Source organism: Elaeis guineensis, chromosome 2, assembly GCF_000442705.2.
Source record: "Elaeis guineensis isolate ETL-2024a chromosome 2, EG11, whole genome shotgun sequence".
Taxonomy (NCBI): Eukaryota; Viridiplantae; Streptophyta; class Magnoliopsida; order Arecales; family Arecaceae; genus Elaeis; species Elaeis guineensis.
In genome coordinates this window covers 35537992-35610080 of record NC_025994.2, presented here as the reverse complement: position 1 = coordinate 35610080, position 72089 = coordinate 35537992, and the positions used below count along the sequence as shown (strand labels likewise).

The 72089-nt window shown below is 39.9% G+C and overlaps 1 protein-coding gene across 1 annotated transcript; it reads right to left on the bottom strand.

Moving 5' to 3' along the window:
- Positions 1-41759: 41759 nt before the first annotated feature.
- LOC105035857 (uncharacterized) lies at positions 41760-69955 on the bottom strand. Its single transcript, XM_073251731.1, has 2 exons — positions 69043-69955; positions 41760-42058 (listed from the first exon to the last, which is right to left on the bottom strand). Exon 1 carries the CDS (start codon positions 69871-69873, stop codon positions 69055-69057), a length of 819 nt encoding a protein of 272 aa, XP_073107832.1. The 5' UTR covers positions 69874-69955; the 3' UTR covers positions 41760-42058; positions 69043-69054.
- Positions 69956-72089: the final 2134 nt, after the last annotated feature.

Sequence of the window (72089 nt, the reverse complement as noted above, 5' to 3'; positions counted from 1 at the left end):
TTTTTCAAGAATATCCATCCTTGACGGCCATTTGAGGCCGATTAGCTCACCTCTGGTAGGGTTTACTGGTGATGCTGTTCCGACGGAGGGAATAATAACTTTGGCTGTGGCCGCAGGTCGATATCCAAGGCAATCCAGGGCTCTGGTGAATTTCCTGGTGGTGAAGGCACCGTCAGCCTACAATGCAATCCTCGGCCGACCCGACCTCAATGCTCTTCGAGCCATCGTATCAACCTACCATTTGAAGTTGAAATTCCCCACCAGCCAGGGGATCGGAGAGGTCCGAGGAGACCAAGCCCTGGCCAGACACTGCTACAACATAGCCTTGCAAAGAAGCGACCAGTCCGACCCCTGTCCGATTGACGGGTTGGATGCCCGCGATGACCTCACTGAAGAGAGGGGTGGCCCAATTGAAGATCTGGTGCCGATCCCTTTGAACGACGGGAACGCGGAGCATGTGGCGATGATCGGCTCCAACCTGGGGGAGGAGGTGCGGATGCATCTCATCGATTTTCTATGAAAGAATGCGGACGTTTTCGCTTGGGTTCCAGCAGACATGCCGGGGATTGACACGGAAGTCATGGAGCACCGTCTGGCCGTCGATCCAAAGCATCGATCGATGAAAGAGAAAATCTGAGGTCATGCACCAGAGAGGCAGAAGGCGATAGCCGAAGAAGTAGACAAACTCCTTAAGGCCGGATTCATTAGGGAAGTCAATTATCCTGATTGGATTTCCAACGTTGTCCTAGTCAAAAAGGCAAACGGCAAGTGGAGGATGTGCATAGACTTCAAAAGGCTAAATAAGGCCTGTCCGAAGGATAGCTACCCCCTTCCCAGAATCGATCAACTAGTGGACATGATCTCGGGCCATGAGCTCCTTACCTTTATGGATGCATTCTCTGACTATAATCAAATCAGGATGGCGCCGGAAGATGAAGAAAAGACCGCTTTCATTACTAACCGTGGCCTTTACTGTTACAGGGTCATGCCTTTTGGCCTCAAAAATGCAGGCGCAGCCTACCAACGGTTAGTGAACAAAATCTTCAAGGAGCAGATCGGCCGCAACATGGAGGCCTACTTGGACGATATGCTCGTAAAAAATAAATCTTCCATGGATCACGTCGCCGACCTCGAGGAGACCTTCGACGCTCTCCGAAAATATAGAATGAAGTTGAACCCGACTAAATACGCTTTCGGAGTAGCCTCAAGAAAGTTCCTGGGCTTCATGGTGTCGGGGTGCAGGATTGAAACCAATCCAGAAAAAATTCGCGCCATCCAGGAGATGGCCGCTCCGAAGTTCCCCGCAATGAACAACAGAGCGGAATATGAAGCTCTGATCGCAGGACTGAGGATCATCAAAGAGCTGGGAATAGATCGGCTCCGGGTCCACAGCGACTTTCAACTAATAGCGAGACAAGCCAACGAAAACTACGAGGTGCAGGAGGACAGCATGGCTAAATATCTTGAAAAGGTAAAAGAGCTCGTCCCCGCCTTCGGCAGCTTTGACATCAGGCAGATTTCGAGGTTGGAAAATACCAGGGCCGACCTTCTCTCCAAGCTGGAAAGCTGGCTCCGACCGAATTACCCAAAGGTGTTCTCTTTGAAGTACTCAAGCACCCGAGTACGAAAGAATCATGGCCCGTTATGGAAATTGACCACGAGTCCAGCTGGATCGACCCACTAATAACATATCTCAGAGACGGGGTTCTCCCCCAGGATGCGAAAGAAGCTCGGAAGCTCCAAAATCAAGCCTCCCGATACATCCTTTATGAGGGCAAATTATACAAGAGATCATACTCTTTGCCCCTCTTAAAATATCTCCGGCCTTCGGAAGCCGACTACGCCTTGTGGGAAGTGTATGAAGGAATCTGCGAAAATCATTTGGGGGCTAGATCTTTATCCCACAAGTTGCTCCACCAAGGATATTACTGGCCGACAATGCATCACGATTCGATTGAATATGTCAGAAAGTATGATCGATGCCAGAGATATGCCAACATCCAGAGACAGCCCACCATCGAGCTCACACCCTTGAGTGCCCCATGGCCTTTTGCGCAGTGGAGGATGGACATCCTTGGCCCCTTTCCCATGGCGTCTGGGCAGAGGAAGTTCCTCCTTGTAGCGATCGACTACTTCACCAAATGGGTTGAAGCCGAACCACTAGCAAAAATCACAGAAGCAAAAGTGCAAGATTTCATCTGGAAGTCGATCGTGTGCAGGTTCGATCTGCCTAGGACCCTAATCACTGATAATGGACGGCAATTCGTGGGAGCAAAATTCATCGGATTCTGTGAAGATCTGAATATCTCCCACAACTTCACATCAGTAGCCCATCCTCAGGCGAACGGCAAAGCTGAGGTAACTAACAGAACCCTTCTGCAGGGGATTAAGATAAAGCTCGAAAAGATGAAGGAAACTTGGCAGACGAACTTTATCATGTGTTATGGGCATATCGAACTACCCAGAGGCTGCCCACAGGGGAGACCCCCTTTGCTTTAGCCTTCGGTATGGAGGCCGTCATCCCAATTGAGCTTAAACTTCCGTCGGCATGAGTCGTGGCATTCGACGAACATCAAAATTTGCAAGGTCTTAAAGCCAACCTCGACCTGCTGGAAGAAAGGCGAGAGATAGCTCAGGTTCGAATGGCAGCCTACAGACAGAAAGTCGCTCGCTATTACAACTCCCGGGTCAGAAACAAAGTCTTTAGAGCAGGAGATCTAGTTCTTCGACGAGCCGCTGTCTCGCAACCTCAGGATCGAGGAAAACTCGCCCCAAACTGGGAAGGCCCGTATGAGGTCAAAGAAGTAGTCCGGCCCGTAACTTATTATCTTAAGGAGCTCGGAGGAGCCGACCTTCCACGACCATGGAGCTCGGAGAACTTACAGATGTACTACCAATAACTTTATTTTAATTAAAAGTTGTAGATCTACATGTCTTTGGCACTATCCTACATCTACAGGACAATCCAAACAAATTGTATCAGAAGCAAGAGGTGAACCTCATCTCGACAAAGTCGAAGGCCCGGTTCCCTTTAGACCGGATGGGGGGAGAGGCCCTGCAACGCCCATATGCGCCCCCACAGCCCTATTAGGGATAGGAGGAGAACCTCGCCCTAACTTGAGCAAAGTCGAAGGCCCGGTTTCCTTTAGACCGGATGGGAGGAGAGGCCCTGCAACGCCCATATGCGCCCCCACAACCCTGTTAGGGACAGGAGGAGAACCTCACCCTAACTTGAGCAAAGTCGAAGGCCCGATTTCCTTTAGATCGGATGGGGGGAGAGGCCCTGCAACGCCCATATGCGCCCCCACAGCCCTGTTAGGGACAGGAGAAGAACCTCGCCCTAACTTGAGCAAAGTCGAAGGCCCGATTCCCTTTAGACCGGATGGGGGGAGAGGCCCTGCAACGCCCATATGCACCCCCACAGCCCTGTTAGGGACAGGAGGAGAACCTCGCCCTAACTTGAGCAAAGTCGAAGGTCCAGTTCTCTTTAGATCGGATGGGGGGGAGGGGCCCAGCGACGCCCATGTGTGCCCCTACAGTCGTGTTAGAGACAAGAGGTGAACCTCGCCCTAACTAGAGCTGAACCTTGTTACGACAGAAACAGGGAAAGAACCTCGCCTCGACATCAATTAAGGTCTGGTCATTCAAGACCAGATGAGAAAAAGGGGGACCTTCCCCAGTGGCCCCTTCGTGATAAAACTCCGTCCGGACTCCTGCGGGAGCCGGACTTCGCCCTCGACTCTGATCATAAGAAGACTCCATCCGACTCCTACGAGAATCGAACTCCATCTCCGACCTCAACCGCAGGCAAGCTCCGTCTGGACTCCTATGAGAATCGGACTCCATCTCTGACCTCAATCGCAGGCAAGCTCCGTCCGGACTCTTACGGGAGTTGGACTCCTCCTCCAACTTCGGCTGTAGGTAAACTTCGTCCGGACTCCTACGGGAGCCGAGCTTCGTCCTCGACTTCGAACGCTGGTAAGCTCCGCTCGGACTCCTACGGGAGCCAAATTTTGCCTGACTTCAATTACAGGTAGACCCCGTTCGAACTCCCACGGGAGCCAGACCTCGCCCCGACTTCACCTACGGGAGCCGAACTCCCACAGCCCCACCAAAAGCAGAGGAAAAAATCCCACTCAAAAAAGAAAAAGGAGAGAGAAGCTAAAAGGAAAAGCGATGAACTACGCCGATGACGAATGAAAAACAAATAGCGTCTAGGATGCAGAAAACTCCGGCTTTCACGGAAGCTTTCAACACAAACCCAAGATGAGATGACTTCCTCAAGGTGACGAAAGCTCAGACCTCCATGCTCGAGCCCTAATGGGGACACCAAACCCGAGCGGCCCCAGACGAAACTGCGGCCACGGGTGAAAAAGATGGGTCGATACGTTGACAATCGGATACCTCCGAACAACACAAAGATCGAAAAGAAGCTCGGCAAACAACAATTCAACGCATGAGTAAAAGAGGCGAGCCGGTGTTACAACCACCGGTAACCTACGGACGACATCAAAAAAAAAAAAAAGGAGAAGGGAATACAACAATAACAACGGTAAAGGAAAAAGTTCGGCAGACAACGATTCGACGTAAAGTACAAACGAGGTAACAAAATTACCTCCTCATTTTTCGACTAACAAGATGTACGTTACAAGACCCGGAGGGCCAAAAAAGAATACATTGTTACAAGGCTCGAAAACACGGCTCGGAAGGGATACACCGGAGGCCACTTCAAGCTGCAAACTTCTCTTCCCTTTTCTATCCTTCCCAGCCACATTTTCCAGTGCGTGTGACAAGCCTCTCAGCTCTCGCCCCCCACCTCGTTCCGCTCCACCTCCGAAATCCCAACCCTAGGGGAAAAAGGATGGGATAGATTCCAAGGGGCAGCAAGGGCAATGGCAGCGGCGACGATGACCTGTTTCAAGAAGAACCGGAGTTACCCCGGAGGCAGCAATGGCGTCGGAGATATGCGCCATCATCGAATGCTCCATGACAACCACCGTCCTAAGTGTTCTGACAAGGTCAGCATGCGCTACTTCCACCATCCCCGCAACAAGTTTTACTGCCCCACCGTCGGCGCCGACCGCTTCTGGTCCCTCGACCCCGACGACATCAAGGATCCCACCACAGCTTGTGACGATAGCTTTGCCCTCTTGACCGGTGTCGCCCCGTCCAGCTACTCCAAAATTCTCAGGCATAATGCCTTCACCGGTTATCCCCGTTATTAAACCCCTGTTGTTGAAGAAATTCTTTCTCGAGCCCCCTTTAAAGCGACAGGAACCCTCAGCGGCAGCTCGACAATCGGAGAACTCGCAGACTGCTGTTCTCCCCTTGCACTCTTCCAAGTCCGTGGCATCCTCTTGAGGTTGGCCTCCGGGGTGGAGGCCCTGGTGGGGGAACCCCTTAGAGAGGAATCGGGGGACTGAAGATGGCAAAGATCGGTGTGGAGGACGCTCAGAGTCGGAAGGGGCACCGATGGGGTGGCTAGTGGCTAAGCTCTCAGGCGAAAGAAAGATGTCATCCCTTAGGCGAAGTAAAGCCCCTGGAGGAAGGGTGGGGGGTTTAAATAGGCAACGAAGCCTGGCGCAATTATGGTGGCAGGTGCCCCTAGGCCAACCAATGCCCACCACGTGTCCCACTTGCCGCGACCTGGGGTTGACCGTTCGCAAATTTTCATGGCACGACGCTTGGGATCACATCCCGGTGGGAGTTCCGAAAAGGCTCTTCGGGTCGTCCCAATCGGAAAAAGGCTCCAGCATGCGCGCATTAAATGCCAGCATATCTGAGGACGGTCGCACGCGGATGTCAAGGGGAGAACTTCGGCTGCGATGATCTTTCTGTACTTCCTTCATTTGAAATTCGAATTCGGAAGTAGGGGGACTGGTGTTGGGTATAAAATACCCTTAGCCGAAGTTCTCAAGGGATTAACCCTCGCGAGTCTCCTCCGACTCCGGCTGCAGACAGACCTTGTCTGGACTCCTACGGGAGCCGGACTCCGCCCACAACTCCGACCGCAAGCAGACTCCGCCCGGACTCCTATGGGAGCTGGCTCCATCCACAACTCTAACTGCTGGTAAGCACCGCCCGGACTCCTACGGGAGCCGGGCTCTGTCCCCAACTTCAACTGCAAGGAAGACTCCGCCCGGACTCCTACGGGAGCCGGGCTCTGTCCCCAACTCCAACTGCTAGTAAGCACCGCCCGGACTCCTACGGGAGCCGGGCTCCGTCCCCAACTTCAACTGCAAGGAAGACTCCGCTCGGACTCCTACGGGAGCCGGACTCCATCCCCAACTTCAACTGCAAGGAAGACTCCGCCCGGACTCCTACGGGAGCCGGACTCTGTCACCAACTTCAACTACTGGTAAGCTCCGTCCGGACTCCTACGGGAGCCGAACTTCATTCCCAACCTCAGCTACTGAAAGGCTCCACCTGGACTCCTACGGGAGTCGAGCTCTGCCCACGGCTTCAGGTAAATTCCATCTGGACTCCTACGGGAGCCGGACTCCACCCCCGACTTCGCTTGCAGGTGAACTTCGTCCGGGCTCCTACGAGAGCCGAATCTCGCCTCTGACTTTAATTGCAAGTAGACCTCGTCCGGACTCCCACGAGAGCCGGACTCCGCCTTCTACCCCAACTGCGGGAAGGCCTCGTCCGAGCTCCTACAGGTGCTGGACCTCACTTTCGACTCCAACCGAACTTCGGCCGACAAGTCTGGACCCCCTGGCAGGCCACAGTAACAGACAACACTGCTCCACTCCCTGCGGTGGACCCTACGCAGCTCCATTACTCCCTGGCAGGCCATACTAACGGCCATGATTCTGCTCCACCCCCTGCAGCGGATCTGGTGCGATTCCACCACTCCCTGACGAGTCACGACAACGGACGCCGCTCCACTCCCTGCAACTGATTCCACATGGCGAGCTATGATGATAGCCACGATTTCACTCTACTACCCTTCGCAATAAATTCCTCCTGACTATGGGCGGCCCACTACCAGACGGTTACGAACGTCGCTATCAGTCTGTTGCACCCTCCGCCTATAAAAAGGGGGACCCCATATACGTTATTCTCTAAGCTCTCGTTTTTACCTAAAAATTTTGCTAAAATTTTCGTTCGAGCACTCCATTCTTGTTGAGGCAGAGAACTGACTTGAGCATCGGAGGGTCTTGCCGGAGCAACCCCACCTCTGGTTTAGACTTCTTTTGCAGGTCCCGGCGGTGATCGCGACTCCAGCTTCTCCGGCGTAAGCGGATTCTTGCATCAACAGGAGTATTTAATAAAAGAATACTAGTAGTAGAAGAGTCAATTCATATTGTCTTTGATGAAACTAATGATCTTCCATCAAGATAAAGAGAAGGTGCTGATGATGCAAGTATCATAAAAGATGGAATGAAAGAGCTCACCCTCAATGATTCAAATGAACAAAAAAAAGATCAGATAGATGAAAAACAAGAGGATGAAAGAGTCAATGATCAGAACATTCAAGAACAACCTCCAGACATAGATAATCTTCCAAGAGAATGGAGGTATGTCCATAATCATCCTAGAGAATTAATAATTGATGATCCGACATAAGGAGAAAGAACTAGATCCTTACTTAGAGATGTTTGCAACTATGTAGCTTTTGTTTCACATCTAGAATCTAAAATAATAGATGAAGTTGAAAAAGATCATAACTGGATAATGATCATGCAAGAAGAGTTAAATCAATTTGAAAGAAATAATATATGGACACTAATTGCTAGACCTAAAAATCATCCTATAATAGAAACTAAATGGGTATATAAAAATAAATTAGATGAAGATGAAAATATAATAAGAAATAAAGTAAGATTAGTTACTAAAAGATATAATCAATAAGAAGGAATTGATTTTGATGAAATATTTGCTTCCGTTGCTAGATTAGAAGCCATAAGAATACTACTTGCTTTTACTTGCTTTATGAATTTTAAATTATTTTAAATAGATATCAAGAGTACTTTTCTAAATGGATATATTGCTGAAGAAGTATATGTAGAACAACCTCTTGGTTTTGAAAATTATAAACTTTCAGATCATGTATTTAGGTTAAACAAAGCTTTATATGGGTTAAAACAAGCTCCTAGAGCTTGGTATGAAAGATTAAGTAAGTTTTTATTAAAAAATAGATTTTAGGAGGAAAGGTTAATACTACTCTTTTTATAAAAAAAAGAACAAAAAAAATTTTGTTATACAAATATATGTTGATAATATTATATGTGGGTCTATTAATGAAGATCTGTGCCAAGAGTTTATCAAGCTCATGCAAGAGGAGTTCAAGGTGAGCATGATGGGAGAACTCAATTTCTTCCTCAGACTCTAGATTAAACAAATGAAGGAAGGGATCTCCATCATTCAAAGTAAGTGCATAAGAAAATTATTAAAAAAATTTGGAATGGAGAGCTCAAAAATTGTAAGTACACCTATGACCCCTTCCTGTAAATTAGAAAAAGATGAGCATGATAAAAATATTGATTCAAAGCTCTATAGAGGTATGATAGGTTCTTTATTATATTTAACTGCTAGTAGACCTAATATAATATTCAGTGTATGCATGTGTGCAAGATATCAATCAAATCCTAAGAAATCTCACTTAAATACTGTTAAAAGGATCTTTAGATACTTAAAAGGAACACAAAACCTAGGTCTTTGTTCTCAAAACAATCTTTTATGAACTTAATAGGTTACTCAGATGCAGACTTTACTGGATGCAAACTTGATAGAAAAAATACTACTAAAACTTGCCAATTTTTAGGAGTAAACTTAATCTCCTGATTTAGCAAGAAGCAAAATTCAGTGACTTTATCTACGGTCGAGGTCGAATACATTGCAGTTGGAAGTTGCTGTGCTCAAATCCTGTGGATTAAGCAACAGCTCATAGATTTTGGTATTGAACTTAAAAATATTCCTATAAAATATGATAATACTAGTGCCATCAATTTGACCAAAAATCCAATTCAACACACTAGGTCAAAACATATTAAAATTAGACATCATTTCATAAGAGAACATATTCAAAATAATGACATAACACTTGAATACATAAACACTGAAAAACAATTAGCTGACATTTTCACCAAAGCACTTAATGAAAGTAAATTTTATGAAATTAGAAGAGAATTAGATATCTTAGATCTTTCTGCTTGAATTTCAATAATAATTTTACTTCTAAAATTTATTTAATTTTTTTTGACTTTATTATCTTAATTTTGAGAGTCATCTATCATTTTTTAAAAATTTTTCAAGATAATTAAAAATTATCAATGCTATTCAGATACCTTCTCTGATTTTTCTCATAGAAATATTCAATCAAAAATCATATCAAAATTTATCTAGACTCCCAATGACTCTCAACTCGATATGATCGATTTTAAATTTTTTAGTTTGAATTTTTTCTCTTTTTTAAATAATTTCTCCATCGCCTAATGCAACCCTGGATTGGGCGTCCCATGGGACGTCCCATTTATGTGGGTAAGCCCTCTTTAAGTGAGCCGACCCGAACCCTATTTCATTAAAAAGGGATTCTGAGACATCTCAAATTCAAAGACCCTTTTTCTTCCTCTCATCCTAACCTAGAAACCTCAACCTAGATCTCTCAAAAACTCTAAAATCTCTCAAAATCGAGATCTACTCTCTCCAAATTTACTGTTCTCACAGCTCATTTTTCAGTTTTTCTCAAATTCCAAATCCTAACCCTCAAATTTGTGAGAAACTCTTCAAAAAATATCCTCTCTTAGTTTCACTTCAATCCGCATCCTTCTCCACCCTCTTCTTAGGACATGGCCCCTAAAATGAGAATGCCACAAAGAAGAAAATCGGTGAGATCCATGGAAGTAGAAGAAAGGAGGAAGAAGGCAGTACATGAGCCGACCCAAGCATCCCCTCCAGTAAGTCCAAGTAAAATTTCATTATCTACGAGAAAGGTTGCCTTGTGTAGAAATGTAGACTTCAAATTTTTGAGACATGATGATTTTTCAAATGGAGATAAACTAGTAAAGCAAGGGTGAAAATCTTTTTTAAGCTTGTCCGAACCAGTGTATATTGATTTGGTGAAAGAGTTTTACTCTAATTTGATTTTCACTGAGGGTGTTTTAAAGTCTACTATCAAGGGAGTTCAGATTATCCTAAATGCTTCAAGGCTAGGAAGGTTACTTCAAATGACTTGTGAAGGTAGCTGTTTAGATGAATTGCCCAAGAAGGAGATTGGACTCAGGACTATTCTTGGGAGAGTTGATGTGGAAGGTTTTCTGAAGATTGAGCTAAAGATCTTAGTGTGGAGATGAGACTATTCCACCATATGGTATCCAGAATTTTCTTCCCCGGAGGGAAAAGATATGATCGGATGACGGGGAGAAATATTTGTCTCATGCACCATGTTGTTTCAGAGACTCCCCTGAACCTTCCCTTCCTGATGATAGATGCCATGAGGGAATCCTTGAATAGGTCCAAGGCTCCCTTGCCCTATAGTATGGCCCTTATTGTTATTTTCAGAGAGTCAGGAATCAGTTTTGAGGGAGAGGTTGTTTGTAAACTATCATATACTGACACCTATAACAACCACTCTCTTAGGCGTATGGGTTTTGTGAGAGTTAATGGCCGGTGGGCCAAGGGTCAAGCTGCAGCTGTTGAGGAGGAGAGTGATGAGGAGGAGCATGCTGAGGGGGAGGGTCCATCTTCTCCCTTGCCTAGACTAAGTTCAGCTGATCACCATGTTTCAGAGCCTGAGGCAGGACCCTCAGTCAGAGCCCCCCATCTAGTCGTACCATGCCTACTTTCAGCTTGGGGGATGTTGATATGTGACAGCTTGCTGAGAGGGTAGCAGGGATCTTATCAGTCCAGCAGCAGCAATTTCAAGATCAGATTCTACAGCAGCTCTATCAGTTTCAACTGTACCAAAAATGGATTCTACAGCAGGTACAGCAGTAAATACAGCAGCAGCCACAGCAGTTTCATCCTGCCTCTTTGAGTGCCTTCTCTGCTCCATCATTGGATTCATCCATTGTGCCACATATTTCCTCATTGATGGAGCTTCTATCAGACTTGAGTATCAGATTGGAGGGTGTGGAGAGCTCCTTTCCGAGATTCAGTGGCAGGATCTTTGATTTGGAGAGAGAGATTGACAGATAGTAGATTCTCTCTCTACTGGTATGGGCACATTGACTTCTTCTGCACCATAGATGGATGACCTGGCTCAAGAGATAGACAGACTTCACTCACAGCTTTGCTCTTCTCTCGAGGTGATTAGGACAGATATCAGAGATTCCAGAGATTTTGTGATAGCTGATCTGGATGGACTCAAACTTACTGTGAGGGGTATCCTATCCCAGTTAGATGGTATTATGACTCAGCTTCAGTCTAGGTCTTCTACATCTACTGAGCCTACGTTCGTACAGCCCATTGCTTTTCGTCCTCCTGCTTCTTCATCTCGGATCAGATCCTTTGATCGAGGACGAGGCTGAACCGGTGTTATCTATCTTGATTCCATGCTCGATGTCCAATCTCTCTGACTTTATCATTTTGTATTAGATTACTTAGTTATATTTTGTAGATTGGATGTATGAGAGCTTTATGCTTATTATGACTCTTGTAACTTCTCTTTTGGTGTAAATGAATGAGGTTGTTTCCATTTGACTCATTTCTCTTTGGATAAATGAATGTTTATTATTATGTCTCCTTACATGAATGAATGTTTATTATCATGTCTCTTTGCATGAATGAATGTTTATTATCATGTCTCTTTGCATGAATGAATGTTTATTATCATATCTTTTTAGATGAATGAATGTCTATTATCATTTCTTTTTTTTTGGAAGGATGAATGGATGCTCTATTTTTTTGATACTTGACCTAACACCATGAAAATCTTACTCTCCTAGTTATTCTTTTTGATGATGTCAAAAAGGGAGAGAAATAATGGTAAATGATGAAAGTGATGTATTTGTTATAAAAAGGGAGAGAAATAATGGTAAATAAAAAATAATAATGATAAAAGAAGAGAAATAATGGTAAATGATGAAAGTAGTGTATTTGTTAAAATCTTTTAATCTTTTTAAATTTTTTTTTAAAAAAAATTTGCTCTAATGCAGTACTCTATACTGATTCGCATATTTTTTTAACTCTGATACATCATTTTTTACCTTCATTTTGATAATATTTAAAAAATTGCTCTGATCAACCTAGTTTTTTTTAAATGCTCAACTAATCTTACTTTTACACTGATACCAAATTAATTTGATACATCTATTTTTGATTCTTGCTCAATTTATCTCATTCTTGCCTTAATATCAAAATAAGAAAAAAAAATATTTTCTTTCATATCTATTGCTCCGATACTAGAATCAAAGAAGACAAAAATAAAATTCTTTTATGAACTATCTTTGCTTCAATAAGAAAATTTTTTAAATGGAACACTCTTTATATAAGAAAGAGGAAGATTTATTTTCAAATGATCAAAATAATCTAATTCATACAAGAAAGGAGAGAATTTTAATCGAATAAGAATAATTCTTAGAAATTCTCTAATTCTTTCACAAATAGTTTCAGCTAAATGAATTAAATCATTAAAGTTTGCTGAAAATATATATATCATGATTCTTTATGTTGAATCTTTGGCATAACTCTTCTAGTGCTTCACAAATCCAAATTTTTTGAGCTTTAAAGATATTTTTTATGTATACTCAAATATTTTATCATCATCAAAAAGGGAGAGATTGCTGCTCCAAAAATTGATTTTGATGATCACAAACCATTTGAGGAGACTACTAATGTGTTTCCTATCTTTGAAGATTATTTTTATGATGTTTCAGATAGTCTAAGAAATTGAGTTTGAAAAATTTTATCAAGTATGTCAAAAGTTGAAGTTTCAGCAAGTTGGAGAAGTTTTTGAAGGCTTTTGAGAGTGTCCAAATTGATTTGAATCCACTTAAGAGTATTTGAAAGTGTTCTGATAAGTTTCAGACCTTAAATGTATAAAAAATTAGATTAAAACAAAATAGAACGATCCATCTGGATCATCCCCTTTCGTTGGGCAGCCGGCATGTTTCATTTTGGCTCATGACACGCAGTAGGATGACCCACCTGTTGGGAATAGTGTCCCAAAGCCAATCGTCAGCCTGTTGACGGTTGTGCTCATTTTTTGTATTTGTACATAAATTATGAATTAATAAAAAATTATTTTGATATTTTTTCATCATAAAATGTTTCATCTTCTAATGAACTCCTATGTTGTGGTAAAGTCCTTAGGACTATTTAAACTCGACAAAGGAGGATTTGTCGTTTAGTCCTTAAACTTGTTTGCGACCAAATGATACGTTGTTACCAAGGATAACAACATTTATCGAGCATAGGTCATTGTGTGCCATATAAGTTGGTTGTCCTCTTAACCAAGGAGTGTAGAGACATTGGTATGGCATACAGATGAGATGTAAGGGTACATCTACACTGAACGTGACTAACTCCGAAGCTATTTCTGCTATCAAGATTTGCTCCGATGGAATATGGGTATAAATATCCCTCCGACCTGAGACCGCCATGGTGACTTGCAAGTAACTCACTGCACTTAGGCACTAGACTACCTGAATTTTTAATTCAGTGACAGAAGGCTGCTGGGTGTAGTCAAGTACTTGACTTGTCGGTGCGTGTGTCAAGATGGGATTGACCACTCCAGTTTAGGAGCTGTGTACAGTCATGTTTCAATTTAGCAAAACCTTGACCAGGGTAGTCCTTGTGAGGAGTCACAGGACTATTTGAGTTGAGCATGATTCGGATGATCTGATCAGGGTTGACAGTTTAACCCTGAGTCATCCTAAACACAGGGGTCAAAAGGATGAATTATACAGTAACCATATTCATGTAGGTTCTGAGTGTTGCGATTGTGACTCTTCGACCTACCCGAACATCGGGTACCATTGCTAGATGGTCACTTCGATTAGTACAGGAATTGGTTCCTATGCTACCGACTTAGGTTCAACCTGCGGGGTCACACACATTAGAGGTTCCTGTCTGATCTGATGGCTGGTGTAGAATCCTACATGTTTGGAACTCAGTGATCGAGAATCAAGATTCTCTGATCATGAGTTCCACACATTATGAAATCACTCCATGCATAATTTAAGCCACACCTCATGCCTTTAGTGGATAAGGGATGAGTTGGTATCCATTTGAATTCAAAATTTGATTTGAATCAAATGTGCAATTACTCATCTTTATCCTTTCTTTTGGATAAGACGTTTGACGTTGTTATAAAAAGAGGAGAAGAGTGGGGCGTGAAAAGAAGAAGATTTTTTGGAGAAAAGTTTTGGGGCATGAGAAGTCTTGTGCGTGAGAAGAAAGTCCATATCCTTCCAAGAGAAAAAGAAAGAAAAGTGGGTGCAAGATTTTTGGTGAGTTTCCTAGAGTTTTAGCCTGGGGTTCGGGAAGTGAGAAAGTGAGCTACGAGTATCGTGAGCCCACAAAATCTCAGGAAGATCTTCAACATCCTCTCAAGCATGTCTGTTGATGATCTGAAGTATCCAAAGAATTGACAGACATCGATCGAAGGAGTTCGATCAGCATCGGCCATCAAAAGGGCTCTACAACGAGCTAGCACTCGTGAGGAGTCGATCAGACCGGGAGCTTCATGTGGATGATCCACAGAGGCCAGACATACTGTGTGACTGTGTCATGATAATCAAACTCTTCCGACGGTGATCAGATTACGGTGATCTACTATCCGCACAAAGGTATTGTGTTCTGAACACATTACAGTAAAGTGTTTACTGTTCGAATTTGAATTTCAAATTTAAATGCATGCATGCTATATATCATATTTAGATCCTAGTGTAAAATAAATTTATATTAATTAATTAGATTAATTAATATTTTTCTACTATAAAATCATAATTTTGAAAAAGTTTTAAAATTACCATTTTACCCCTGCACTGAATTTTACCCACAAATGGTATCAGAGCGGGTTCTTAGATATGATATATATATTTGCATGGATAGATTAAGTTGTAATCTAAAAGTTTAAATTTGAAATTTAAAATTAGAAATTTAAAATTTGAAATTTGAATTTTGAAAGTTGTTCGAAATTCAAAATTCAAAAATTTGAAATTCAAAATTTGAAATTTGAACTTTGAAATTTGAAATTCGAAATTCAAAATTCAAAAATTTGAAATTCAAAATTTGAAATTTGAAATTTGGTTGAAATTTCAAATTTGAAATTCAAAATTTAAAATTTAAAATTTGAAATTCAAATTTTGAAATTCAAAATTTGAAATTTGAAATTTGTTTGAAATTTGAAATTCAAAATTTAAAATTTGAAATTTAAAATTTAAATTTTAAAATTGGTATATTTAGATATACTTGATTCAAGTAGCAAGTAATCGAATTGGGTTGGTTGCCATGGCCGTCCGGTCATAGGAGAAAAGTAGGGTTTAAAGGCCCTCTCCTCCCATTCGATGGGGTCTCCTATGGTGGTAGGGGTACCGCTGTAATTATATTCCATGCAGATGAAGCAGTAAAAAAAATTAATTGTAAAGGTTCAATTATGAAATTTATCATGAATGTGTTAGATTAGATCTAAAGGAATATTCATGATTTATTTTGATTGAGTTATTTTTTGTTATGTAATTAGCAATAGGATTGCTATTTATGAAATGTCTGATCTATTTATGAAATGAGTCAACATATTTGGTAAACAGAAAATAAAATCTTTCAAATTTAAAAATTATTTTCGAAATATCAAATCCTGACCCATCAGCCCAAATACTTAATTAAAAGAATTAAGTGTTGTCTAGTAGGTCTAGAATTGTGAATTAAGACCTAAGACAATTGCATAAACTTGTGGGTCAATGGGTTAGATGATTAGGTCCATAATTGGGTTAGACCTAAGGTTAGCTTAAAGAAATAGACTAAATTAGAGTAATTGATCAAATCTAATCAAAAGTTGAATTAGATTAGGTCAAGGATACTCATGACTCAACTCCAATAGTTGTAGTTGAATGGGTCCATATCTTTAACTAGACCAAGATGGACTTAATTCATGGCTACGCGGTGGAACCCTATTTACTAAGTTGATCAAATTAAAACTAATGAACCGGTTGGTGTCTAAGATAAGTTTGGCAGTTTGACCAGTGATTTTTAAGCGGGAGCTACTCGCAGTGATTTGATCTCTGACAAGTTAATGGCTTATCCCCACCACTGATCTCACTGACCTGGCCAACCTGGTGAATTAGGTTTTGATTAGATCACTTGGTGATTAGGGCTCACCCATGTCATTAGGTAAATCAGTTTGACTGATTTAGGTGCTCCTAATACCAGCTTTAATTAAATCTTTTTTAATCTGACTTGGTGAAGTCAGTGGGAGGATTGAAATTGATTGGATATTTTCTTCTCATCTATCCTTTAATAAAATCCTCAAAAATTATTAGATCCCTAAAAATGATTAAGTTGTCTTGATAACTAAGTCATAGCCTCCCATTAAGTGAGTGATAATGAGTCCATTAGTTTAATAATCATTGGAGCCCAAAGGCCTGGTGCTTATTGACTAATGGAATTATCATTCATAATATGATAATTTGGTTTGAGTCTTTCTGATGGTGGTCAGGTTGGCCGGTCAAAGTCGGACCTGATTATTTATTGGTCTGATTCACCAAATCAAATCATGTTAATGGTTGGACCTAACCAGATCTTTTCAGTGGAGGCCAAAGCCTACTGATTAGATTCTGGGGCAAAATCAATTACTAGAAGTTGTTTAGAGAAACAACTGGTTATGAACCTATCCATAGATGCACATAGGTTTGACCAACCAAAGTTGGGCTCGTGTGTAGTCTGTGTGGATTCTAGTACCCACTAAGGATTAAAGTAATTCCTTGAATTGGAGGTTGAGGCTACCAGTTCGTAAAAATACTGAGAGAAACTTTAGACTAAAGTCCAAGTCTTTAGTATTTATAATTTATGTACTAATAGAGGTTTGATTTTCCTTTAGGCAGCCATGGCCACTACCCTGTCGCTCCGATCATTATTAGATAATGACAAGCTCATGGGACCTAATTTTGATAGCTGGTATCAAAAATTAAAAATCATCCTTGAGCATGAGCGGATCCTTTATGTAGTAACGGATCTGGCACCTGAGGACCAGCCCCAAACGTAAGAGGGACGGTCCGAGACACTAATCAGAAGTGGCTCAATGACCGCACCACCGTTCGGTGCATAATGCTGGCGGCAATGAATGATGAGTTCAGCCGCAGGTTCGAGAATGTCCAGCCCCAAGAGATGCTTCAAATGTTGAACGACTCCTTTGGCACGCCTGACGATGTTGAAAGGCACAAAACTAGTTGTGCCATTTTCAATGCTCAGATGAGGGATGGAGCCTCAGTCACTGATCATGTACTGTACATGATCGAAATGATTGAGTGCCTAAGTAAACTGGGCTTTTTCCTGCATGAGCAGCTCGGTAAGGATGCGATCCTTAATTCATTGCCCAAGTCCTTCCTCCCCTTCCTTACTCATTTTTGGATGACAAAGCCTGCAGTGAACTACCACAGCTTGTTGGGGTTGCTGCAGAACTTTGAGAAGGATCACCAGCTCCATAAGGAGTCGGTGAATGTTATGGGAGGGTCTTCTTCTGGTTGTCAACCCTTTAAGAAAGGGAAGAAGAAGAACAAAAAGAAGAAGAATAACAAGGTGCAGCTGCATGCTGGGACGTCTGCACAGGGTCAGACCAAGAAGCGCAAGCCCGATCAGAGCCAGGCGGAGTGCTTCTTTTACAAGAAGCAGGGGCACTAGAAGAGGAACTGTCCTCTATACATTGCCTCACTGGATCCGAACAGGTCGAACAAGAAGCAAGGTACTTATATGATAATACCTTGCAACTTTTTCATTTGTGATACTACTGCCTGGGTATTAGATACCGGAAGCCCTTATCATATTTGCAATTCGATGCAGGGTCTGCAGGTTAGTAGGAGATTTGATGAAGGCGAGAGATTCCTGAACGTTGGAGATGGAAGCAAAGTTCCAGTTCTAGCATTAGGAATCATGAACCTTACAATCAATTCTCGAATTATAATTCTGAGTGAATGTCACTATTGTCCAAGCTTTTTATTAAATATTATTTCTGTAGGCCTTTTGGCCATGAACGGTTATCAATTTTTAATAAAAAAAATATTTGAAATATCATTTTGAATGGTGTTACAATGTTTATTGGACAACTTAATAATAGAATTTACTTTCTATCACAACCTGTTAATGTGGTTCAAACCTCCGGTAAATGCCCTAGAATAGATAATGTGTCAGAAGTTTACCTTTGGCACTGTAGGCTAGGTCATATCAATAAGAACAGGATAAACAGGTTAGCTCAAGAAGGAATTCTTGAAGTAGGTGATTGTGAATCACTTTCAACCTGTGAGTCCTGTCTTCTTGGTAAAATGACCAAGTCACCTTTTACTGGAAAAGGTGAGCGAGCCAGTGAACTCTTGGGTCTGGTACATTCTGATGTATGTGGACCCATGAGCTCAAGTGCAAGAGGTGGATATTTCTACTTCATAACCTTCATAGACGACCTATCGAGGTATGGGTATGTCTATTTAATGAAGCATAAATCGGAGTCGTTTGAAATATTCAAATTATTCCGAAATGAGGTAGAAAAACAAACTGGGAAGTGTATTAAAACTCTTCGATCTGATCAAGGAGGTGAATACCTTTCTAATGATTTTCTGACATATCTTGGAGAGAATGGGATTCTCTCTCAGTGGACTCCTCCTGGAACACCACAACATAGTGGTGTCTCTGAAAGGAGGAATCAGACCTTATTGGACATGGTTCGATCCATGATGGGGTTTGCTGGTCTGCCGATCTCCCTCTGGGGATATGCGCTCGAATCGGCTTGTTACCTTCTAAATAGAGTTCTAAGTAAATCTGTAACCAAAACGCCATATGAGATATGGATAGGACGTAAGCCAGTACTCTCGCACCTTAGGGTTTGGGGGTGTTCAGCTTATGTTAAACGTTTAATTACGGACAAGCTTGGACCTAGGTCTGACAAGTGTAATTTTATAGGGTACCCAAAAGAGACCAAAGGGTATTACTTCTACCTAGCTGATGAGCAAAAAATGTTTGTCAGCCTTAAGGAAATCTTTTTGGAAAAGGAGTTCCTTGGTGAAGGGACTGTTGCCTCTAAGGTCGAACTTGACGAAGTTCGACAGGTGGAAAAACCAACACAAGTTGCTGAACCTGAACCAGATTTGGTTAGATCAGATCCAGAGCCCATTGTTCAAGCACCCTTAAGGCGATCTGGTAGAGTACCACGTCAACCGGACAGATACTATGGTTTCTTGGTCCAGGACGGCGATCCTATCAAACTTGATGAAAACGATGAGGATCCGATCACCTACATGGATGCAATACAGAGATCTGACTCTGAGAAATGGCTAGAGGCCATGAATTCCGAAATAGAGTCCATGAAGGTCAACGATGTGTGGACATTGGTTGACTCACCCGAAGGAGTAAAACCCATAGGGTGTAAATGGGTCTTCAAGAGGAAGAGAGGCGTAGATGGAAAGGTGGAAACCTATAAAACCCATCTGATTGCTAAGGGATATTGTCAACATTATGGTATAGACTATGACGAGATATTTTCTCCTGTGGCAATGCCCAAATCTATTCGGATTATGCTTGCGATAGCTGCCCATTTGGACTATGAAATCTGGCAAATGGATGTAAAGACAGCTTTCCTAAATAGAGAGCTGGATGAAGAGGTGTATATGATACAACCTGAAGGATTCACATCCACAGATGAGTCTAAGGTGTGCAGGCTACAGAGGTCCATTTATGGACTTAAGCAGGCATCGAGAGTTGGAACATATGTTTTGATAAGACGATCAAGACGTATGGCTTCGTTAAGAACAGAGAAGAGCCATGTATTTATAAGTGGGCTAATGGTCCAGTAGTAGTATTTCTTGTATTGTATGTGGATGACATTCTCTTAATCGGGAATGATGTCCCTGCATTACAGGGAATAAAGATTTGGCTGTCATCACAGTTCTCCATGAAGGATCTGGGAGAAGCTTCCTACATCCTAGGGATGAGGATCTATAGGGATAGATCTAAAAGGTTGCTTGGTTTATCTCAGTCCACGTACATTGATACTATGCTGAAGAGGTTCAACATGGAGAATTCCAAGAAAGGCAATCTTCCCATAAGCCATGGAATTTCTCTCTCGAAGAGGGATTGTCCGAAACACCTCAAGAGAGAGAGCGTATGGGTAGGATTTCATATGCTTCGACAGTGGGATCTATCATGTACGCCATGACATGTACATGACCAGATGTGGCATACTCACTAGGGGTAGTGAGTATATACCAATCTGATCCAGGGGAGAATCACTGGAAGGTTGTTAAAACCATCCTGAAGTATTTAAGAAATACTAAGGACCAGTGGCTTGTTTATGGTGAATCAGACTTGAGACTTATGGGTTTACAGACTCTAGTTTCCAGTCTGATCATGATGACAGCAAAAGTGTGTCGGGATTTATTTTTACCCTTAATGGTGGGGCTATCTGCTGGAAAAGTTCCAAGCAGCACACAGTGGCTGATTCAGTTTGCGAGGCAGAGTATGTCGCTGCATCAGATGCTGCCAAAGAAGCGGTGTGGCTGAGAAAATTCATCACCGAGCTCGGAGTAGCACCCTCTCTTATTGGTCCAGTTCTGGTCTATTGTGACAGCTCTGGAGCCATTGCTCAGGCGAAGGAACCAAAGGCACACCAGTGGATGAAGCATATTCTGCACCGCTACCATCTCATCCGGGAAATTATGGATCGAGGTGACGTCGATCTTCAGAAGATCGACGGGAAGGAGAACCTGGCTGACCCATTCACTAAAGCCATTGCGTGAAGGAGTTCGACAACTACAAGTCGAAGATGGGTATTAGATACTGCACCGATTGGCTTTAGGCCAAGTGGAAGATTGTTGGGAATACTGTTCCAAAGCCTATCGTCAACCTGTTGACGGTTGTGCTCATTTTTTATATTTATACATGAATTATGAATTAATAAAAAATTATTTTGATATTTTTTCACCATAAAATATTTCATCTTCTAATGAACTCTTATGTTGTGGTGAAGTCCTTAGGACTATTTAAACTCGACAAAGGAGGATTTATCGTTTAGTCCTTAAACTTGTTTGCGACCAAATGATACGTTGTTACTAAGGACAACAATATTTACCGAGCATAGGTCATTGTGTGCCATATAAGTTGGTTGTCCTCTTAACCAAAGAGTGTGGAGACACTGGTATGGCATACAGATGAGATGTAAGGGTACATCTGCACTGAACGTGACCAACTCCGGAGCTATTTCTGCTATCAAGATTTGCTCCGATGGAATATGGGTATAAATATCCCTCCGACCTGAGACTGCTACGGTGACTTGCAAGTAACTCACTGCACTTAGGCACTGGACTACCTGAATTTTTAATTCAGTGACGGAAGGTTGCTGGGTGTAGTCAAGTACTTGACATGTCGGTGCGTGTGTCAAGATGGGATTGACCACTCCAGTTTAGGAGCTGTGTACAGTCGTGTTTCAATTTAGCAAAACATTGACCAGGGTAGTCCTTGTGAGGAGTCACAGGACTGTTTGAGTTGAGCACGATTCGGATGATCTGATCAGGGTTGACAGTTTAACCCTGAGTAATCCTAAACACAGGGGTCAAAAGGATGAATTACACAGTAACCATATTCATGTAGGTTCTGAGTGTTGCGATTGCGACTCTTCGACCTATCCGAACATCGGATACCTTGCTAGATGGTCACTTCGATTAGTACAGAAATTGGTTCCTGTGCTACCGGCTTAGGTTCGAACCTGCGGGGTCACACACATTAGAGGTTTCTATCTGATCTGATGGCTGGTGTAGAATCCTACATATTTGGGACTCAGTGATCGAGAATTAAAATTCTCTGATCATGAGTTCCACACATTATGGGTACCGGGGTCAAGAGTCCCACTGGTTGGGACTTTTCGATCAGGGTTACATATTGATGAATTCTGATGCCCGATTGCCCATCAGATTTGGACTCAATATTTATGAGAGGTTTAATTAGTAATTTGATCGCTAATTAACTCAATTTGATTGAGTAATTATTTTTAGATCAAGTCCAATTGAATTGGATTCAGTTGGGTTTGACCCGATAAGGTTAAGAGTTGACCTAATCGTCGAGATGGTTTGGTCCCTGATTTGATTAGGGGTTGGACTTAGTCAATTTTTGATTTGATTAAGATTTTATTGAGCCTAATTAAGCCTAATTAAGTTAGATTTAAATTAGTCTAATTGGACCTAACTTATTTGGTTCAATTAGGTTGGTTTAAATAATGAAACCACCTTGACCCAATCTCCATGCGCCACCTCACTTCCATTGCACCCATTTGAATTCATGAGAAGGAACTTCTCATGAATTTTTTTCTCACGTCAAGCCCTCTCCATGCCCCACTTTAATGTGCCAATTGAATGGATAAGGATGATTGGTTGGCCATTCAAATTCAAAATAAAGTTTGAATTTGAATGGGCAATCAATCTTTGCACCTATCCCTTTTTTGTACGCTCCATTTATTACATGAGAAAAGATTTCTCGTGAAATCACTCCATGCACAATTTAAGCCATGCCTCACGCCTTTAGTGGATAAGGGATGAGTTGGTATCCATTTGAATTCAAAATTTAATTTGAATTCAAATGTGCAATTACTTATCTTTATCCTTTCTTTTGGATAAGACGTTTAACGTTGTTATAAAAGAAAGAGAAGAGTGGGGCGTGAAAAGAAGAAGATTTTTTGGAGAAAAGTTTTGGGGCGTGAGAAGTCTTGTGCGTGAGAAGGAAGTCCATATCCTTCCAAGAGAAAAAGAAAGAAAAGAAAGAAAAGTGGGTGCAAGGTTTCCGGTGAGTTCCCTAGAGTTTTAGCCTGGAGTTCGGGAAGTGAGAAAGTGAGCTACGAGTGTCGTGAGCCCACAAAATCTTAGGGAGATCTTCAACATTCTCTCAAGTATGTCTGTTGATGATCCGGATGTAGCGAAAATTTAGTGCAGGGAAAAATTATAATTTTAAAACTTTTTTAAAATTACTATTTTACAGCAAAATTATTAATTAATATCATTAATTAATACTAATTAACCCTACACTAGGATCTAAATATGATACAACAGCATGCATTTAAATTTGAAATTCAAATTTGAATCAGTAAACCTTTTACAGTACTGTGTTCAGAACACATCACCTTTTGCGGATAGTCGATCACCGTAATCTGATCACCGTCGGGGGGCTCTGATCGTCACATCACAGCCACACAAATGTCAGACCTCTACGGATCATCCACACGAAGCTCCCGTCTGATCAGCTCCTCACGAATGCTAGTTTATGATTTTACCCTTTTGATGGCAGATGTTGATCGAACTCCTTCGATCAATGTGTGCCGACTCCTCGGATGCTCCAGATCGTTTGCATGGTTGCTTGAGAGGCTGATGGATCTCTCCCTAAAATTTGGTGGACTCATGACACTCGTGGCAAACCAATCTCACTTCCCAAACCCTAGGTAGAAACCCTAGGGTACACACTAGAAACCCTGCGCTCAATTTTCTTTCTTTTCTTTCTTTTTCTCTCGGAAGGTTTTGGACCTTCACCTTGTGCACAAACTTTCCTCACGCCCCAAAGTTTTTCTCCTAAAATTTCTTACGCATGTCCCACCTTTCTCCTCTTTTTAAAACAACATCGAACGTGTCTTATCCACGTGAGAGGATAAAGATAAGTGGTTGCACATTTGAATTCAAATCAAATTTGAATTCAAATGCAAAACCAACTCATCCCTATCCACTTGTCGTGAGAAGAGAAGGGGTGTGAGTTGATTTGTGCATGGAGAGTTTACACGAGAAACATTTTCTCATGTAAAATATGGAGCGCACAAGATAAGATCATGGCGCATGGATTAGTTGGTTGCTCATTCAAATTCAAACTTTCTTTTGAATTTGAATAGCCAACCAACTTATTTTTATCCAGATATTTGGTGCACAAGGGTGGGCATGGGATGGCTTCTACGTGGACAAAATTCATGAGAAGTTTCTTCTCGTGAATTTAAATATGCATAGAAGAAGTGAGGTGGCGCAGGGAGAAAAGTCAAGGTGGTTTGAACCTAATTGAGCCAACCTAATCTAAATAGGTAAGCACAATTAAAATAAATTAAATCCAATTTAATTAGGCTTAATTAGGCTCAATAAAATCCTAATCAAATCAGAAATTAACTAAACCTAACCCCTGATCAAATCAGGGACTAAACCACCTTAGCGATTAGGTCAACATTTAACCTAATCGGGTCAATCCAAACTGAATCCAATTCAATTGGACTTGATCCAAAAATAATTACTCAATCAAATTGAGTTAATTAATGATCAAATCACTAATTAAACCTCTCATAAATATTGAGTCCAAATCCGACGGGCAATCAGGCATCAGAGACCATCGATATGAAACCCTGATCAAAGAGTTCAAATTTCAAATTCAAAATTTAAAATTCAAAATTTTGACCCCGGTACCCAAAATGTGTGGAACTCATGATCAGAGAATCCTAATTCTCAATCATAGAGTCCCAGACACATAAGACTCATAATCAGCCATCTGATCAGAAAGGAACCACTAATGTGTGTGACCCCGCAGGTTCGAACCTAAGCCGGTAGCACAGGAACCAATTCCTGTACTAATCAAAGTGACCATCTAGCAATGGTACCCGATGATCGGATAGGTCGAATAATCACAATCGCCACATTCAGAATCTACGTGAATATGGTTACCGTATAATTCATCCCTTTTGACCCCTGTGTTTAGGACGACTCAGGGTTAAACTGTCAACCCTGATGATATCATCCGAATCGTGTTCAACTCAATTAGTCCTGTGACTCCTCACTAAGACTACCCTGGCCAAGGTTTTGCTAAATTGAAACACGACTGTACACAGCTCCTAAACTGGAGTGGTCAATCCCATCTTGACACACGCACCGACAAGTCAAGTACTTGACTACACCCAGCAGCCTTCCGTCATTGAATTAGAAATTCAGGAAGTCCAGTGCCTAAGTGCAGTGAGTTGCTTGCAAGTCACCATGGCGGTCTCAGGTCGGAGGGACATTTATACCCATATCCCATCGGAGCAAATCTTGACAGCAGAAATAGCTCCGGAGTTGGTCACGTTCAGTGCAGATGTACCATTATATCTCACCTGTATGCCAAACCAGTGTCTCCACACTCTTTGGTTATGACGACAACCAACCCATATGGCACACAACGATCTATTCTCGATAAACATTGTCGTCCTTGATAACAACATATCATTTGGTCGCGAACTTGTTTAAGGACTAAGCGACAAATCCTCCTTTGTCGAGTCTAAATAGTCCTAAGGACTTCACCATAACACAGGAGTTCATTAGAAGATGAAACATTTGTGATAAAAAAATATCAAAATAACTTTTATTTATTTATAATTCATGTACTAATACAAAAGGAGCACAACCGTCAACAGACTGACGATTGGCTTTGGGACACTATTCCCAACAATCTCTCACTTGGCCTAAAGCCTATTGGTGCAGTATCTAATACCCATCTTCGACTTATAGTCGTTGAACTCCTTCACCGCAATGGCTTTAGTGAATGGGTCGGCCAGGTTCTCCTTCCCGTCGATCTTCTGAAGGTCGACGTCACCTCGATCCATGATCTTTCGGATGAGATGGTAGCGGCGCAGAATATGCTTCGTCCGCTGGTGTGCCTTTTGTTCCTTCGCCTGAGCAATGGCTCCAGGGCTGTCGCAGTAGAGCAGAACTGGACCAACAAGGGAGGGTGCTACTCCGAGCTTGGTGATGAATTTTCTCAGCCACACCGCTTCTTTGGCAGCATCTGATGCAGCAATATACTCCGCCTCGCATACTGAATCAGCCACAGTGTGCTGCTTGGAACTCTTCCAGCAGACAGCCCCACCATTAAGGGTAAAAATAAATCCTGACACACTCTTGCTATCATCGCGATCAGACTGAAAACTAGAGTCTGTAAACCCTATAAGTCTCAAGTCTGATTCACCATATATAAGCCACTGGTCCTTAGTATTTCTTAAATACTTCAGGATAGTTTTAACAACCTTCCAGTGATTCTCTCCTGGATCAGATTGGTATCTACTCACTACCCCTAGTGAGTATGCCACATCTGGTCGTGTACATGTCATGGCATACATGATAGATCCCACTGTCGAAGCATATGGAATCCTACCCATACGCTCTCTCTCTTGAGGTGTTGTCGGACAATCCCTCTTCGAGAGAGAAATTTCATGGCCTATCGGTAGATAGCCTTTCTTGGAATTTTTCATGCTGAACCTTTTCAGCATAGTATCAATGTACGTGGACTGGGATAAGCCAAGCAACTTTTTGGATCTATCCCTATAGATCCTCATCCCTAGGATGTAGGAAGCTTCTCCCAGATCCTTCATGGAGAACTATGACGATAGCCAAATCTTTATTCCCTGTAATGCAGGGACATCATTCCCGATTAAGAGAATGTCATCCACATACAATACAAGAAATACTACTACTGGACCATTAGCCCACTTATAAATGCAGGGCTCTTCTCCGTTCTTAATGAAGCCATACATTTTGATCGTCCTATCAAAACGTATGTTCCAACTCCGAGATGCCTGCTTAAGTCCATAAATAGACCTCTGTAGCTTGCACACCTTAGACTCATCTGTGGATGTGAACCCTTCAGGTTGTATCATATACACCTCTTCGTCCAGCTCTCCATTTAGGAAAGCTGTCTTCATATCCATCTGCCAGATTTCATAGTCTAGATGGGCAGCTATCGCAAGCATAATCCGAATGGATTTGAGCATTGCCACAGGAGAAAATGTCTCGTCATAGTCTATACCATAACGTTGACGATATCCCTTGATAACCAGACGGGCTTTATAGGTCTCCACCTTTCCGTCTGCGCCCCTCTTCCTTTTGAAGACCCACTTACACCCTATGGGTTTTACTCCTTCGGGTGAGTCAACCAATGTCCACACATCGTTGACCTTCATGGACTCCATTTCGGATTTCATGGCCTCTAGCCATTTCTCAGAGTCAGGTCTCTGCATTGCATCCATGTAGGTGATCGGATCCTCATCGTTTTCATCAAGTTCGACAGGATCACCATCCCAGACCAAGAAACCATAGTATCTGTCCGGTTGATGTGGTACTCTACCAGACCGCCTTAAGGGTGCATAATCAATGGGCTCCAGATCTGATCTAATCAAATTCGGTTCAGGTTCAGTAACATGTGTCGGTTTTTTCACCTGTCGAACTTCGTCAAGTTCGACCTTAGAGGCAATAGTTTTTTCACTAAGAAACTCCTTTTCTAAAAAAAATTGCCTTAAGGATGACAAACACCTTTTGCTCATCAGTAAGGTAGAAATAATACCCTTTGGTCTCTTTTGGGTACCCTATAAAATTACACTTGTCAGACCTAGGTCCAAGCTTGTCTGTAATTAAACGTTTAACATAAGCCGGACACCCCCAAACCCTAAGGTGTGAGAGTACTGGCTTACGTCCTATCCATATCTCATATGGTATTTTGGCTACAGACTTACTCGAAACTCTATTTAGAAGGTAACAAGCTGATTCGAGCGCATATCCCCAGAGGAAGATCGGCAGACCAGCAAACCCCATCATGGATCGAACCATGTCTAACAGGGTCCGATTCCTCCTTTCAGACACACCATTATGCTGTGGTGTTCCAAGAGGAGTCCACTGAGAGAGAATCTCATTCTCTCCTAGATACGTCAGAAACTCATTGAAAAGGTATTCACCTCCTCGATCAGATCGAAGAGTTTTAATACACTTCTCAGTTTGTTTTTCTACCTCATTTCAGAATAGTTTGAATATTTCAAATGATTTCGACTTATGCTTCATTAAATAGACATACCCATACCTAGATAGGTCGTCTGTGAAGGTTATGAAGTAGAAAAATCCACCTCTTGCACTTGAGCTCATGGGTCCACATACATCAGAATGTACCAGACCTAAGAGTTCACTGGCTCGCTCACCTTTTCCAGTAAAAGGTGACTTGGTCATCTTCCCAAGAAGACAGGACTCACAGGTTGGAAGTGATTCACAATCACTAACTTCAAGAATTCCTTCTTAAGCCAACCTGTTTATCCTGTTCTTATTGATATGACCTAGCCTACAGTGCCAAAGGTAGACTTCTGACACATTATCTATTCTAGAGCGTTTACCGAAGTTTTGAACCACATTAACAGGCTGTGATAGTAAGTAAATTCTATTATTTAATTATCCAACAAATATTATAACACCATTCAAAATGATATTGTAAATATTTCTTTTTATTAAAAAATCATAACCGTACATGGCCAAAAGGCCTACAGAAATAATATTTAATAAAAAACTTGGACAATAGTGATATTCACTCAGAATTATATTACGAGAATTGATTACAAGACTCATGATTCCTAAAGCTAGAACTGGAACTTTGCTTCCATCTCCAATGTTCAGGAACCTCTCGCCTTCATCAAATCTCTTACTGACCTGCAGACCCTGCATCGAATTACAAATATGATAAGGGCTTCCGGTATCCAATACCCAGGCAGTAGTATCACAAATCAAAAAGTTGCAAGGAGTTATCATATAATTACCTTGCTTCTTCTTTGGCCCATTCGGGTCCAGGGAGGCAATGTATTGAGGACAGTTCCTCTTCCAATGTCCGTGCTTCTTGCAAAAGAAGCACTCAGCCTGGCTCTGGTCGTGCTTGTGCTTCTTGGTCTGACCCTGTGCTACTGTCCCAGCATGAGATTGCACCTTCTTATTTTTCTTCTTCTTGTTCTTCTTCCCCTTCCCAAAGGGTTGATGACGAGAAGAAGACCCTCCCACTATATTCACCGACTCCTTATAGAGTTGGTGAACCTTCTCAAAGTTCTGCAGCAACCCCAACAATCCGTGGTAGTTTACTGCAGACTTTGTCATTCGAAAATGAGTAAGGAATGGGAGGAAGGACTTGGGTAAGGAAATAAGGATCGCATCCTTATCGAGCTGCTCATGCAGAGGAAAGCCCAATTTGCTTAGGCACTCAATCATCTCGATCATGTACAGTACATGATCAGTGACTGAGACCCCATCCCTCATTCGAGCATTGAAAATGGCACAACTAGTTTTGTGCCTTTCAATGTCGTCAGGCGTGCCAAAGGAGTCGTTCAACATTTGAAGCATCTCCTGTGGCTGGACGTTCTCAAACCTTCGGCTGAACTCGTCATTCATTGCTGCCAGCATAATACATCGAATGGTGGTGCGGTCATTGAGCCACTTCAAGTAAGTGTCTCGGATCGTCTTACTAGCGTTTGGAGCTGGCTCCTCAGGTGCTAGATCCGTTACTACATAAAGGATCCGCTCATGCTCAAGGACGATTTTCAATTTTCGATACCAGCTATCAAAATTGGATCCCATGAGCTTGTCATTATCTAATAATGATCGGAGCGACAGGGTAGTGGCCATAGCTGCATAAAGGAAAATGAGACCTCTATTAGTACATAAATTAATACTAAAGACTTGGACTTTAGTCTAAAGTTTTTCTCAATATTTTTACGAACTGGTAGCCTCATCCTCCAATTCGAGGAATTACTTTAATTCCTTAATGGGTACTAGAATCCACACAGACTACTCACGAGCCCAACTTTGGTTGGTCAACCCATGTGCATCTATGGGTAGGTTCTTAACCAGTTGTTTCTCTAAACAACTTCTAGTAATTGATTTTGCCCCAGAACCTAATCAGTAGGCTTTGGCCTTCACTGAAAAGATCTGGTTAGGTCCAACCATTAACATGACTTAATTTAGTGAATCGGACCAATAAATGATCAGGCCCAACTTTGGCCGGCCAACCTAACCACCATCAGAAAGACTCAATCAAATTATCATATTATGAATAATAATTCCATTAGCCAATGAGCACCAGGCCTTTGGGCCTCCAATGATGGACTCATTATCACTCACTTAATGGGAGGCTATGACTTAGTTATCATTATAACTTAATCATTTTAGGGACCTAATAATTTTGAGGATTTTATTAAAGAATAGTAGAAAAGAAATCATCCAGCCAATTTTAATCCTCCCACTGACTTCACCAAGTCAGATTAAGAAAGGATTTAATTAAAGCTGGCATTAGGAGCACCTAAATCAGTCACACTGATTTACCTAATGACATGGGTGAGCTCTAATCACCAAGTGATCTAATCAAAATCTAACTTACCAGATTGGCCAGGTAAGTGAGATCAGTGGTGGGGATTTGCCATTAACTCATCAATGATCGAATCAATGCGAGTAGCTTCCGCTTAAGAACCACTGGTCAAAACTGCCGAACTTACCTTAGACACCAACCGGTTCATTAGTTTTAATTTTGATCAACTTAGTAAATAGGGCTCCACCGCATAGCCATGAATTAAGTCCATCTTGGTCTAGTTAAAGACATGGACCCATTCAACTACAACTATTGAAGTTGAGTCTAGAGTATCCTTGACCTAATCTAATTCAACTTTTGATTAGATTTGACCAATTACTCCATTTAGTCTATTTTTTAAGCTAACCTTAGGTCTAACCCAATTATGGACCTAATTCATCTAACCCATTGACCCACAAGTTTATGCAATTGTCTTAGGTCTTAATTCACAATTCTAGACCTACTAGACAACACTTAATTCTTTTAATTAAGTACTTGGGCTGATGGGTCAGGGTTTGGCATTTCAAAAATAATTTTCAAATTTTGAAAGATTTTATTTTTTATTCACCAAATGTGTTGACTCATTTCACAAACGGTCAGCACAATTCATAAACAGCAATCCTATTGCTCATTTCATAACAGAAAATAACTCAAAATAAATCATAAATTTTTTTTTAGATCTAATCTAACACATTCATGATAAATTTTATAATTAAGTCCTTTCGCTGCTTCATCGGCATGGGATATAATTGCATCGGCACCCCTACTGCCATAGGAGACCACATCGAATGGGAAGAGAGGGCCTTTAAACCCTACTTTTCTCCTATGACCGGACGGCCATGGTAACCAACCCAATTAGATTACTTGCTACTTGGATCAAGTATATCTAAATATACCAACTTCAAAATTTAAATTTTGAATTTCAAATTTTAAATTTTAAATTTCAATGTTTAAATTTCAAATTTGAGATTTCAACCAAATTTCAAATTTCAAATTTCCAATCTTTGAATTTTAAATTTTGAATTTTGAATTTTAAATTTTGAATTTTGAATTTCAAATTTCAAATTTGATATTTCAACCAAATTTTAAATTTCAAATTTTGAATTTCAAATTTGAAACTTCTAACAAATTTAAATTTTAAATTTCAAATTTTAAATTTTTTTGAATTTTGAATTTTGAATTTTGAATTTCAAATTTAAACTTATAGATTACACCTTAATCTACGCATGCATATGTATATCATATTCTAGAACCACGCTCTGATACCATTTGTAGCGAAAATTTAGTGCAGGGGCAAAATAGTAATTTTAAAACTTTTTCAAAATTACTATTTTACAGTGAAATTATTAATTAATTTTATTAATTAATACTAATTAACCCTACACTAGGATCTAAATATGATACAACAGCATGCATTTAAATTTAAAATTCAAATTTGAATCAGTAAACCTTTTACAGTACTGTGTTCAGAACACATCACCTTTTGCGGGTAGTCGATCACCGTAATCTGATCACTGTCGGGGGGCTCTGATCATCACATCATAGCCACACAAATATCTGACCTCTGTGGATCGTCCACACGAAGCTCCCGTCTGATCAACTCCTCACGAATGCTAGTTCGTGATTTCACCCTTTTGATGGCAGATGTTGATCGAACTCCTTCGATCAATTTGTGCCGACTCCTCAGATGCTCCGGATCATTTGCATGGTTGCTTGAGAGGATGATGGATCTCTTTCTAAAATTTGGTGGACTCACGACACTCGTGGCAAACCAATCTCACTTCCCAAACCCTAGGTAGAAACCCTAGGGTACACACTAGAAACCCTGCGCTCAATTTTCTTTCTTTTCTTTCTTTTTCTCTCGGAAGGTTTTGGACCTTCACCTTGCGCACAAACTTTCCTCATGCCCCAAAGTTTCTCTCCTAAAATTTCTTACACACGTTCCACCTTTCTCCTCTTTTTAAAACAACGTCGAACATGTCTTATCCGCGTGAGAGGATAAAGATAAGTGGTTGCACATTTGAATTCAAATCAAATTTGAATTCAAATGCAAAACCAACTCATCCCTATCCACTTGTGCATGAGAAGAGAAGGGGCGTGAGTTGATTTGTGCATGGAGAGTTTACACAAGAAATATTTTCTCATGTAAAATATGGGGCGCACAAGATAAGATCATGGCGCATGGATTAGTTGGTTGCTCATTCAAATTCAAACTTTCTTTTGAATTTGAATGGCCAACCAACTTATTTTTATCCAGATATTTGGCACACAAGGGTGGGCATGAGATGGCTTCTGCGTGGAGAAAATTCATGAGAAGTTGCTTCTCGTGAATTTAAATATGCACAGAAGAAGTGAGGTGGCACAGGAAAAAAAGTCAAGGTGGTTTGAACCTAATTGAGCCAACCTAATCTAAATAGGTTAAGCACAATTAGAATAAATTAAATCTAACTTAATTAGACTTAATTAGGCTTAATAAAATCCTAATCAAATCAGGAATTAACTAAACCTAACCCGTGATCAAATCAGGGACTAAACCACCTTTGCGATTAGGTCAACATTTAACCTAATTGGGTCAATCCAAACTGAATCCAATTCAATTGGACTTGATCCAAAAATAATTACTCAATCAAATTGAGTTAATTAGCGATCAAATCACTAATTAAACCTCTCATAAATATTGAGTCCAAATCCAATGGGCAATCAGGCATCAGAGACCATCGATATGAAACCCTGATCAAAGAGTTCAAATTTCAAATTCAAAATTTAAAATTCAAAATTTTGACCCCGGTACCCAAAATGTGTGGAACTCATGATCAGAGAATCCTAATTCTCAATCATAGAGTCCCAGACACATAAGACTCATAATCAGCCATCTGATCAGAAAGGAACCACTAATGTGTGTGACCCCGCAGGTTCGAACCTAAGCCGGTAGCACAAGAACCAATTCTGTACTAATCGAAGTGACCATCTAGCAATGGTACCCGATGACCGGATAGGTCGAATAATCGCAATCACAACATTCAGAACCTACGTGAATATGGTTACCGTATAATTCATTCCTTTTGACCCCTATGTTTAGGATAACTCAGGTTAAACTGTCAACCCTGATGATATCATCAGAATCGTGCTCAACTCAATTAGTCCTGTAACTCCTCACTAGGACTACCCTGGCCAAGATTTTGCTAAATTGAAACACGACTGTACACAGCTCCTAAACTGGAGTGGTCAATCCCATCTTGACACACGCACCGACAAGTCGAGTACTTGACTACACCCAACAGCCTTCCGTCATTGAATTAGAAATTCAGGTAGTCCAGTGCCTAAGTGCAGTGAGTTGCTTGCAAGTCACCGTGGCGGTCTTAGGTCGGAGGGACATTTATACCCATATCCCATCGGAGCAAATTTTGACAGCAGAAATAGCTCCGGAGTTGGTCACGTTCAGTGCAGATGTACCATTACATCTCACCTGTATGCCATACCAGTGTCTCCACACTCTTTGGTTATGAGGACAACCAACACATATGGCACACAACGACCTATTCTCGATAAACATTGTCGTCCTTGGTAACAACGTATCATTTGGTCGCGAACTTGTTTAAGGACTAAGCGACAAATCCTCCTTTGTCGAGAGTAAATAGTCCTAAGGACTTCACCACAACACAGGAGTTCATTAGAAGATGAAACATTTGTGATGAAAAAATACCAAAATAACTTTTATTTATTTATAATTCATGTACTAATACAAAAGGAGCACAACCGTCAACAGGCTGACGATTGGCTTTGGGACACTATTCCCAACACCAGAGTGTCTGAAGAATCGACAGACATCGATCGAAGGAGTTCGATAGCATCGGCCGTCAAAAGGGCTCTACAATGAGCTAGCACTCGTGAGGAGTCGATCAGACCGAGAGCTTCATGTGGATGATCCGCAGAGGCCAGACACGCTATGTCGCTGCATCGCGACGATCAGACTCTCCCGACGGTGATCAGATTACGGCGATCTACTACCCACACAAAGGTATTGTGTTCTGAACATATTACAGTAAAGTGTTTACTGTTCAAATTTGAATTTTAAATTTAAATGCATGCATGCTATATATCATATTTAGATTCTAATGTACGATAAATTTATATTAATTAATTAGATTAATTAATATTTTTTCACTGTAAAATCATAATTTTGAAAAGTTTTAAAATTACCATTTTACCCCTGCACTGAATTTTTCCCACACCATCTGGGACGACCCATGTGATTGAGACGACCCACCTGGAATGACCTCTGAGACTTTAAGATCAAAATAAAAAGCTGAACTTTCTGTCTGACCTATTGAGATGCCCCATAGGACGTTCCAATGCTAGTGGGACACCCCATGAGATGTCCCATTCTGGGCGAACTGCGTAACGGCTAGTTTTCAGTCTATTTTTGATACATTTAATGCATATTAAACACTCTCCAACAGTTTTAAACCAACTCTAAGATATTCTCAAAGATAGATAGTGATTATAAAAGCTCTCTTGAAGAGAAAAATCAGAAGTTTTGCTAGCATTCAAAGCTCACATCCGTGAAAGCTCATTCAGCCCTAAAAGAGAGAAAAAAAGTATTCAATCACTTCACCAACCACTCTCCAGCAGTAATTAAGTATGAAATTCATTGAGGGTATATAGCAAAAGCTTCTTCCCCTTAAGTATTGTATTTCTATGATATTTATTGTATTTATTTAAGGAGATTGTGTACTAAATTTTTTGTACCCTATTTTTTTGAATTTATTTTTGGGTGTTTGAGTTTTAGGAGGTTCCAAAACTTATTTGGGTTGATCCAAATCTTGAATCAGATTATTGAGGGTTGGCTTGTACCTAAAAAATAAGTATTTTACTTGAAAGAAAAGGATCGGAGGTGTCCGACGTGGTGTAATCTTTGTAATTCGTTTAGTGAATTAAATTTTCAAGTAGGGATTTGGGGGTGGATGTAGGTGCAAAGTTAGCACCGAACCATTATAAATTCTTTGTATTTATTGTGCTTGCCTTTTCTTACTTGTTCTTTGTGTTTAATACTTATTTATTTTTTATTAATATTTAATTTTATCTATATTGCAAATCAACTCACTCCCCTCTATACCTTAGCACATTGTTCAAGTGTTCTAATCTTTAAAATTTTAAAAAGACCCAATTCACCCCCCCCCCCCTTTTAGGCTCCATATCTGGGCAACAATGCAACTCCTTCAGTCGATGCAGTATCTTCGGCAATCTCTTCTCTCAAACTAAGGGCAACAGTGTTGCTCAGATCCAAGTCTGGATAAAGTCTTTTGACTGCATCCCTGTCGTCTTCATAACCAATGCAGTAAGAGACGTATCTGCCCTCGAGGACTTCATTTTTGAAATCTTGTGATTCTCTGAAATCCTCAATGGCCTGACTCAAAGTGCCTTTCGCCGACTGTGCTTCCTCCTTTGCGGAAGCTAACTCTGCATCGGCTAGTGCCAACCTCTCCTTGGTGGCCCGATGCCGTCTCCGTTTATTTTTCAGCTCCTCGATGCAGCCATCATGTTCCCTCTTGAGCCGATTGATTGTGTGCTTCTTGCTCTTGATCGAGACTCTAGGGACTTAATATTCTATTGAGCCACCTCTAATTTGGCTATGGTCGACTCCAGCTCAACCTTGGCATGGAAGATCTCCTCTTAAAGCTCTTTTTTTCGTTCAACCGCTGCCCTCTCCCATTCGATTGCCGCCTGGAGCTGTTCAATGGTAGCAGCCTTCTTGGCATTTGCAGCTGTGGTTCTGTCCATCCATGCTCGACGAATCTCGATAATTTTTTGATACCCGCTCTCCAGTGTATGCATGTCATGTGCTAATTGAAAAGAAAAGAAAATAAGTCAGATCAAGTAAAAAAAAATAGAAAAAAAGCATCATCAACTTATGTCGAGTATCATCTGGTAGAAGGATGAAAATATCTCGGAGATGGTCCATCTTTCCTATTCTCCCTATCAGTCGAGAGAAGTGCAGCCTCAATGAGCTGCTTGGCCAATTTTGGATTAGCCAAGGCTGACTCACCGATGAGAATCCAGATGTCAAAAAGCTCTGTGAAGCCCGATGACGATCCATCATCGACTGAAGTTGCCGATGCTTTCCCTCGCTCTCCAGTCGACGGCCGATCGCTTGATCCCACCATCCATTTGGCTACTGAAGGTGCCTAGGATAGTGTCGGTCCTATCTCAATCGATCCTAGCTCGGGTGCAACCATCGGCTCTACATTGGTCGGTATAGTTCTGGCCGGTGGTGCTTCGATGACTATGGCATCACCATGATCGTTTGGCTCCTCAAACGCTGAAAGTGCTTCAATCGGTAGAAGCTCCGTCGGGGTTGATAGTGCGATGACTAGTTCAGCCCGAACCTCCATGACTACCAATGAAATGTCGGTCTCCTGCATCGGTACCGACTCCGAACCAATCCGACTCTTCTTTGTCATTCAGGATGGTCCGACGTCGGTCGCTGCTCTCTTCTTAGCAGCTTGCTGGCGAACATCGGCCATTGAGATTCACACCGTCGGATGCATAATTGTAATCAGAAAGTAAAAAGATTCAGTTATAGAGTTCAAAGATAAATGAAAAATAAAATGAGTGACCGACTAAGCTATACCTAAGGAGGTCACCGGACTAAGTCCGTCACAGAGAGCTTACTCCGTTAGTAGCTCTCACTGTGCGGGGACTTCCATGTCCTTCAATCAGAGAAAGTCCTCTCGATCGACAACATCGATCCAACTATTTTTGTTGGGACTTGTTCTTGGATCTCTTCAGGATGAAGAAAAGCCCCAGGATGAAGAAGAAGAAGAAACAAAGAAAAATTGATTCTTCCATCATGAATAGATGAAGGAAGATTAGAAATAAAAGATAGACCCCTCCTCAGATTGAAGAACCACCAACTCTTAGATTTTGGATGGGGATGAAGGACGAAAAAAGCATGAAAAAGTGAAGGCCGAAGGTTGGTCAGGATCAAACAACACAACAAAACAAAACTAATGATCAACCGAATAGAGTTCGGAGCTAATTGAGCAGGACAGAGATAATAATAGTCAAGGAGATTCTGGACAAACTCTGGAATCAAAAAATGAAGACTAGTCCAAAGGTCTTCTACATAAATTGCTATCTGACCCGGAGGAGGAGAACTCGTCTGACCATCCGGACTAGGTGTAAAGAGCTGGAATTGCTCTGGGATACGATATTGTTCCTGAAGACGATCGACATTGGATTCGAACAAAGAAGAAACTTTCATGTCCAGACCCGAAAGAGAATTATCAACCGGATTTTTCGATCGACTATCTCGAGATGTTTCATCTATTCTAACCTTCCCTTTATCTTTTCTACTCCTACTAGCCATTGAAAAGGGCAGGAAAAGAAATCTAGAAGAAGAAAAAAAGAGAAAGAAAAACTTGACCTGGAACTAGAGGATGATGTGGAGACTGTGGAAATACAAAAAGGACTTCAAGAACCCTGAAGCTCTCAGCACCCAAGATGAAATCCTCAGTTGCATGAGAAGATGACAAATACAGAAAAACAAAAAATCCAAATGAAAACGACATTGTATATATAAGGTCCATCAACGGTCGGGTTGAAGTTGTTTAAATCAAGATTGCACTAGATTTCAACACGTGGCTACATCGAAATTGACCATCGATCGGACGATTCGACGTACCTACCATCAGATCATGCCACCTCACTTCTATCCATGTAAACAGCTCAAAACCAATGACACCCGGACCCATCAAAATTGACTAGTCAAAATCAAATCAATCAGATTCTCCGAATGCTAAATCATCTTCTCGAATCGACATCCTAATGATGATCTCATAGTTATCGAAACGACACAAGGGCTGGAGACTCTTCATTTTTTGAAAAAATTATTAATATTTGCAGTCAAATCGATGCTCGAGATAGCACGTAATAACTCCCTTCGTCCAACGTGTCAAGCCATGTGCCAATCCACATGTCAAACCACTTTGGACTTGGGAGTGGGGGCCAACTATTGGGATAATTCAATCTACTTCTCCGATTCACAGTCGGTCAATCGGATATCTATCGATTGTGGATGATGAACCATCAAAGTTATATCACAGAATAAGTTCTGTCTCAATTACAATACATCATCCGACTTTCAATCGATCTGATAGGCACAGACCACCGACTATCAATCAGTAGGCCGACCAACAGTCGGCTATTCTCAACTTTCCTGACAAATGCAATTCAATCAGGACAACTTAACCAACTTCATGACCGATGACCATCGGTGTATCAGAGTTACCGATCGATGGACATTCAGGTTTCTATAATTGCCGACATACAGTCGACATACTTAGACTACCGACGTATAGTTGGTATACCGAAAACCATCAGTACAGAAAGTGCATGATGGCCACTACTATGATCAGTAGTAGATATAACCGTCCATCCCACGATCACATAGTGCTGAAATAAATGAGACCTACGTGTCTAACTGTTACAAGTGGTTACTAACAACTCATCTATAAAAGGAGGTAAATGAACAATATTGGTAAGATACTTCTGGACTAAAACTCTGCCTCTCTAAAAATTTTATCCGCTGTTCACTACTCCTCGCTGACTTAAGCATCGAAGAATCTCCGCCGGACACAATTTCGATTAGTGTAGACTTCTTTTGTAAGTGTTCTTCTCCGACAATAGGTGCAACAAGAGATTGGCCGCAACAGCACTCAATTATGGCAAAGAGAACAATGGTGATAGACGGTAGCTGACGATGGCCAGCGATGGACAGGAAAATGAAGGAATAAGGAGAGCTTTACTAAATCCGGCAACTTGCCAACTTGAATCAAGTCAAAGACAATGGCCCATCAACCTAAAAAGGAAGAAAAGAAAAAATAAGGCTGTTATCTTATCTCTACCAAGGTCTCACGGCTCGATTGGTGATACCTCCAAGCAGTCCTCACGGAGAAAGCTCAAAATCACTATCTATTTAAGGGACTTCAAGGCAGATACAAGAGGAGAGTGAAGGAATCTCTTTATAGATGGAATTGTGTCTTAACAAAGAAAAATCGCAACCTCTCTAGACTCTTCTGACCAACTGACTCAAGGGAAGAAGAAAACTTCTGGGATTCTTTCCCATCTTAGGTGTGAAGCAAGTATGAGGATACAAAAATCACAACATGACTCCTTCTGGAAGTCATACCGTCTCACTTGTGAAGCACGCATGAGGAATCGCAGCGGCCAAGCCAAAGGGCCAGACCTTACACTTAGTAGACTACCGGTAAGTAACCCACACTGTGCAACGGACTGTACTTATATGATAATAAAAAATAATTAATAAAATATAATAATAATAGTAAATTAATTTTTTTGGTAACATAATTTTTTCTCTGAAAAATTATCTTGGTCACTCGAGGAAGATCGAAAGGGAAAGCCGACGCCGATGATGATAGAGAGGAATGTGACGATGAAGATCAGCAGGAGGTGACATTGATTGAGACTCTTGAGAACTGAAAAATAAAGAAAAAATTAAAAAAAATATATAAAAAAAATCATTATAAAAAATTATCTTGGTCATCTGAGGGAGATCGGAAGGGAGAGCCGACGTCGGTGATGATGGGGGGAAACATAACCATGGAGGCCGGCGGGAAGTGGCGTTGATTGAGACTCCTGAGAATTGAAAAAATAGAAAAAAAAAATCAGAGGAAAACATAAGAAAAATCGACGTACACAAAGGTGGAAAAATTGAAAGGGAAGACCTTTTTCCGCATATAGATTGTTCAATTTTTTTCAGAGATCCATGGGAAGAAAAGCACCTGAGGGAGATCAGAAGGGAGGGTGTCAATGACGATAGGTAGAAAGGCAATGGTGGAGATCGAGAGAGGTGGTGGAGATCAACAAGATGAAGAATCCGGAGCCTCTCACCTAATTGAGACCTCCAGAAAAGATAGAGAAAAAATCAAAGAAAAATATAGAAAAAATCAACAAAAACAAAGCAAACATGGAAAAATTAAAAGGGATGACCTTTTACCACTAGATTGTTCATTTTTTTTTTTCCTTTCTCTTCTTTTTCTTTTCATTTCTTTCTCTTTTTTGAGATCTGTGGAAAGGAACGCATCTGAAAAAGATCAAAAGGGATGGCCAACACCAGTGATGATGGAGAGGAAAGTGATGGTGGAACCAACAAGAGCTGACGATGAGAAGAGCGAAAAAGAGGTAGGCATCCGCAAGGCTCAAGAATGTTTGAAGCTTAAACATCCAGAGGACTCGAAAAGGTTCTCACAAAAGGAAGAAAAAATCTATCAGAAAGAGTCCCGAGCGTGACATGTGGTGCATTGTGAAGTCACCGACTTCTCTTTTGATGTATTGTATAGATTTGTATAATCTAACCACTGATACAAATTTAAAATTAGACTGTTGGATTTGGCTTAGAATGTTCAAGCTTTACTTTTACCTGGCCAGGAACATCCGACTGAGCCTATAATATTGCAGTGCTTGCTCAGAGTAAAAACGAAGTTTGCCGCTAGTTGGTGTGCCAAATTGAAATCGACAATGAGTTGAAGTGTAATATTTTTATGAAAAACAATAAAGTAATTCAGCAGAAAATTACTTGTATTCATCGTATGAATTTCTTATAATTTGTATATCATGTATAACTGAATGCTGAGATATGTTGCAATAAATTAACAACAAAACTAATGCTATACGGTTGTCAAGATACAAGAACTTATCCATCAACGAGCTTGAATAAATCATTCAGAATAAAGTATTCTTTGCACACTGCTTTCCATTGTTTGGGTGCCAGAATGCTTTGAGAATGTCCGACTCCTAGGAAATAAGAAGACCCAAAAACGGTCCTTAATCTCCATTCCTCCTCCTAAAACTCAGCATGAACTCTTGGTTGTCAAGATTTTCAATTCCACTTTTGGGGCCAAGAAAGTGAGCTGCCAGATATTGAATCCTCGACTTTAATTGTACGTGTACAGAGGTATGGCAACTGATACAACCAGTGATATAAAGTTGCAAGTGTTGAGGGTGCACTATTATGTGTCGACCCAACACACTTTAGTCCATCTTTTGGGGCTTGAAAGCCCCAATGATGCTAATGTGACTAACGCTATCCAAGGTTCTCCAAAGGCTACCCCATGAAGCCTTTCAACCACAAATGGCAGCCCAAGGTATCAAATCCTTAACAAAATTAACAAATTTCTACCACGCGGACTTCTAAGTCAGGAGCATACCATACATGAGAGCGTTTCTGATGTCCAAACAAAATTCCGAAAACACAGTAACAACGTTTAACTCAAACTTCCGACACTCGTCCATTCTTTACTATCAGAATTTAATTTTTGCCCCTCGTTTCTCTTATCAACCAGTCCCTCGTACCAGAAACAGATATAATAGAGACCTTGTGCCCCGATTTTTAGGTACCAGAGACAAGTGGACCTACTCATTAATCGCTAACGTTGACGACAAGACTTAACTAGCGAAAGGGACACCTCAGCACATCAGAAAACCTGTAGATTCAATGATAACAATGTCGATAAACACAAATAATGAATCCCCACAAACAATTTTAAAAACAAAACACAGAAAGGTAACAGTCACTAGATCCCAATTGGACTAGTTTCAGCAGATCAGATTAACACTTTAGAAATTAAAAACCAAACATTAAAAAGCCTTAAAATCTTGCATGCCAAACGCCAGATTATGAAGATAACCGACCCAGATAAGAACCCGAGGAAGGTGAAGCGCAGAACTAGCTCAGCAGCAAGATTTGTGCATGCTTCTGCAAACAGGCCGATACCTGACCAAGAAACTTGAATGCATTAAATAAAGAATGATTGATAGCATAAAAAGCAAATATATACAGTAAACACACTCAAGCATCAGTCCACACAACTTGTGCGTGCAGAAAACTCGAGAACGAAACCAAAACTAGAAACGTTTACATGTTAAATTTTATTTTCAGAATACAGTGAATAATCAAGATTTTTTTGTAGGAGTGAATCATCAAGATTACCAAAATATGGTCAAACTGATGGATAAATGAAATAAAACAACCTTAAGTAGCTATGTTAAAAATAATACCTCAAGTCATTTACTCATTTACATTGATGTTCTTATGACTCATGCCCACGCATGACAACAGGTAAGTCACTAGCTTACCATAGCTCATTGTCTTTTTTGCCCCCCTTTTTTTGGGTAAACAAGCCATAAAGGGTACAAAAATGGTTACAAACAAGTGAAATTTTCCAGATTGTCCAACCAAAACCAAAGCCTCACAATACTCTAAACCTTGTACCATGTCAACTCTAGAGGGCTCTCTGATGGTTGCAATCAATGAGACAGATCATATCCTTCCCGGATATAACTGTAAAGTCTTCAAGATTATGTAGTCCATACGTATCTTCAATAAGATAGTGAGGATCCTTTTGGCAAAAACTAGCTCCCATCAAGATGAAACACCAGAACACTATCATCCAATTTAATCCAAATTCTACTATAAGCTCCATAAACTCCACTACCTGAGTTCCACTGGTCACATATGATTGCTTTCCCCCAAGAAAATCCTTCTCATTTCACCTCTTGCCGCTTGTCAGCCCACCCACACCATCAAGCCCATCATCGTTAGATGTCCATCCATATTCAATCTTGTTCGACGCACCAACAATTTTCACCAAAACATCCACCTTTTTTCTCCATCTACTTCCTGCGGTGACTTCTGGCAATCACTTGTTTCCCTTGACCAATCACTGAAGTCAGGCACCTCCTTCCTACCAGTTGCTTATCTTTTTACCCATCAGCCTCTTGCAAATAAACTCCAAATCCTTATCAACACAACAGAACCAAAACAAACTCTGCATGCAAAAGAAAAAAAATATAATAAACTCATCAAATACTTCCTTCTATTATCTTACTTATATTAATCCTTCGTACAATCCGTATGGCAAGATTTCCTGTATCGATACCGGACAGCGTACCGATGCCAGACCGGTATGGTACGGTACCGTACCGACATACGATACGCTTCGACGTACCGATTCGATACCGATATAAATTTTTTTTTCTTTTTATTTTTTTATGTTCAAATTAATAATTCATAAATATAACCTCAAAATTACATTATATTGCATATTATTGACAGATTTGGGTTCAATTTTGAATTATCTAGCAGTACAAAGACTCTTGATCTAAAATTTTAAATATATATTTATTTATATTATATTACAACTATGTCATTTTAAAATTAAAAATATATATATAAAATATGTATTAAAATGTATCTAAACGTTTAAGTACAAAATATAATAACTGATATACTAACTTCAAGACCTACTCTGCATTTAATTTCTCGTCGAGTGTCTGTGACGCTCGTAGATATCTGGATGATCAACATAATCTGAAAAGATATCAGTCTAACCCTCTATTCAAGCTGCATCATACTCTTAAATATTCATCCTATAAGACATCTCAAATCTCTCACTCAAACTCTAACTCTGAGAAGTATCCTCAGGATGATGGTACGACTGTGGAGGAGCCCATCTAAATATGCCGGTAGCAAAATCTGATCCGTAAGATGCTCCAGAATAACCACTAAAAGACAATGCCTCGGATGCACCATATCCATATGGATCATAAGATGACTGCGGATAATAGGATCCATAATGCGAGGATGATCCAGATACATCCATGGACCCTACTCCACATGCAAGATCGTCTGCAACTGCATCGTGTGCTGGACGACCTCTAGGAGCCCATCGTCTATATGAAATTGGCTCCCCACGGTCTCTACCGACTCGTCCACCATGATCCCTATCTTGTGTGGCATGTGTAAACTGTGTGAATCGAATGTTACCCTGTGCCTGTCTCATAAACAGTGATCTCCTATCCTCCAGTTCCTCCCTGATCATCAGATCTATGGCTACTACTACATGTATCATCATCACTCTCCCTGATGTCCGAATCTGAGCCAGATAGCTCCTGTACTCTCGAGAGTGGTGCACGTGCAATTATTTTTTCTTTTCTCCCTCTTGTGCCCCTCTATGACTGAGTTTTCTGTGATTGGGAGGATAGATGCCTTTTTGCAGACTGCCGACCTCGTCTATTCATCTGTCGCTCAAATCTCTGAGAAGATGTATCGGACATCGAGTTGTTGAAAATTGTCCTAAAACCAATCGCGTGACGATTAAATTCGTCCTTGTATATGAATTATTGATTATTGAATAATAGTTATTTTAATATTTTTTATCACAAAGTGACATCTTCCTTGAACTCTTGTACTGTGATGAAGTCCCTAGAATTATGCTAGTGTACGATAAAGAAAGGATTTATCATATATTTCTTAAACAAGTTCGCGACCAAATGATACATCATTACGGGACGATGACATTTATCGAGTGAAGGTCGTTGTATGCCATATGAGTTGGTTGTCCTCTTAACTGAGTGTGGTGACACTGATATGACATACAGGTGAGATGTAAGGGTACATCGTCACTGAACAAGTGACTCACCTGCCGAGCGTTCTGCTGTCAAGAGCTGCTCGCAAAACACATGAATATAAATGTCCTTCAGATCTGAGATCACCATAGTGACTTGCAAGCAACCCACTGTGCTTTGGTGTCGAACTACCTGAATTTTTAATGCAGTGACAGAAGGCTACTGGGTACAGTTAAGTACTTGCAAAATCTGTGTGTAGATCAAGATAAGATTGACCCCTCCGGATTATTGGAGTTGATATATCGCTGTATTTCAATTTAGTAAAACCTTGGCCAGAGTAATCCATGAGATAGATTTGAAAGGTTGAAATACAATGTGAATGAAGCAAATCTCGATTGACAGTTAACCTGAGACCATCCTAGAGCATCTAAGATCAAAAAGATAAATTATGCGGTAACCATGAGTATGGGTTTTGGAATATTCTTTTGCGATAATTCGACCTATCTGAACATCAGAAACCATTGCTAGATGATATCTCGATTAGTGCAGGAATTAGTTTCTGTGCTACCGACTTAGTGTTTGAACCTATGGAATCACGCACACAAGTCAGACAAAGTAGAAAGAAATTGACCTACGTTTATATGTCCAATCTGGAAGTACTTGATTGAACATATAAGCTAATTTGATTGAGAATTGAGTTATGGATCAAATGGGATTGAAGAGTTGACTATGTCTAGCTAGCACTACACATGAGGTTCAGGTTCAATCCTGGGGATGAACAATTTCTATTTATGATCTATGAAACATATGAAAGATTGGATTTAAGTACTATTAATTTCAGATTAGATCTGAATTAATTAGACTTAAATAGGTCCAAAATCCAAGTTAGACTTGATACAAAAGTCCTAAAGAGTTTAAGATTGATAGGCTTTCGAAATTGTTTCGAACCGACTTCGAATCGGATCTGTTTTGGATGAGATGAGTATTCCTACTTACACTGGGAATACCCACTCATTAAGCACGACCAAAAATTGATTTGGTGCTTATTTGGGACGTCCCAAGTGGGTGTGGGAGTGGGTGCAAAGTGGATATCATAAGTGATGGCAATTATATCTCATATAGGAGTCCTTTCATGAGTATTGGACCAATTCAAATTAGATTTGAATAAAGAGTCCTCTCATTGGGTCATGAGAATCATCTATAAATAGAAAGGGTCTCTACCCTTATGGATGAGAGAAGAGAATAGAATAGCAAACAAATCAACTTCAGAGAAGAGAAAAAGAGAGAGAGACAAACATGTGAAGAGAGAGATCCATCTTCTACATCTCTCTCTTTGTTGTCGCCTCCTCTCTTTGGGCATGGATCCTTCTTGAACATCCTACCTACTGGTGTGAGGTGTCACATCATCACATCTCATCCCTCGATTGATTGTATATGCGAAGCCAATTGGATTAGAGTTCATCCTGTTATCCTGCGGCGTCTGACGTGCATACGAAGTAGAAGATCTGCATATCCAAACCTCCGCGAAGGTTTATATCAGATAATTTGGGATTTGATCTCTGATTCCGCTGCGATTCAGGTAAAAATTTGATCCTTAAATAAGTAAAACATTAGAAAAAAATTTTAAATGCAACCTGGACATTCTGGAGAGAAATTATTTCCTTCCCTTCAACTGGTATCAGAGCAGGCCTGAAATATATGCATGCCAAACAGAATTTTTCGTGATTATTTACATGAGATATAATTGAGATTTTTTGTGTGACGTTAAATCTTATTTAAATCTGTTTATATAAAATTTTTGATCTGATTTTGATTAGATTAGAGGTGCCTAATCAATGGTTGATTGAGATTGTTATAAATCTGTTATAATAGAATTCTGCTGTTACTGAATTTTTGATGAAAAACAACGTGAATTAAAAATCTATTTTAAATCTATTTTAATAGAATTTTAATTTAGTTGTTTTCCTTATGAAGTGAGGATTATTTTAGATTTAAATTGGATCCGTTTCGATGAATATTTAGATCTAAATCCTATCATAATTCAGCACTGCGCGAAAACAGATTTTACCATAAATTAATTTCTTATGCATTCATATTTGCATCTAATTATTTTTTTATTTGATATCAAATTTAAAATTGATATTTTATAATCAGTATAAGATAAATTTTAGATTTGATATGATGTATATAATACATCAAATCTAATTGGATTAGATGAAGAACATAATTGATGAGATCAAAGATATGTTCAAGACATAAAAAGTTTTGTCAATAATTGCATGTTGATGTAATTATATATGAAATTAGATTTCAAATCTTAATAACCTAGTACTCAAATTGATGAGATCACCAGACCGTCCGATCACAAGAGATTGAAGAGATTAATCTCTCTTTTGCTTATTCGATGGGTTATCTTATGACGTATAGGGATGTCGTTGTGATCCAGTTTCATGAAGAAGAAAAATGAACAGATTTTTATGTATTATTTTGATCATAAATATATTTAGATTAGATCTAAAATAATTTATGATTATAATAGAATAAAATTCAGATATAAAATTATTTTAGATCTGAATTACATGTTAAATATGATGTAATTGGTATTGATCTAAAAGTTGTCATGATACATGAGATGTATGAATGAAGTTTAGATCATACTTATGTATATTTAATTGTTAAACATTATGAAAATTTATTTTCATGTGTTGAAACATATGGTATGCTTCACTTGAAATCCTTGTTAGTAAAACACACGTTTCACATACTTAATTTTGAATTAAATTTGAATAATCTAGAATTGAGAATTGAAGATCATTAAAACACCACATAATATGATGAGCAAAGGGTTAGCATGAATCAGGTTCTTTTAATGGGTTAGACCTAGAGTTAGGAACACATATGGACCAAGTAAAGAAATTGATTAAATCTAATCAAGTGTTGAATTAGATTAGGTCGGTATTGCTCTAAATCAATCTCAATAGTTGAAGTTTGATCAAGTCCATGTGTTTGACCCTAATAAATAGACCATTATCATAGTTCTGTGATTGAGCCCGAATCTTCTGGTATGTCAAATCGAAACTAATTAACCAGTTGGTGTCTTAAGGTAAGTTTGGCAGATTCGATCAAGTGATTTTTAATTGAGAGCTATTCACCTAGATGCATCTACGGTGAGTTAAGGACAAATCCCTCCCGCTGATCTTACTTACCTGGCCAACATGGTAGATTATATTTTGATTAGATCACTAGTCGATTCGTGCAGACCCATACCATTAAGGTGAATCAGTGTGACTGATTTAGGTGTCTTTAGACCAGCTTGTGTTTAATCCTTCACATGACTTGATGAAGTCAGTAGAAGGATTTGCAGTTTGCAGGTCGACTTCTTCTCTTATTCTCAGATCAATGAATCAAATCCTCTAAATTATTAGATCCATAAAATCATAAAATGATAAAGTTATAAGATAACTTAATCATTACCTCTCATTAAGGTGTGTGATAATGAATCCAATATTTCAAATAGACATTGGAGACGCCACATGCCTGGTGTCTATTAGGTATTGGAATTGTTATTCATCATATGACCATCATGATGTACCTTCAGATCAATGCTCAGGTTGGCCGAGCCACATTCGAACCTGGACATCCATTTGTTGGATGCACTTGATATGTCATGTTAATGGTTGGACCTAGCCAGGATTTTCAATGGAGGCGCCGCACGCCTGCTGAAGAAAAGTCTGGGGCAAAACCCAATGCTAGAAGTTGTTTGGAGAAACAATTGGTTATGAACCTACCCATGGATGCACTAGAGTTAGTCAAGCCACACTCGGACCCGAATACAGTCCGTGTGGATTCTAGTACCCACTAAGAAATTAATGTAATTCCTCGAGTTGGAGGTAGAGGCTACCAATTTGCAAAAAATAGTGAGAGGACCTTTAGACTAAAATCCATGTCTTCAGGATTAAAAAAATAATTCATATACTAATAGACTAATGTTTTCTCCTTTCAGTTATGGCCAACACCGTTCGTTGTTGGATAGCGACAAACTCATCGGACCCAACTTCGATAGCTGGTATCGAAAGTTGAAGATCATGCTGGAGCACGAGAGGATTTTGTATGTCCTTATGGATCAAGCACCTGAAGAACCTGTAGCCAATGCTCTCCCCGTGCTGCGAAAGATACTTACATGAAGTGGCTTAATGATCGCACAACTGTGCGTTGCGTGATGAGGGCAGCTATTAATGATGAACTTAATCGTAAGTTTGAGGATGCGCAACCTGAGAAGATGATTTAAATGTTGAATGAGTCCTTCGACACCCCTGAGGATGCGGAGAGACATAAAACCTCCTGCGCAGTGTTCAATGTCCGTATGCGAGAGGAAGCTTCAGTCATCGATCATGTTTTATACATGATTGAGCATATTGAACGCTTTAACAAACTTGGCTTTCCGTTGCATGAACAGTTAGACAAGGATGCTATCCTCAATTCGCTATCGAAATTCTACCTATCATTTCTCAGTCATTATAAATAACGAAGCCTGCAGTAAACTATCATGTTTTGCTAGAATTATTGCAGACTTTTGAGAAGGATCACCAACTCTAAAAGGAGCCAGTGAATTTAGTGGAAGGTTCATCTGCAGGACGTCGATCCTCTAAGAAAGAAAAGAAGAAAAGATGCAAAAATCTGTGCCGCCGATCCCAAGCAAAGCAAACCGTCAAAAGTTGACAAGAACCAGAAAGAGTACTTCTGTAAAAAGCCTAGTCATTGAAAAAAGAATTATCCTGCTTATATAGCCACCCTTGACCCAAACAGGCCTAAGAACAAGAGAAAGAAGCAAGTGGTTGCTTCACAAGATATTTATATGATAACACCTTGTAATTTCTCTGTTTGTGATACTACTATCTTGGTATTGGATACCGAAAGTCCTATTAATATATGCAATTCGTTGTCGGAACTGCAGATAAGTAAAAAATTTCGAAAGGACGAGCGGTTCTTTAACATTGGAGATGGAAACCTTGTTCCAATTTCGACCTTGAGAACTTTGCAGCTTGTCTTCGAGTCCAGTAGTGTCATGTTAGATGATTGTCATTATTTGTCCCTCCTTTATGATGAATGTCATCTCTGTAGGCCTTTTGGCCAAACTTGATTATAAGTTTATAATAAAAAATAATTTTTGTGATATCATTATGAATGATACTACAATTGTGTGGACAATTAAAACATGGCATATACATAATATCATGACCTATTAGTGTAATGTACACATCTAATAAACATCCCAAAATAGATAATGTCAGCGAATCCTACCTTTGGCATTATAGGCTTAGTCATGTGAACAAGAATAGGATTGACAGGTTAATCAAGGAATGTGTCCTTGAGATAGTTGATTGTGAATCATTGCCTATTTGTGAATCTTGTCTATTTGGTAAGATGACTAAGTTACCTTTTAAAGAAAAAGATGAAAGAGCCAGTGATGTTCTAGGTCTAATACATACTGATGTATGTGGGCCTATAAACATAAGTGCCAGAGGAGAATACTACTACATTACGTTTACAGATGACCTATCGAAGTATGGATATGTCTATCTTATGAAGTATAAGTCAGAATCATTTGAAATGTTCAAACGATTCCGTGCTGAAGTAGAGAAACAAATTGGAAAGAGTATTAAGATCTTTCGATCAGACCGAAGAGGTGAATACCTCACCTGTGAATTTCTGACATATTTGAAAGAGAATGGGATTCTCTCACAATGAACACCTCCTGAAACACTACAACATAATGGTGTGTCCGAGAGGAGGAATCGAATTTTGTTAGACATGATCCAATCCATGGACTTTTCCAGTCTGCCAATATCTTTTGGGGATATGCTCTAGAGACTGCCTGCTACATTTTGAATAAAGTGCCCAGCAAGTCTGTCAATAAAACTTCATATGAGATATGAACTGGACGTAAGCCGGTGCTATCACATCTTAGGATTTGGAGGTATCCAGCTTATGTCAAGTATTTAAAGACAGATAAGCTTGGACCGAAGTCCGATAGATGCTTGTTCGTAGGGTACATAAAGAAAACTAAAGAATACTACTTCTACCTTGCTGCAGAAGAAAAGGTGTTTGTCAGCAGCCGGACAATCTTTTTGGAAAAAGAGTTCCTTGGTGAAGAGCTAATGCCTGTAAAATTGAACTTGATGAAGTTCATGAGGTAGAAGGACCGACACATACAGAATTAGATTCGATTGGTGAATCGAATCCAGAGCCAATAGAGGCACCATTAAAGAGATCCGGTAGAATACCGATCAGCCGAACAGATACTACGGTTTCCTAATCCGAGATAGTGATCCTATTGAACTTGATAAGAACAATGAGGATCTGATCACCTATATGGAGGCTATGCAAAGGCCCGACTCCCAAAAATAGCTTGAGGTCATAAAGTCCGAGATGGAGTCCATGGAGATCAATAATGTCTGGACACTAGTTGATCCGCCCGAAAGGATAAAATCCATAAAGTATAAATGGATTTTCAAGAGAAAAAAAGCAGATGGAAAGGTAAAAACCTATAAAATCCGTCTAGTTGCTAAGAATTACCGTCAGCGTTATGGTATTGACTATGACGAGACATTCTCTCCTGTGGAATACTCAAGTCCATCCGAATTATGCTTGCTGTCACTGCACACTTAGATTATTAGATCTGGTGGATGGATGTCAAAACCACTTTTCTTAATGAAAAACTGGAAGAAGTGTATATGATACAACCTGAAGAGTTCATATCCACAGACAAGTCGAAAATGTGCAAGCTGAAAAGATCAATTTATGGACCAAGCAGGTATCGAGGAGTTGGAACATGCATTTTGATAAAGTAATCAAAACGTATGACTTCGTTGAAAATGGAGAAAAGCCTTACGTCTACAAATAGACTTCCGATTCTGTGGTCATTTTTCTTGAGCTGTATGTGGATGACATACTGTTACTAGGAAATGACATCCCGACTTTGCAGAGTGTGAAGCTATGGTTATCATCACAGTTCTCCATGAAGGACTTAGGAAAAGCATCCTACATTCTAGGGATGAAGATCTATAGGTTGCTTGGATTGTCCCAATCCATATACATTGACACCTTGTTGAAGCGGTTCAACATTGATAATTCCAAAAAAGATTATCTTTCGATAGGTCATGGAATTACTTTTTTCAAGAAGAATTGTTCGACAACTCCTGAGGAGAGAGCGCATGAGTAGAATACCATATGCTTCGGCAGTGGGATCTATCATGTATGCTATGACATGTACGAGGCCAGATGTGGCCTATTCACTAGGGGTAGTAAGTAGGTACCAGTCAGATCCGGATGAGAAATATTGAAAGATTGCAAAAGCAATTCTTAAGTATTTGAGAAATACTAAAAACCAATGACTTATCTATGGAGACTCTGATCTGAAGCTTGTGAGATATACTGATTTCAATTTTCAGTCAGATTGTGATGACAGCAGAAGCTTGTCGAGCTACATATTTATCTTGAATGGAGTTGTTTGCTAGAAAAGTTTCAAGCAACATACTATAGCCGATTCTGTATGCGAAGTGGAATATATTGCTGCATCGGATGCTGCAAAGGAGGTGGTGTGGTTGCGAAAGTTCATTATCGAACTGGGAGTTGTACCTTCTATTGATGATCCTGTCCTGCTGTATTGTGACAGCTCCAGTGCCATAGCTCAGGTGAAAGAACCTAAGTCGCACCATCGCACTAAACATATTCTGCGCCGCTATCACCTAGTGCGAGAGATCGTGAACCGAAGTGACGTCAAGCTTCAGAAGATCGACGGAAAGGAGAACCTAGCCGACCCCTTCACTTAAGCTCTTGGGATCAAAGAGTTCGATGACTTCAAATGGAAGATGGATATAAGATATTGTCCCGATTGGCTTTAATCAAAGTAGGAGTTGTTGGGAATTGTGTCCTAAAATCAATCGTGTGACGATTGAATTCATCCTTGTATATGAATTAATAATTATTGAATAATAGTTATTTTGATATTTTTTATCATAAAATGACATCTTCTTTGAACTCTTGTACTGTGATGAAGTCTCTCAAATTATACTTGTGTACGATAAAGAAAAGATTTATCATATAGTTCTTAAACAAGTTCGCGATTAAATGATACGTTATTACGGAACGATGACGTTTATCGAGTGAAGGTCGTTGTATGCCATATGGATTGGTTGTCCTCTTAACCAAAGAGTGTGGTGACACTAGTATGGCATATAGGTGAGATGTAAGGGTGCATCGTTACTAAACAAATGACTCACCTGCTGAGCGTTCTGTTGTCCAGAGCTGCTCGCGAAATACATGGGTATAAATGTCCTTCAGACCTGAGATCACCATAGTGACTTGCAAGCAACCCACTGTGCTTTCGTGCCGAACTACCTGGATTTTTAATACAGTGACGGAAGGCTACTGGATACAATCAAGTACTTGCGAAGTCTGTGTGGATAACGATGGGATTGACCCCTCTAAATTATTGGAGTTGATGTATCGCTATATTTCAATTTAGTAAAGCCTTGGCCAGGATAATCCATGAGATGGATTTGAAAAATTGAAATACAATGTGGATGAAGTAATCTCGGTTGACAGTTAACTTGAGACCATCCTAGAGCATTCAGGATCAAAAGGATGAATTATGCGGTAACCATGAATATGGGTTCTAAAATATTCCTTTGCGATAATTCGACCTATTTGGACGTCGGAAACTATTACTAAATGATATCTCGATTAGTGCAAGAATTGATTCCTGTGCTACCGGCTTAATGTTTGAACCTATGGAGTCACGCACACAAGTCAGACAAAGTAAAAAAGAATTGACCTATGTTTATATGTCCAATCTGGAAATACTCGACTTGATTGAACATATAAGCTAACTTGATTGAGAATTGAGTTATGGATCAAACGGGATTGAAGAGTTGACTATGTCTAGTTAACACTACACATGAGGTTCAAGTTCTATCCCAAAGATGAACAATTTCTATCTATGATCCATGGAACATATGAAAGATTGGATTTAAGTACTAATTAATTTTAAATTAGATCTGAATTACTTAGACTTAAATAGGTCCAAAATCCAAATTAGATTTGATACAAAAGTCCTAAAGAGTTTAGGATTGACAGCATTTCAAAATTGTTTTGAACCGACTTCGAATTGAATTCGAATCGGACCTATTTTGAATGAGATATGAGTATTCCTACTTGCACTAGGAATATCCACTCATGAGCACGATCAAAAATTGATTTGGTGCTTATTTGGGACATCCCAAGTGGGTGTGGGAGTGGGTGCAAAGTGGATGTCATAAATGATGGCAATTATATCTCATATAAGAATCCTTTCATGAGTATTGGACCAATTCAAATCAGATTTGAATAAAAAGTCCTCTCATTGGGTTATGAGAATCATCTATAAATAGAGCGGATCTCTACTTATGGATGAGAGAAGAGAATAGAAGAGAATAAAATAACAAACAAATCAAATTGAGAGAAGAGAAAAAAGAGAGGTCCATCTTCTACATCTCTCCCTTTGTTGCCGCCTCCTCTCCTTGGTCGTGGATCCTTCTTGGGCATCCTACCTGCTGGTGTGAGGTGTCACATCATCACATCTCATCTCTCAATTGATTGTGTATGCGAAGCCAATTGGATTGGAGTTCATCCTGCTTTCCTACGGCGTCTGACGTGCATGCAATGTAGAGGATCTGCATATCCAGACCTCCGCAAAGATTTATATCAGATAATTTGAGATTTGATCTCTGATTCCGCTGCGATTCAGGTAAGGATTTAATCCTTAAACAAGTAGAACATTAGAGAAAACTTTTAGATGCAACCTGGGCATTCTGGAAGGAAACTGTTTCCTTTTCTTCACGAGTCATGTGATGAATGAGTCCCTTGTGTCCCCTCAGACTGTGGCTGATCAGCTGGAACCTTATGTGGAATATTTCTTTCTGTCCATTGCCTTGGATCCACCCTGATCTCCCAAACTACCACACTGACTGGTCATGGAAGGGATCCCGGCTCATCAAGCTCTGGCTCCTGCTGCTGACCTACAAGCCATCCGATGATCGGATCGTCGTCCTCGTCAGCATAATCATCTATGATCGAATCAGTGTACTTCAACTGTACTTCCTCCTGAATGTATTTTAGCCTCAACCTTAGATTGTAATGAATATATATAAGATCATTGAGGCATTTTTGTGTCAGACGATTTCTCTGTTTGCTGTGGATAAGAACAAAGTCAACCAATTACGCTTACAGCCACTAGCAGAACCGTCTGAGAAAGAATACGAACAGCCATATATTTCAAATTTTCTGCTGATATTTCAAAATGAATCTACCATTCAGCTGCAAAAGCAAAATTACATATCAAATTTGATAATATTATTAAATAAAATTACATATCAATCTATGCTGCTCATTATTGATATGTAATTTATCTGGATTCATCTGCTTTTTGTTTTTGACAGCTGATAGGACTCCAAAGCTGTCTGATCTCTTTTTAAACTGTTTCGTCTAAAAAAATATATATTTATTAAATTTATAAATATATCGTTGAGTACAGATCGAATTCAGTTGAATAATCATATTTGTTTTAAACTAACATACCTCTTGTAGACAACGATGCGATTTCTGGATCGAATATCTTATATATGACATTACAAAGAGCAGCAAGAAGCTCGTTGTCCATATCTATCCCAAAAATGGTATACTGAAATTTCGAATTCAAATAATAAGCTTCATATAAATTTCAAGACTGATTAAGTACATTTTTAAAAACATACTTCTAAAAAATATTTTAAAATATTTTTGAATACATGCTTACCGACTAGATGCAAATCTGTACGCATCTGATAGTCCCAACGGCGCTCAATGATGTTAATAAATTCTTAAACATGCTTCGAATCATTCTCACTAATCTGTTTCTTTGCCTCTCCATCATATAATATAAGAAGCCCATCTAGGGATATCTCTCACTGTCAACACACGAAGCACCTCATATAATGGCTTAATAGCCTTCACTACCTTCTCAACCCACTGCCAAAATGACTGACTCGTCACCAAGTTCTCCACATGACTTCCATCAGTGTCGGCCCTCGTATATCTGCTCTCCTGCCACTCGGCACTGACAACTATCTGACGTAGGACTGCTTTCTTCTGAAAAAGACTATCAAGTGCTATGTAGTTGGCAGCAAATCGTGTGATACCCGATCTTAAGATCTCCCCCCAGTATACGTCCGCATCAATGAAAGAACCCATGTGTGGTTGTAGATGAATTTAGTAATAGTCTGGGCAATTTCCACTACCTGCTGCACCCTACGAATCTTTTCAATATCCATCAATATAAGATCAATGCAATGTGCAGCACATGGGGTCCAGTATATCTGCGATTGCTGCTCCATCAGCAACTCTCCGACAACCTTATATTATGTCCATTATCTATGATGACCTGCACGATATGCTGCTCACTAAATCAATCACCTCCATCAGATCAAGAATATATGTGGCATCGTGCATCTGAAGCATCAATTGATTTGTGAAAAAATATTTTTCCATCACAGTATGTCAAAAAATTAATGATGCTCCGTCTAGTAGGATCTGTCCAACCATCACACATCACTGTCAATCCGTATATAAGCCATTTATTTTTGTAAGAAGCAATCCATCTCTGCAGATCCTCCTTGTTACTGTCAAGAAGTTGATCATAGATGTCCTTAGGTCCTGACGGATCTACATCCTGACCGACAGCCTCTATGGCTGAAATAGCAGATATGTAGTAAGGATTGACTGCTGTATTTGCTAGAATATGACTGAAATAAAACCATGATCCAATAGCTCGCCACATATCTTTCTTCTTATCTTTTTTCAGCATAGTGTCAATCCTCTGCTGCTTTGAATCCTTGCTGGACAAAGCATGTGGATCTAAATCATAGATGGTCGCTCCTACTGGAATATCTCTGGAGGACCTCCTACTGCCAAAAGCTCCCAACAAAAAAGACATGCTGCGTCTGCTCCCTCTACCATCAGGATCTCTGACTAAGAGTCCTTAACTCGAATTCTCTCCCATCGATCGCTGTTCCAGATCCCAATTTGTAGCATGATGGTCCAAATTGCTCTCTATACCGGACCATCTCCTCCTACCGATACGGATCCGTCAAGCTCGTCTGAATGGCAGCCTCAATCTGTGCATCATCTGGAACAGAAGCCTCCTCTGACTTTTTAGAGTGGACTCTATAGCTCGACGGTCTACTTCGGCCCTTTTCTGCTTTACCTTTTCCTTCGTTGCTTTCGAATCAGCAAAGTGCTTTTTCATCAATTGTCAGACCTTTTACGGATATTTCTAACACATGGACACATCATGATAACCACCAATTAGGTGCTGCTTCAACCTAATCATCCATCCTCCTTTGAACTCTATGTTGCACCATTTACATCTCCAATAATGCCGAGCCGAAGGCATCTCACCATGATCCCAACCGATGTCACGCTCTGAATTTTTCTTACTCATTTCTACAGGTATAACAAAATACGGCAGTTTAATAATTATTAAAAATATATTATATATAAAATAAAAATTCAAAAAAAAATATTGTGCTTCAAATAATTATTTTAATTAACTGTAATATAACACTAATTTTGTATATTTTTTATTTGATAATAATTTTTACTATTTAAATATTTACAAAAAAAATTTCAAAAAAATTTAAGTTAGATTCAAATATTTCAATTGCTTGAATCATTCTAAACATTATTCTCAATTGCATACCAAACTCTGATTTTTTATTTTTTAATAATTTTTATATAAATAAATATATATTAAAAAATAGTTGATTAATTAAAATCAACAAACGTCATGCTCTAAATTTTTTTATTATAAATATTTGCAAATATAACAAAATATGATAGTTTAATGATAATTAAAAAAATTATATATAAATTTAAAATAATTTCAATAATAATTTTAAAACATATAAATTCAAAATAAATATGTTATATGCTTCAAATAATATTTTTAAATTAACTAAAATATAACACTATTTTTATATATTTTTTACTTTATAATTTTTTATTATTTAAATAATTATAAAAATATTTTTTAATTTTAAATATTTCAAAAAAAAATTGAGGTTAGATTTAAGTAGCTTGAATCATTCTAAACATGATTCCAAAACTCTGATTTTTTTCTTTAAATTTAATTTTTTATTAATTTTTAAATGAATAAATATTTAAAAATATTTAAAAATATATAATTCAAAAAAATTAACAATTTTGATGATATCATGTAGATCTTCTAAAGATCTATCACATATAATTAAATCATATCAAAATCATAAAATTTTGGCATAATTTCTTCTTATTTTCATACTTCCTCATTCTTATCCTATTTTTAACAACAAAAACAAAAAAATAAAATATTTACTAAGAGAATAACACATTATCTTACCTCCAACCAAAAATCAGCCTCTCCTCGAATCACTTCTGCAATTTAATAGAGTTTTTTTCTTTTTTTCTAATTTTTCGGAGATCTCAACGATTTCGTTGAGACCAAAGCACCTTCGAAAGTTCTCTGAAACTTCCCAGAGAACTTTAGACAGTGGGCTACCACTTAAAAATAGTCCAGACCCCACTCCCCTCCCCCTCCCCACTTTTTCACATGGGGTTGTCGGCACGATTCACGCCGAACCATTTCATACTGTCCGATTTTGGGCGGTATAGATCGAAACCGTACCGAACCGGACGGTTCGGTGCGAGGACCGACAGAGCACTGATTCGGTTCGATACGCCCCGTACCGAGTGGAGCGAGGACCGTTAGGACACCGGTCCGTTTCGATATGCCCCGTACCGGATGGTTCGGCCTAGTACGCCGAACCCTACCGTGTGATATTCAAATCCAAGGTTTTCCATACCGTACCGAACCGATCGGTACACCCCGTATCATACCAGATCGATGAAAAATCGGCACGATTCGATCGGTAAATTCGATATACGGACAGTACGAAAGGAAAAAAAAGAAAAAGTGAGAAAGAGAGAGGAGAGGGAGGTGGGAGCCGTCGGAGGCCGACGGTGGCTGACTGCGGCTGTCAGAGGATTTTCGGCCTCGTATCGCCCGATAGGACTTTCAAGAGAGCGAGAAAGAGAGAGAACGCTCGGAGGGGGGCGAGGGACCTACCAGACAGACGGCGCCTCCGTCGCGAGGATCTCGGTGGCCGACGAGCCGACGCCGATGGCCTAAGGACGGTCGAGCGGGCGAAGCCCCTTCTTTTTCGAAATAAACGACCGTCTATTTCGATTTTTTATTTTTTTTCGTTTCAAACTTATGAAGTCTGCAACCTAATTGCCAACTTAAGGGATTTTTAAAAAAAAACACAAATCGTGAAGCCGGCAAACTATTTGCTGGCTTCACTTAAAAGTAGGTTTTTTTAAAAAAATTTGCAAACGTCCGCGGTGTCGCGTGGGTGGACTGCGCCTTCCGACGACCACGACGGCCAGTCGGAGGCCGTCCGACGATCCCACCAGCTCCTTCCCCTCCCTCTTTTTCTTTTTTCCTCTTTCTCTCTATTTCTCTCTTTTTTTCTTCCGGTTCGGGTCCGCTTGCCTTCATCGATTCAGTACGATACGAAACTGTACCGAACCGTATCGCTGACCGACCGATACGGCCGACAGTACCGGTTCAGCATACCTTGTTCAAATCATCTGTTCAAATAATTTGACTTCCATAACTATAAGACAGTTCTTGTTTGTATGGACCTTTTCATGCCTTGTTAATCGGGGTGCTATAGTTGCGAAGGTGAACGTCTGTGATAGAGGATGACTTCTTCACAGGATTAGCCTTCCCTGGTGCAACCAACAACACTGGGATCTCTGGTGACAGGGCCAACATGGAGAAGATCCCATGGCTCAATTCCTAGAGCATCTCCATATCCACATCGACTATGCCCCCGGCAGGCTCAACCCTCCCCATACCCATCCCCACGCCATCAACATATTCTTTGTCATCAACGGCATCCTCAACATCAGATTCATCACCACCGCCAACAAGCTCATCACCAAGACCATCACCAAGGGCGACGTCTTCATCTTCCCTCGCAGCCTCATCCACTTTCAGAAGAACCATGGCAATGCCCCCGCTATTGTCATTGTGGCCTTCAACAGCCAGCACCAGGGTTGGAGAAGGCAATCGAAGTGCCAAAGCTCTAGAAATATTTCGAAAAAAGAAAAGGGGCATCGCAATATGCCACAGTGATAGCGGCAATCAATATAAACATGCGATGGCTAGCGAAAAAGCAAGTGCGGAAGATCAGGAGGCTCGGGTAGGGCGGGTGTGGTAGGGCCAGCATCACCATAATGCTACACCGACAATCGAGTTGGCCAAGGTGGTTCTGGGCATCGGTGGTGAAGTTGTAGGTGACTTGGAGGTGGAGATGCACCACCTTTCCATATGTTTATATTAGTGGAGATACATTCCGGAGTTATTTGTAATTTACTCCATAACATCCATCCATCCATCCATGCATACATATTATAGTTAGGTACTTAGAACTTGTCATATTTTAATAAAAAGCAAAAGAACAAGCTAAGCATTTCACCATTATCCAAAATATCATGTTCTCGAAAAGCTAGGAGAACGCCCCACCATGCATAGTCACCCACTGCAACATTGATTGCTTTAGGAAAAAAAGAATTACTACTACCTTAAAAAGCAACAACTATTGCTGGCTTTGCACTTGCTTAACCTCAATAACATTCCTAGCTTCAAGCACATTCCTAGCTGCTACATATTTTGATCCCCTAAATGTTTAAAGCTCCACTTCACAAGGGTACAAAGAATTCATGTGGCAGCTGTCTCCCTCTATTTTGTTTTTCAATTGTGTCCAACCAACAACCATTAAGTTCAAGGACTGCCAAACTGAATGGCCAATGGTATGGTTTGGTACGGTTCCGTACCGATCCGTGTTGGGCCAAACCAACAAGACAAAAGAGAGAGGAAGAAGAAAGACAGAAAGAGAGAGAAGGGGAAGGAGAGAGAGAGGAAGAGAAGGCCTCCAACAGTCGAGCTCTTGTCAAGCTTGATAAGGGTGGAGGGAGGGAAGGATCGAAGGAGAGAGAGCGGGAGATCCTCCTTATCGGATCTCCAAACGGACAACAATGCTACCGTGACGTCTCTGACGATCGACAAGCAAGCGCCGAGGGCGGCCGAGGCTAGAGGAGCTGAGGGCCTCCGTCCTCCAGTGCAGAACAAGGATTCATCCTTGTTTCGTGTTTTTTCGATTTTATCACATGAAGTCAGCAATGCAATTGCCGATTTCACCGTTATTTATTTTTTATAATTTTGGTTAGGCAATTGCTGACTTCGTGCGATAAAATCCAAAAAAATATAGAACAGGGGCGAACCCCTGTTCCGCGCTAGAGGATGGAGGCCCTCGGCTTCTTTGGCCTCGACCACCGTCGATGCTCGCTCACCAGCCGTTGGAGACGTCGCAGCAACGGTGCCATCTGTTTGGAGACCTCCGACAACCTTCGAACATCCGATAAGGAAGATCTCACCCCTCTCTCTCCTTTGATCCTTCCCTCCCTCCACCCTTACCGAGCTCGACAAGAGCTTGGCTACCGGAGGGCCTCTCTTCCTCTCCATTTCCTCCCCCCCTCTCTCTTCCTTTCTTTCTTATCCCTTCCTCCGAGATGGCCACTGTGCCATTTTGTACGCCAGAACCGGTTTCTTACCAATACAGTTCGACACAGCATGAACCGTCCAATTCAGAACAGTTCAAAAAACCCTAATTAAGTTCCTCCAAGCATAATGATAGACCTATGAAAACAAGATCTGAGTTCGTATTTTTTTGTTGTGGGCTAATGAGGCTGCTAGCTGCCTGCTAGCCATGCAAGAACAAGCTTCAAAATAAATGAAAAGAAAAAAGAAACTATTTACAATTGTATATGTTTCTTTCACCACTAATAAGCCTTTTCCCACAAAAACTAGATGGATTTATTTGTTTCAATGGAATCTAATTCAAAAGCCACAATCAAATTTTAGGATGCAAAACCTTGGGATTGGGAATGTATATCTGCCAATGATTTTTTTGTACTTAATATTAGAACACATCCAACTTGAGAAGCATGTTTCCAATGCTACATTGACAATTATTTATAAGCAGATAATGGCAGGTTTATATGATGGATTCTATTTTGTATATTTTGATCCTTGGGCTATGAGATTTATTAAATTTATACTAGGGCCTTGGTTTATAGAAATCACTATTTTTCTCATCATCAATCTAAAATGTGCTTTTCAGTTTGCAAAGGGCTTGAATGCGAGCTTGTCCAATAAAACCCTCGAACCCTATGAATTGGACCTCACCACCTGTCCAAAGATGTTTAAAACTATAATGGAGCTGACATATTAGTGCTCTTTAGATTTTAAAATCACTTTCATACATATAATATAACATAGAAAAGCATGGATTGCGGAGTATAAACTAATACTACTACCACCACCACCATAATATATCATATTAATCAATTTATAATGCACACCATATTAATCTATTGATGATGCATACCATCCACTGCCCCATATTAAATTTCCTACGGCTCTTTTTAGACTTTCATGTTTGTTAGCATTTTGGTCAAAGTTCGGCATTGAGACCCCGTACCAATACCATTCTATTACAGTATTAAAACACAGTTCAGTACAATACGAGACAGCATACTGAGTGTTTATATGGTACAAGATAACATACTGATACGAGACCAATATGGTATGATACACCCTATATAGGATGGTACAACAGACCATGATCTTGGTATTGTCTTGCAAGACCTAATTATGATATGCCATAAGACAAATGAAAAACAAACATCAATCTTTGAGTTGAATCAATTGAGTCAATGTTAAAACATACTGTTAAGGAATCCTAGTCTAATTAGGAATCCTTATGTATGGAAAGTTTTCTAATTATTAGGAATTTTATTATTAAGGAATCCTAGTCTAATTAGGAATCCTTGTATTAGGAATTCAATTGTTAAGGGATCCAAATTTAATTAGGAATCCTTGTATATGGAACATCCTAGTGAGTGATTTGTGGAGGGATTTATGGCGAAATTGCCTATGTATTAATCTCTACAATTAGTATATATATCATAGGACACCACCACATTGGAGTGTCCAATTCTCCAGAATTCTTTCTCCCTCTTCTCTTTCTCTAGCCTCTATTTTCTAACATGATATCAGAGCAGTTTTTCAAACCCTAACAGAAACTTTATTAAGCCGCCGACGCTCCTATCATCGAGAGGTGTCCATCAGGGGGTGTTTGTTTTTTTTCCCATCTATAGTGTTTGAGATGCTATTCATCCACAATACCGGGACTCTAAAGGTGTTACTGGGATCTGGTTTAACGACCAAGATTCTAAAGGTGTTGCTAGGACCTGATTTTTTTTGCTTGTATTCAAACCCAAATCAGTATGTGAAACCTCTATTCTTTTACCTAGAACTTATCATCCATAGGAGATCCTACAAACAATAAGCCGATGATTTCAACCATGCTACCGCCTCAAATAACAACTCGAAAGTTGAATGGTCAGAATTATCTTCAGTGGTCAAAGGCAATTAAGGTTTATCTAACCAGCCAAGATAAGCACAAATATTTGACCGAACATCCTCCTACTGATCAGACTAACTTGATATGTGGATTCAGGAAGATGCTCAACTGGTGTCTCTTTTATGAAATTCAATGGAATCGAATGTTACTGATATGTGTACACATTTAGACACTTGTAAGAAAATTTGGGATTATGTTAAATTATTATATGCTAGTGATTTGACCCGAATGTATGATTTGTCAATGGAGTATTTTCGCTACAGAAAAGAGATGAAACAATCACTAAATACTTTGGTTGAAGCGGATCTACGAAGAGTTGAAGGTGATTCAGCCCATTTCAGCAAATGTCCAGAAGATGCAAAAGCAGAGAGAACAAAGGGTAGTCCTTAAATTTTTAGCAAGCTTGCCATCGGAGTTTGAACCTGTAAAGGCACAAATACTAGGAGGATCTAAACTTCCATCCTTTGCCGAGACCTACTGAAGAGTTCTACATGCATCTTCCAAGGAAAATATGGCCAGTGACCTAATCTCTGATCGATCAGCTCTCATTTCTACAGTTGATTTTAAGGGGAATAAGGGTGGAAAAGGAGGAAAGGGAACCCTCAAGTGTAATTACTATGGTAGATGCGATCATATGAGAGATCAATGTTACAAGTTGAATCCTCAACTAAGGCCAAAAGTAGCAAACATAGCAGCAACTGACTCCTCTGCAGCTGCTGCTACTAACTCAATTTCAGTTTCTAATGCTCAGGAAATGGTGACAGTATCTCAAAAAGATTATACTAAGTTTTTTCAGTATCAGAATGCTCAGCATGCATCTATTCCAACCAATTGCTCTCTTTGCTCAATTAGGTAAATCCACTGCTTGCTTTACTTCTCAATCCCATGCTCCCACTCCTTGGTTAATAGACTCTGCAGCCACTTATCATATCACAGGTACATCTAGTTTTTTTACTTCCTTCCGTTCCATAAATAACTCTCATCATGTTACTCTCGCTAATGGATCCACCATAGCTGTGAATAGGATTGGCACAGTTAGTCCTAGTCACTCCTTTTCCTTATCATCTGCTTTATATATCCCTAATTCTCCATTCAACTTGATATCCGTTAGTAAATTAACCAAACACTTGAATTGCTCAATTCTCTTTCTTCCTAACTATGTTGTTATTCAGGACTTGAAGACAAGAAAGATGATTTGCAGAGGAAATGAATCGAGGGAGCTTTATTACTTTCAACCACTACCATCCAATGTTGCCTAATCAACCATAGCTACTTTTGAAATTCATTGCCATTTGGATCACCCTTCTTTGCAGAAGTTAAAATAGTTAATTCCATACTTGAGTCATTTATCCACTTTAAAATGTCAGACATGTCAACTTGGGAAGCATCACCGTATTTCTTATGCTCCCAAAATAGAAAAGTGTGTCAATCATCCTTTTTTGTTAGTGCATTCAGACGTCTGGGGTCCAAATCGTGTTACTTCCAAGTTAGGATTTCGTTATTTTGTAACCTTTGCTGATGACCATTCTCGAATGACTTAGATTTATCTAATGAAGGAACGTTCTAAGTTATTTTCTATATTCCGTGATTTTTGTGCTAAAATTCATACTTAATTTAATACTTCTGTTAATATTCTTCGAAGTGATAATGCACAGGAGTATTTTTCTGATGAATACAAAACGTTCATGCGAGAATCTGGAATGATCCATGAATCTTCATATACCAGTACACCACAACAAAATAGTGTGGCCAAAAGAAAAAATAGACACATAATGGAAACTATCCGTACATTGATGCTTCAAATGAACGTTCCTAAATCATTTTGGAGTGATGCAATTCTTACCACTTGCCATCTTATCAATCGTATGCCATCCTTTATTCTCAATGGCAAGATACCTCATAATGTTCTCTTTCCTTCTCGACCCCTTCTCTTTGCCTCCTCGAATTTTTGATTATATAGCCTTTGATAATAACCATAGTCCAGGTCGTGATAAATTAGATCCTAGATCATTCAAATGTATTTTTCTTGATTATTCTCGCACCATAAAGCATATCGATGTTATTGTCCCTCTTCGAATTGTTTCTTTGTTAGTGCTAATGCCACATCCTTTGAGTCTACTCTATATCATACAGAAAAATATAACCCTTCAAATTTGGAATTGTGTTTACCATCACCTAGTCATGTTATTTCACCTAACTCCTTGCCTTTTAGTTCTTCAAGTAGTTTATCTCATCCTGACTTATAGGTTTACACTCGTAGGTCCCATCAAGTAGTTCATCAGCCCTTTGATTCAGATGCTCCGTCAACCACCTCTCCACAATCTTCAGATCCGGCACAAAGTTCCTCTACTCCTTGTGACTTGGATCTATCTATTGCTCATCAAAAAGGTAAAAGGAACTGTACTATGCATCCTATCTCTCAGTTTATTTCCTATGACCATTTATCCCCTTCCTATTCTGCATTCGTTTCTTCTTTGTCTATTGTGTCTCTTCCTAAGTTTGTTTCAGAAGCCCTTTCTCATCCTAATTGGAGAAGTGCTATGGAGGAAGAGATGCATGCTTTGCAGGACAATGGTACTTGGGAGCTTATACAGTTGCCTCCAGATAAGTTTGTTGTTGGGTGCTGATGGGTTTGCACTATGAAAGCGCACCCTAATGGTTATATTGATAGACTGAAAGTTCAGTTAGTGGCAAAGAGATACACACAAGTGTATAGTTAGGACTATTCTGAGACTTTTTCTCCCATTGCCAAGAATACCTTTGTCCAAGTTTTTATTTCTCTTGCAGCTACGTTTCATTGGCCTTTGCACTAATTAGATATCAAGAATACTTTTCTTCATAGCGATCTTCAAGAGGTGTATATGGAGCAACCTCCTAGGTTTGTTGCTCAGGGGGAGTCAAGATTAGTTTGCAGATTAAAGAAGTCCTCGTATGGTCTCAAGCAATCTCCAAGGGCTTGGTTTGGGCGTTTCAGCGCTGTGGTTATGGAGTTTGGACTTAAAAGGTGTGGGGTTGATCATTCTGTTTTCTACCGACATTCTAGTACTGGAAGAATTTTATTAATTGTATATGTTGATGACATTGTCATTACTGATGATGACAATAAGAAAATACAAAATCTGATGGGCTTTCTACAATCCAAGTTTCAAACAAAGGACTTGGGTCCACTAAAATACTTTTTGGGCATTGAAGTTGCCCACTTCCGCACTTCCGCTCTGACATCTTTCTCTCTCAAAGAAAATATGCCCTAGACTTGTTGAGTGAGTCTAGGATGTTGGGCACTAAACCTGTTCACAGTCCTATGGAGACTAATAGTAAGCTTCTTGCATATCAAGGAGAGTTATTAGATGATTCAGATCAATACAGAAGATTGATTGAAAAATTAAACTATCTAACAGTGACTTGACTAGACATCTCTTTTGCTGCAAGTATAGTCAGCCAATTCATGAATTCTCCACGAATGAGTCACTGGGATGAGAATTTTGAGATACCTCAAAGGTGCACCAAAAAAAAAAGTTGCTCTATCTGAATAATGGGCATACCTTGGTTAAGGGATATACAGATGCTAATTGGGCTGGATCTCCATATGATAGAGATCCACTACTAGCTATTGTATCTTTTTAGGAGAAAATTTGGTGTCTTGAACAAGCAAGAAGCAAACCATAGTAGCGAAGTCTAATGCAGAATCTGAGAACAGAGCAATGGCCTATACCACTTGTGAGTTGACTTGGTTAAAGCACCTTTTAGAGGAGCTTGGGTTCTCACATTCACAACCTAAGGAGTTAGTTTGTGATAATCAAGCAACAATTCACATTGCTTCCAATCCAGTATTTCATGAGAGGACCAAGCATATTGAAGTTGATTGTCATTTTGTCAAGAAAAAGCTATTACAGAATGTTATCAAGACCTCTCATGTAAAATCTGAAGATCAGCTTGCTGATTTGTTTACCAAGTCTTTAGGTGGCTCTCGGGTTAAATATATTTGTAACAAGCTGGAAACTTATAGCATTTATGCTCCAGCTTGAAGGAAAGTGTTAAGGAATCCTAGTCTAACTAAAAATCCTTGTGTATGGAAAGTTTTTTAATTATTAGGAATTCTATTATTAAGGAATCCTAGTCTAATTAGGAATCCTTATATTAGGAATTCTATTGTTAAGGGATTTTAATTTAATTAGGAATCCTTGTGTATGGAAAATCCTAGTGAGTGATTTGTAGAGGGATTTATGGCTAAATTGCCTATGTATTAATCTCTACAATTGGTATATATATTATAGGACACCACCACATTGGAGTGTCCAATTCTCCAGAATTCTTTCTCCCTCTTCTCTTTCTCTACCCTCTATTTTCTAACACATACAAAACAAATTGCATATGGAACACTTCACATTTTATTATTACCCTTATAAATAAGTCTATTTAAGAGTATGAACAGGCTAGAATAAAGGTATAAGAAAATTATTATTAACTCGCCATGGAAAAACTTGCTTACCTTATGCGCTATTGTGCTCTACCAGATGAAGACATGAAGTTTCTTACAAGCATGAACTAGCTAAAATGAGAGTATAAGAAAATCATTATTAACTACCAAGAGCTATCAAAGGAAGTCGAGTTTCAATATAACATACTACACACGCACATACATGTATGTATGTATGTATGTATCACTCACTCACACACACACACACACACATGCATATGTACGTCCATGAACCAATGGGACAATTGCAATTTTGCCAACAAGAACAACAATCTTATTCTTGCTGTGATAACCATGACTTCGGAACAAAAGGGCACCTCGGGCATGAGATAAAATGTAATGGAACACGTTATATTACACCTACTTGCAACATAAGGATGGAGACATAATCATAACTACCATTCCCTTCATATTTCTTTATTTCAATAAAAAGAATTCAATTAAAAATCTCAATCAATCCAAATGATAATTCCGTCATCGGCAAATAACCAGTAGTTCACTGAAATAAGAGCACAAAACTACCAAATTGAGCAAATGACTTCTTGTCCAAAACAAAAATCACCTAACAAGCACACAATTGATTAAAAAGAGTCGGAGTAAAAGTTGAAGCACCAGCAGCAATATCCACATGAGCACCTTACCCAATATGATCTGGTATGGCCGATACAACCTAGTACACACTAGCGATTCAACCTAGAAGACTTGAACATTGAATTTTATTTATGTATATCACCACGGCTACTCCTGATATGAAACTTTGACTGAGGCCTTTCGCTCATTGGAGTACTTGTTAAAATTAAATCATGTGACTGAATATAAAATCCACATATTTGAGATATATCATAACTTCAAAATATGCATGCTTTGATATACATATAAGATAATAAACTATAATAGAACCAGCAGAACCAATTGATTCCATTATGGTTCCAATCTACACAACCACGTAACTTTCTAAGTATTAGTTTTCATCTAAAAAGAAGAAGATATGAAGCAAAACTTTGATTTACAATCAATAAGAAATCAGTGAAGTCCCTTAAGATTTCATCACAAGGAAATTCCATACACATTACTGAAATAAGTGCATTATGCTGATCATATCAGTATATTATATGAATCAGGTAATAATCGGACTTATAGAAAAGAGGAGGAGAGACAAATTGATCCAATTCCCAATCGCATAATCACAGGATCATCTTGCCTGACCGCCAAAATGGAAAACCAAGTTAAACACAAAAAAAAAGGAGGAGAAGTAAGAAGCATGCATACCTCACATAATCACTACTGCTGTGGGTTCTGAGGAGGCTGCTGCGGGTTGGGCGGTGGTGGGGGCGGCATCCCAGGTCTCGGCGGGGCAAACACCCCACCTGCCGGCATCCCAGGCCTGGGGGGCGGAGGAGCCGGCATGATGGGCCTCGGCGGCGGCGGTGGCGGCGGGCCGCGCATGATCTGAGGTGGCGGGCCCATTGGGCGCTGCCCGAACTGGGGCGGCGGCACAGGGAAAGGCGCGGGCGGCGCCCCTGGCCTGGCGGTGAACTGCAGGGGGCCCACGGGAGGGCGGGCGCCCACGGGGGCTGGGGGGAAGCCGGGCATCTGCGGGGGGCGGACGACCTGCGGGTAGGAGACGGGCGGGGCGGAGAGCTGGGGCACCGGGGGTCGGGAGAGCTGGGGCTGCATCATGCCAGGGGCGGGGCCTCCGACGCCGCGGACGGGGCCAGCAAGGCCAGGCTGGGCCTGGATGAGGGGAGCAGTGGGGACGCCGCGGCCGGCCGCGCGGCCGAGGCCGGGGCCGGCGAGGGCGGCGGCGGCAGCCTGGGCCTTGGCGCGAGACTCGTCGGGGGGAGGGGGGCCCTCGACGGTCATGGAGACGACCTCCTCGCCACGGAGGAGGACGAGGCCGAGGGTGCGGCGATCCTCACGCTCTTCGCCACCTTTCTTGGCTGGGGGAAGTTTGCGGAACTCCTCGCAGTCGCCGAGGACGAGGTTCATGTGCCGGTCGAAGGCCATGAACTTCCCCACCAGCTGCCGCCCGTCCTGGATCGTAACCCGCATCCGGTAGTTGACGTATTGCAGCATCTTCGACCCCTTCGACATCGACATTTTCGCTGGTCGACGCTCGTCTCTCTCAATCTCTCGCTACCCTAGGGTTTTGGGTTTTGCAGGACGAAAGCACAAAAGTAGAGGCGCCACTTGGGTACTAGTTTCCGCATTGTCACGTGCGGCGTGCGTGCTGCTTCTGGAAACCAGGGGGAGGAGGGTGTCACCGCATTACTGTAAGCAGTTCCCACACCAGGCGCAAGTGAATGGTGCAAATCCCGGAGCATATCAACGGTGGATAGATCTATGCCCGATGTCCCTAATGCCCATCCATGTATACTCATATGTGAGAATTTCTGTGTCATAATTTTTCATTTATATTCAGATACCATATTAATTATTATATTTTTGATCCAAAATTATGAGTTAGAGATTGCGATACTTATAGGGGCCATTTGGTTGGGAAAAATTTAACATGAAAAAATAATTTTTATATCAGATTATCATATTTGATATAAAAAAAAGATTGCAAATAAATTGATTAGCTTTATGCTTATTTTTCGAAAAGAAAAGATAAAACAAATACTATGAGAGATTGGTATTTGATAAATTTTTAAATGGCAGTAATTCATACTTGACAAAAATATCCCCAACAAAACTACATATGTAATTATTAAATTTATTTAGATGTCTTTCTAAATTTATTTAATAAAAAGTTTTGGTAAAAAAAAAAGATAAAGATGGTATTATGTAAAGGGCTATATGATTATAGTCATTAAATAAAAATTAATTGGAGATGATAATGCTATTTTAGTATCAAAAAATTATTTTATGTTAAAGGGTATATTATAAATTTGGCCATATTTCTACATAAATTTACCTCCAACCAAACGTAGTAATTTTTTTTCGTTATTATTTTTTAGAGTAATTTTTCCATCAACCAAACACACTAAAAGTTATTTTCCTCCACAATCATTTTTTTAAATAAATAAATCTAAAAAATTATCATATTATCCCGTAATCTGACATACTCCAACCAAACGAATCCATAGAAAACTCTCTCCGCAAGCATGCAAAGCATCTTATCAAGCTATCATAAAACAAAAGCAGAATAATTAATTCAATAAATTAAGTCCAAATCTAAATTCTAATTTTAATATCTCAATAAAATTTAATAATATTTGAAAGATCCTACATCAAATTCAATCTAAAATAAAAGTATCAAGGCTCTACTTCTAATCACTCTCTCGTACATATTCCTATATTATTTTAGTTCTCAAGATCAATAAAAACAGTAAACATAGGGTAACAAGCTTGACAGCCCAATAAGCAATGTTTACTTTAACTAGATTAAATTAGGCAATCAAATAAATAATTATTTATAAAAAGTAAGCATATAGAATTCATCAATTTGAAATTAATTTATATTATGCATCATTATCAAAACATTAATCATGCTGAATTCAATCTGTTGAAATTCGAATTTCTTTCAAGAATTTAATTTTTTCAAAATATTAAGTTTTTATCAGTTAATTCTTATCAGCCATAAACTATGACCATATTATCCTTGTGACAGAGCCATAACACCGCGTATCATTTTGCAGTAGATCGTGTATTATCTTACAGCAAGCTGCTTATCAACTTACAGCCGGCTACATGTCATATTGTAGCCTACTGCATATCATCTTGCTGTATATTGTGTATTATCTTGCGTTGAAGCCCTTAGGCACCATGAATTAGCAGATGGTTTGTCACAAATCTATTAGCAACAGGTCGCATATCGCTTGTAACATAATCTATTGCCAACATATTAGCCTCCATTGATAGGATCCTCCACATAGTCAGGCTGAGAGTTCAAGTCATCTCGAATTAAATTCTTTTTATAAATCATGTTTCTTATTTCAATTCGGTAGAAATACACATAATCATATGATATCAAAATCAATCGAGTGTAATATATAACAAGATTAATACTTTCAATCATACTTCATCATAATATTTCAAAATAAGATATTTCAATAACAAATATCATTCATCAAATTCATGCATCATTTCATAAATCATATCAAGAAAATATTTATAATTTATCGATAAATCTAGAAAAAGTAAAGCATTACTTATCTCTCATGCATTTCTAACAAATCCATATAATTTTAGAAATTTTTTTCTAAAGTCTTCGATTCATAGTTCATATCATAGTATCCTATTATCGAACATCTATAACCCTATATAAGATTAATTCCAATATTAGAAAGAGTATGAATAATTAAGGAAGACAA

What these genes read in the sequence shown, in the direction of transcription:
- LOC105035857 (XM_073251731.1), bottom strand. Translation starts at nt 69,873, where the DNA reads ATGTCGATGTCGAAGGGGTCGAAGATGCTGCAATACGTCAACTACCGG.